General features: G+C 42.4%; 2 protein-coding genes across 10 annotated transcripts in view; one reads left to right on the top strand and one right to left on the bottom strand.

Annotated features, from left to right (window-relative positions):
- The window catches only part of cpeb3 (cytoplasmic polyadenylation element binding protein 3), a 55197-nt gene extending 34606 nt beyond the window's left edge, over nucleotides 1-20591 (top strand). For 6 of the 7 annotated variants that reach the window (XM_083775236.1, XM_083775235.1, XM_083775234.1 and 3 more), the window contains 5 exons: nucleotides 12233-12351; nucleotides 13546-13660; nucleotides 15515-15696; nucleotides 18750-19430; nucleotides 19700-20591. In XM_083775236.1, coding sequence (XP_083631362.1) covers nucleotides 12233-12351; nucleotides 13546-13660; nucleotides 15515-15696; nucleotides 18750-18977 — 644 coding nt within the window. In that variant the 3' untranslated portion in view covers nucleotides 18978-19430; nucleotides 19700-20591. Of the gene's footprint in view, nucleotides 1-12232; nucleotides 12352-13545; nucleotides 13661-15514; nucleotides 15697-18749 lie in introns of all 7 variants that reach the window. The other variant, XM_083775232.1, reaches the window with a different exon arrangement.
- Nucleotides 20592-28812: 8221 nt separating this feature from the next.
- On the bottom strand, nucleotides 28813-69100 carry btaf1 (BTAF1 RNA polymerase II, B-TFIID transcription factor-associated). 3 transcript variants are annotated; one of them, XR_014569904.1, is made up of 39 exons: nucleotides 68677-69100; nucleotides 67241-67364; nucleotides 66775-66889; nucleotides 66144-66287; nucleotides 64967-65151; nucleotides 64125-64258; nucleotides 63750-63879; nucleotides 63411-63479; nucleotides 62559-62648; nucleotides 62368-62463; nucleotides 59483-59659; nucleotides 58654-58794; nucleotides 58006-58130; nucleotides 55673-55799; nucleotides 54695-54799; nucleotides 52859-53014; nucleotides 52340-52485; nucleotides 51538-51712; nucleotides 50352-50555; nucleotides 47169-47589; nucleotides 46655-46839; nucleotides 45862-46018; nucleotides 43150-43259; nucleotides 42370-42571; nucleotides 41702-41850; nucleotides 41051-41203; nucleotides 38652-38773; nucleotides 38007-38174; nucleotides 37794-37871; nucleotides 37561-37690; nucleotides 36357-36498; nucleotides 35819-35949; nucleotides 35221-35343; nucleotides 33840-33992; nucleotides 32556-32767; nucleotides 31466-31625; nucleotides 30617-30787; nucleotides 30014-30367; nucleotides 28813-29973 (listed from the first exon to the last, which is right to left on the bottom strand). XR_014569904.1 is itself a non-coding variant. In XM_083775741.1 (39 exons), the coding sequence occupies exons 1-39, from the start codon at nucleotides 68688-68690 to the stop codon at nucleotides 30221-30223; spliced, it is 5571 nt and encodes a 1856-aa protein (XP_083631867.1). In that variant the 5' UTR covers nucleotides 68691-69100; the 3' UTR covers nucleotides 28813-30220. The 3 variants fall into 3 exon arrangements, 2 of the variants coding, with proteins under 2 accessions (XP_083631867.1, XP_083631866.1); XM_083775741.1 differs by adding an exon at nucleotides 51181-51210 and having other exon boundaries at nucleotides 28813-30367; nucleotides 51568-51712; XM_083775740.1 differs by having other exon boundaries at nucleotides 28813-30367.
- Nucleotides 69101-72089: the final 2989 nt, after the last annotated feature.

Here is a 72089-nt window from a genome sequence, read left to right as displayed (position 1 = left end):
TGCCTACCTTCTATTCACTCTCTCTGGCTCATCCGTGATGATGTCACCAGCAGATGAGATGAGTGCTGGTTGTCATGGAGCTGCCAACCTCTCACACACACACACACACACACACACACACACACACACACACACACACTGGCTCCTAATATCACCCAGTCCCAGCGTCACCCCCCCTGGCGATGAGCTCAAAATGTTAGGCAGCTATTTCTGTCGGCCTGTGCGGATGTTGATGGTGGGGGGGGGTGTTATTGTGTTGTGGGCACCAGAGGGATTCAAGCAGGCTGCAGGCTGTTCTAGGCTAATGGGTCAGTATGTGCTCTCGCCTCAATTACCGTGGAAGGAAAAGACCAGTGTTGATTTTGGCAGCAAATCTTGGTTTTAGCTTTATAGTCATAGTCTTTTGAATAGTTTTCATTTAGTTTCAGTTACATTTTAGTCACCTGGAATGTTTTAGTATAATAGTCTAGTTTTTGTCGACTGAATATCATCACTGCGACGCGTTGTGAGCTTGTAGATAGGCTATTTTCAACATGCAACCAAGTGTAAAATTACTAGTCCCTTCCTAACATTTTAGTCTAGTTTTTATTTGGTGACGAAATTGTCGTCAATATATTTACTCTATAATATATATAATATATTTACTCATCGTAGCTTAGTTTATCTAGTTTCCATTTAGTTTTCGTCAGTGAAAAAAGGTAGTCGACGAACATTTTTCACCATAGTATTAGTCGACGAAATAAACACTGGAAGTGACATTCGTTTATACGTCGTGGTACAGCCATGTTGCACAACAAACTATACTGTGAATCAGGCTTAAGCTGTGATCGAGGGGAGGTCTAAACTGTCTGGTTTACGAGGACCCAGACCCAGACAAGCCCCCGTAGCGATGGCGGTATCTACATTAATTTCTACTACCCACGGTTTATCCTTCTGCCCTTGTGTGAGGATTATATCCAATGAGTGACTTCACCCAATTTGAGATGATTAGTGAAGCTTCACGCTGGGCAAGACCTACGCTGTAGAGTGACATTTTTTGGGGGCGGAAGTACCGCTCAAGGAAATGACATTGACGCTTTACAAATCAGTTTAAATTATCCGTGAATGAAACAAGTGTGGTTGAAAGAAATATCATATCCGGGGGACATACATCTGACGGATGTTCCGGCCCGACACTCATTCTAGCTCTGAATTTGCTGCGTAAATACTCGATGCTCCATATTTGTTTTTAGGTGTCTGTGACTCCCTGAATTCGGACCTCAAGCCCACTCCCCACTTCTTTGTGTAAGCCGCTGTCAGCGCAGCTATGCTTTTATTTACATTTAATGACAGAGTTACAACAACCCACTGCAAGCAAGCTTTCCTTCTCTGCGCCCTCTCTCTCTGCTCTCTCCTCTTTCACTTTCTCCCAAATCTTCTGCTCTGTAACTATATCCAGGCTTCTTCTTTGTTTTTACAAGGCTTGCGCGTGTGTGTGTGTGTGTGTGTGTGTGTGTGTGTGTGTGTGTGTGTGTGCGCGTGCATGTGCGCGCAGTATTTAAGGTCTCTTCACGCCACATTTTACTGATAGGGAGTGGGCTGATTTATTTCTTAGAAGTCGGAGCCACTAGGGTCTGTCTGTGCCCTCACCTTTTGCTATGAATCTGTAGACTAGACACGTTGGTCCGTAAGTTTGAGCCGATTAGCCTGGATTTAGTTGTCACTATTAAAACCCAGAGAAAGGTATGCCCTGCAACTGTGCACTGACACAGTTTATGGTGTCATCAAGGACTGGCTTTCATCTGACATTTCTTGTTTTTGATGACGTTGTTACTATATAATAAGGCACAGGGAGACATTTTTTGAGTATAACAATAAATAATACATTGCATTGGGCTTTTCACATGTTAGCGAGGTGTGCCCGACTGCCTGGGCCCATATCACACCTCCTAGAATTATGCAACCGATTAGCAGGCAATATTGAACTCCAATCTGTTCCTCCAGTCTGTTCCTGAACAATGTGGATATTTAATTCATTATGAAATCAGTTGCTCTGCTTTAGCCTTTTGTCATTTTACATGTTGTTGTTGTTTTGCTAAAACGCGATATAGGGAAAGCTTCTTAAACAGATAACTTGGTTATTCTACTCTGATGTAGGTCATGCAGTAGATCAGCCGTCCCAAATGGAACTTTTTCATGTTTCTGGACACATTTTGATCATTAGTAATTGGATGAAGCCATTACATTGTTTTGGATGAGATTGCCTGCACCTGTCGTTTCCTTATCATGAGCGAAGCCGCCGGCCGGCAATTAATATGTGTTGAGCTGCGACGACGACCCCTGTAAGTCGTGTCCTGTATTGTTGTTACTGGCAGAGCACTCGTAAAAGAGACTATGGTCTCAATGTGATTTTACTGGTTAAATAAAGGTTCAATTAAAAAATTAAAACGTGAGGACAGCAGTCTGCCTATCATTTCTCTAACAACCTTCCTTTATCATTGGGGCGCCCGCTGGCCTAGTGGTCCAGGCAAATGCCACATATAGGCTCTGGCCTGACAGCGCGTTGCGTGTTCGAGTCCCGTTCATGACGACCTTTGCTGCGTGTCTCTCCCCTTCTCTCTCTCCCTCTTTCCTGTCCGTCTTCACTGTAACTATCAATAATGCCACAAAAAAAAAAAAAAAAGATTCCTTTATTATTGTTGGAAAACGTTTCCAGTTTATGTATTCCTTCCTCTCTGGACGGTGCTGGGAGCAAGCGAGCGAGCAGCAAAGCCTCCTATAAATCTCAGGCACGAGCCACTGCAGACCCACGCTCTCCTCCCGTGGCGTAAGCTGCACTGCACTGCGCAAGGCTGGCGGAGGAAGAGGCAGAGAGACAGAAGAAACACTAGAGCTGTGGTTTTCAACCAGTGGTCCAGGGACCACCAGTTGTCCTTGAGGGGATTCCCAGGTGGTCCCCAGCTAAATGATGGAGAGTTGGTAACCAAATGGACCCCTAATAGATATCTTAGTTAAATTATTGTTAAATACCTGCATTAGGCTACTTAATTTACAAGAAGTCTACACAATTAGAGCATGTAAAATAATTGTCATTTTGATCAATGTTTTCCTATTTCTCTCCTATGGCACCACAGCAATACAGCATGGAATTGTGGGCAACATCTTATCCAATGACAACAACATAGTCTTTAGTTTTAGGTAAAATCTCATCAAATGGTGGACCGTGGCTTTTGTGCTGAATAAATAATAAGAGTTACAACAACCCACTGCAAGCAAGCTTTCCTTCTCTGCGCCCTCTCTCTCTGCTCTCTCCTCTTTCACTTTCTCCCAAATCTTCTGCTCTGTAACTATATCCAGGCTTCTTCTTTGTTTTTACAAGGCTTGCGCGTGTGTGTGTGTGTGTGTGTGTGTGTGTGTGTGTGTGTGTGTGTGTGCGCGTGCATGTGCGCGCAGTATTTAAGGTCTCTTCACGCCACATTTTACTGATAGGGAGTGGGCTGATTTATTTCTTAGAAGTCGGAGCCACTAGGGTCTGTCTGTGCCCTCACCTTTTGCTATGAATCTGTAGACTAGACACGTTGGTCCGTAAGTTTGAGCCGATTAGCCTGGATTTAGTTGTCACTATTAAAACCCAGAGAAAGGTATGCCCTGCAACTGTGCACTGACACAGTTTATGGTGTCATCAAGGACTGGCTTTCATCTGACATTTCTTGTTTTTGATGACGTTGTTACTATATAATAAGGCACAGGGAGACATTTTTTGAGTATAACAATAAATAATACATTGCATTGGGCTTTTCACATGTTAGCGAGGTGTGCCCGACTGCCTGGGCCCATATCACACCTCCTAGAATTATGCAACCGATTAGCAGGCAATATTGAACTCCAATCTGTTCCTCCAGTCTGTTCCTGAACAATGTGGATATTTAATTCATTATGAAATCAGTTGCTCTGCTTTAGCCTTTTGTCATTTTACATGTTGTTGTTGTTTTGCTAAAACGCGATATAGGGAAAGCTTCTTAAACAGATAACTTGGTTATTCTACTCTGATGTAGGTCATGCAGTAGATCAGCCGTCCCAAATGGAACTTTTTCATGTTTCTGGACACATTTTGATCATTAGTAATTGGATGAAGCCATTACATTGTTTTGGATGAGATTGCCTGCACCTGTCGTTTCCTTATCATGAGCGAAGCCGCCGGCCGGCAATTAATATGTGTTGAGCTGCGACGACGACCCCTGTAAGTCGTGTCCTGTATTGTTGTTACTGGCAGAGCACTCGTAAAAGAGACTATGGTCTCAATGTGATTTTACTGGTTAAATAAAGGTTCAATTAAAAAATTAAAACGTGAGGACAGCAGTCTGCCTATCATTTCTCTAACAACCTTCCTTTATCATTGGGGCGCCCGCTGGCCTAGTGGTCCAGGCAAATGCCACATATAGGCTCTGGCCTGACAGCGCGTTGCGTGTTCGAGTCCCGTTCATGACGACCTTTGCTGCGTGTCTCTCCCCTTCTCTCTCTCCCTCTTTCCTGTCCGTCTTCACTGTAACTATCAATAATGCCACAAAAAAAAAAAAAAAAGATTCCTTTATTATTGTTGGAAAACGTTTCCAGTTTATGTATTCCTTCCTCTCTGGACGGTGCTGGGAGCAAGCGAGCGAGCAGCAAAGCCTCCTATAAATCTCAGGCACGAGCCACTGCAGACCCACGCTCTCCTCCCGTGGCGTAAGCTGCACTGCACTGCGCAAGGCTGGCGGAGGAAGAGGCAGAGAGACAGAAGAAACACTAGAGCTGTGGTTTTCAACCAGTGGTCCAGGGACCACCAGTTGTCCTTGAGGGGATTCCCAGGTGGTCCCCAGCTAAATGATGGAGAGTTGGTAACCAAATGGACCCCTAATAGATATCTTAGTTAAATTATTGTTAAATACCTGCATTAGGCTACTTAATTTACAAGAAGTCTACACAATTAGAGCATGTAAAATAATTGTCATTTTGATCAATGTTTTCCTATTTCTCTCCTATGGCACCACAGCAATACAGCATGGAATTGTGGGCAACATCTTATCCAATGACAACAACATAGTCTTTAGTTTTAGGTAAAATCTCATCAAATGGTGGACCGTGGCTTTTGTGCTGAATAAATAATGGGCCTTGATATGGGGTTGAAAACCAGTGCACCAGAGAATATCAGCATCCCAGAGTCTGTTTTATACATTCAGGTTTAATGGACAGATGACCGTACAAACCGGAGGAACTAAAGTGCATACACAGTAACATAGCCAGTGTTCATTTCACAGTGAAAGTGTACACATATAGCCAATATAAGGGTCCGTTTGCATTAGTCATGTAAATGTTTGGTGCATTTTACTGATACGAGCTTGCCACACGACGTTAGCCATTTCAAGGATTGGCCGATTTTGGTACGTGGATAAATGTTTTTCAGGTTGTGCGGCATAAAAGCAAATGGACACTTAAAGGAATAACTTTATTTTTTTTGCGAGGGGGATTATACACAGCTGGGCATTATATTGATATAATATTTTTATTTTAGACTTGATGGGATTCAATATTTAGATATTTGATATTCATGGGATTTTGGCATGTGATATCTTTCCCTGCATGGTTTTAAATTCTGCATTATAGTGAAGGGGTATATATTAGCACTGCTATTATTTGCCTTTACCCACTTTTCGATTATATAAGCTTTACTGATGACTATTTATATATATTTATATAAAAAACAATATTGTTATGTGTGTGATGTTGTCCATATCGTGCACGCTTCATTTCAGATAGATCAGTTTAGAGAGGCAGGGAACCAAGCAAGACCAGCTGGTCTTGATTAACCCATTAGCCACTGTCAAATGTGTGTATGTGACTGTGTTCTGCAGACATGGCTGCTGGGTCGCAAGACAAATGAACTGACTATAAAGTACTTTATCATAATCGTTATCAATAGTGTGGCATACATGGGCAACTGGCGGCATGGGGGACACATGCAGCCCTCACCTTCAAAACGTGTCGCAATGCAACGCGTTTTGAGCTTGTCAATCTGCTCTTTTTGCTACGGCAGTATATGCAATGTGGCCGCCTGGACTAAGAGTGGAACTGTAATGGCCCTCTCCAGCTTCAAAGTTGCCCACCCCTGGTGTGTGGCACAGACATAGCGATTCAGCTCTAAGATTGATTCACTTTTTCCAATTCTCCAGACTTGGAATAAAAAAAATATTTAAAAAAAACGTCCCCAATTCTGTGGTGATGTGTCATGTGTGGAAGTTGTTTCTATTTTAATGGTTCTGAACCAATTTTAAACAGATTTTCCAGCCAGCATAATCCATGTAGCCTAGAATGGGGCAGGATAATGCACAGACACTATATTACAGGAACAAAGGGGTTCAAGCCAAATTCAGGCTGGTCCGGTGCATCTCAGGAGCAGGACTGGTATTTGTATAGAAGAAGGAAAGCCCTGGAGCAAACTCGGACAATAAAGGCTTTTTTTATTTACAGGGTTCAGGGAAATAACGTGACAACGTTTCGATGTCAATACGTCGTCATCAGGTCATACTATGATGAAGAGGCTACAAATGGCTTATATACAAGTGAGGAACAGGGGCAGGCCCTTCAATTAGCCAATGTCCAAAGCCCAGCAATAATTCATTATTGCTGGCCTTTGGACATATCTTGTGCCATATATGTTGGACATTACTTGTAAGACATGCAGTCTGATGGTGTCATGGGACAAGCCGACGTCCCCCGTTTAATAGTATGTGGGACAAGCAGTGTTGTTTTTGGCAGCAAATTTTGATTTTAGTTTTAGTCATAGTAGGTAGCAGGTAGGACATTAATCGTTATGGCCGCGACATGACCTCCTTGTAGGACTATACGGTCAATCGGTCAACACCAGTGTTGGGAGCACAGAAGTGGAGAGAGACGTGGGAGTTGTGGGAGTTTGAAAAAGCGGCATGCTGTAGCATTCTGGATTGGTTGTAGCATTGGTTTGAGAGAGTATGCAGGCAGAACAGAAATAGATAGTTGCAGCAGTTGGTTGAGCCAGGACATAACTGATGCCTGCCTCAGATAAGGAGCTGTTGGTGAGGAAGGCTCTGATCCGCCAAACGTTTTAAAAACTTGCCGAGACAGATGTGAGTGGCGGATTGTTATGTATGAACAGTGCCATCATCATTTCAATTTGATTTATGTCAATTTAACACTTTAATACTCAGGATTCTGCTGTCTAGTAGAAGTTAGTAGCGGACTAACTAGTAACTATACATACTGTACACATTAGCATTTGAAAGTGGTCACGGTCACAAAACCTATCTTCCTGTTTTCATTCCCTTTCTATTGCTATAATCTCTTGCATGCCGCTCCCATTCCCTCGCATTGCATTGTGGGACTCATTCTGTACCTTTCTAACGTCTTGACGTGCCTCTTCTTCTCTGTCTCTCCCTTGGCTGCCCTGCCTGGGTCATAGAACCCCTTTACTGTGATTTTTACAGACGTAGGGGGACTATGTTAACTTTCCCCCAATGACAAACTGTCTTTTATGCAATCTAGTGACCAGAGGGAGACAGAGGGGTGGGTGGTGGGGGGGGATATAATGGGTGGGGGGATCTATAACGTAAGATAGTGAGGGATATCTATCAGTATAATGAGGGTGTACAGTACACCAGCCTCATTTCCTAAGGCAGGTTTGTGAAAGAGTCGGATTCTCTGTTAGCCAATAAAGCATAAGGGGAGAAATGATTTGGTTATTTAAAGTGGTTCTTTGAAATTAGTTCTGCCTTCTGGCCATAAATTATGTCGTATTATTCTGTGAAGTAATTCCATATTACAGTATTCAGAAACTATTTTTGCCATCTTATGTTCCAAGCCAACCGTTGAACTTGAGAGGTTTCATAAGGCAGCTGGGTGGTTGGGCCTGTAATCGTTAAAGTGTGGTAATGTGGTCTACTTGGTTAGTGTTTCAGAATCATTAACACTCACTGTGTCTGCTGTGAGTGTTGTTTTGTATGGTGGTGGTGGTCGTGGTCGTCATTGTCTCCACCAGGCCGAAGGCATGGGGGGAGAGTATGTTTTGCACTCCGTCCGTGTGTGTGTCCGTGAGCAGCTAATCTCCGGCACCGTTAACCCGGTCGATGCCAAATTTTGCACACACACTCCCTGGATGCCAACGATGAACCTCTGCCCCAAAATTTCCAGAACGGCCTGTTATAGCGCCACCAGGAGGCCGCTTTGTGCAAAACAAGTTTTTGCACAGTGCACCTACAGATTTTGTCCAAACATCGCGCAAATTGGTACACAGTCTCTCTAGTTTAAATAATAATTCAGATTGTATTAATATTAACTCTACTACATACTTTCTTATGCTTACTCAAGTAATTATTTACAAACACTCCTATCCTCCTGGTGGAGACCTGTGCCCAGAAGGGCACTTTTTCTAGTTTTATAATGTTTTCATGCGCTACCTAAAAAAGTACTATAAATACTATATAAAGTATACACATTTCTGTCTGTTCACACCAAGCACTATAATTAATAATTTAAGTAAACATAAAAGGTTCTAACTGTATGGCAGGGTTCACACCACAACTTTAACAAAGATGATGGTGAACAATATAATAACTGTATAGTTGTTATCATTGGCGTGTACAGCCCTTAATAGTCAAGAACCAAACCAAAAAAATTAAAAAGGTAAAATAAAATAAAAATATTGGAAGCGGTTGAACTTCATTATTTGTTTTTAAAAGAGAGAGAGAGAGAGAGAGAGAAAAAATACTTTGTCTTTTTAATCATACCTTTTTGTAAGCTCCAAAGTCTTATGTAATATAACAGGTGCACACTCCAAAACATGCAGATAAAAACACTAGTTGGCACGCACAGCCCTACTACGCTTTCTGATAATTTGTTAAAGTGCACGGCCGTAGTCCGGGATGAGCACATTTATACACACAATGACGAAGGCTTTATAGGCTGCAACATGTCTCGGACTACTGCTGTGTGCACTTTAATAAATCATCAAAATGGCTTATAGCTCGTGGGTGCAGAATTTTGTTTGCATCAGTCTCATTGCTCCTGAACAAACTTCCACCAAACCCTGAGTGTTAAATGAAGTCAAACAGGCTTACGTACGTAAAATATACTCTCTGGTGTTATTAGAAAGAAGACAAAATGTCAGGTTACATCTTTAAAGGTCTTTAAATAAATACTTTCTGAGACGTCTATGGGAAAAAATGAATGGGAAATTCTCTTCCGAGCCGCTCGCCATTCTGGTGTGGAAGCATTCTGAGGGGCCTCTCTCTCACATCACTGTAACGTGTGACCAGTGGTCGAAAGTACATTTACTTAAGTACTGTATAATTTAATAATTTTGAGGTATTTGTACTGTTAGTATATCCAATCTCCAATAGTTGTACTCCACTACATCTCAGATCCAAATATATTGTACTTTTACTCCACTACATTTATTTGAAAACCTGACGTTACTAGTTACTTTACAGATTTGGATAATTATTACAAAACATACATTACCCGCTTAAGCCCTGTGTACATTTTGGCCACTACTCAAGTGCATGTTGAATTCTGGACTTTAACTTGTAACACATAACAACATAACACGTGACATGTGACACATAGCACACAGTGAGAGGCACACTCACACAAGTTGTATTACTATACTTTATACTATAAATGCCATGTTTAAACCTGAACCTAAGGTGAAGGAAGCGCACCACAAATAGTGACCAGGTTTGATTGAGGGGCTGCCATTGTGCAGCCTACAGCTTTTCACCAGAGGAGAAAAACGGATTTTTTTTTTTTTTTTATCCAAAATGGGTTAATAGCACAGGCAGATTCTTCACATACGAGAGCATGTCTGGAATAAATGTCAGAGCTGAAATCAACATGCAAATATGAAATAAATGCCTAAACATGTAGCTAGGTGTAATGTTAGAGACCACGTGAAAGTGAACCTTTCAAGCTTGATTTCTCAACTCGCTGTTTTATGCAAGACATTACTCTATAAGCCATATCTCTAAAGCTGGTGCGTCAAACTAAACAACCAATATGTCAATTTGAAGCTTTGATTCCCTGCTATCATATTATGACATGGAAAAATAAAACAAAATCCAATGACTTTAGCACCGGTAACAATTAGCTACAGTATTATAGAAGCTCACACACAACACGTCGACAACACCAGCACACAACTACGTACATAATAGGCTACAGTACATCAAGCATACCAACCTAACCTCTGAATGCCGAATCCTTTTCCTAAATCCAACCTGAATTTTCTGCTAATTGTAAGCTCTAAAACTCTTAACTCCAACAACCTTTTAAACCATAAAGGAACCATCTCTCTTATGATGAGTCTGAGGAGGACCATGAGGAACCTCACAATGTCCATTTATCAAATTCTACTACTTGCTAGTAGTCATACCATGCAGACAGGCGTTGTATGTTGACTACTAGACGTATACAGTTTCCACAAATGGTAGATATGATGCTGTTTAGATACAGTATATCAAGGTTCATAGTGTATCATACTGTAGGTTTTATGACATAGCTTAGTTTATTTATTGGCATTCTGACCATTTATACAATCATTTACTCTGATCTTGAACTTTGTAAGTGACTCTGGATAAGAGTCTCTGCTAAATGCTTAAAGTGTAATTGGTCTGGACACATTCATAGTTCATACTCCAGACATATCCACATACCACAGTTGGCTGTGTCTGCCGAGTCAGGCTTTTCCCCTTGTCTGTAGTAGTTCTACTCCTGGGAGATCAACAAGACAGTTACACATTCCTCTTTGCCATTTTCACTTTGTTGCATATAGGGTATATATGTGTAGCCTATAAGTATGCAGGTGACCGAGAGTAGAGCTGGTCTCAAAATCTCGCGGGAAGCTTTGAACAAAGTGAGCATAAGCTGGAGGAGAGAGAGAGAGAGAGAGACACCGGCCTCTTCTTTTCCCAAGTGGGCAAATTGTGCGGCGCACATGTGCACACACGTATGCATTCCACAGCTCATATTCCTTTAGCACTCGTGAGCGGGCCACGAGTTGTTGCCAGAGTTCTGCTAGCCTCATCAGTCAGCACAGCTGTGTGTGTGCGTGTGTGTGTGTGTGTGTGTGTGTGCTGTGATATGATAGGCCTATAGCATTTTTGCTATGGGTCATGGGCCTGTTCCCCTGACCGTATTTTCATTCTCTCTGGTCTTTTGTTTCATGCATCCAAGTAAGTTTGACTGGTTAGCTCATTCGGTCTAGCCAAAATGTATCACTATCACTTCCTTACTGTTATTCAAAACCCACCTGTGGAGAAATGTGACGAATGCAGTCTTTCAAGTTAGTTTTTCATTTTATAAAATAAATATTTATGCGATCTCCACTGGGAACAGGTCTCTCTTTTGTAATGATACATATTTTAATGGTGCTCAGAGACTCTCCTATAATTCCCCCCCTTCCGTGCCAGAGACATTACTTACATTAATATCCACTTGACCCAGCTTTGGCAAAGATTTGGCGGTGGGGGCGTTATGCTGTTCAATTTCGCATGGTTCTCTTTTTGATGTTAGTCGGTATGCTGTGTCAGCACAGGCTGCAAGGTACTCGCTGTACCGACCGCGAGGATGATGTGTCACATGGAAGCTTGCGGGGCAAGTCGAGCAAGAAAAGAAAAAAAAATTAAAAGCAGGACTCGCACGCACATGTGTATGCATTCTTTTTTTAATCTATGAATAATTCCCAGAAGGAATTCTTTTTTTAATCTATGAATAATTCCCAGAAGGAAAGAAATGCCAAGCGTGGTGTGGGTCATAAGATTATGACTTCCCATAATGTAGACTGTTTATTTGTGACTTCTTGTCTGGAGGACAGAAATAAAAAACATCATCGCGGTCACAAGCTTGTGTGACTCTTACAGTCGTTACTGTGAATTAACCCATTCTGAACGGGCACCCATTTTGGTGTCAGCATCATGCTATGCTTTAGCTATTGAAAAATAGCAGATCTACAAGCTCATAGCGCGCCACCGAGTGGCGCGCTACGAGCTTGTAGGTCTGCTATTTTTGAAAAATCGAAGAGCGACTGACATTTCTAGAATCTGATCTCAGGTCAGGATGGGTTCATCAGACCAGTGTGTGTCCAGTGGAAACCTCGTATGAATCTGATCTCAGGTCAGAATGAATTAAATAAAGTGGTTGTTTTTTTTCTCTCCACTAAATGCTTTGTTTGCTCTCCATCTGTCAGGCTATGCTTTCCTGCTGTTTCAAGAGGAGAGCTCAGTCCAGGCTCTGATCGACGCCTGCATCGAGGAGGACGGCAAACTGTACCTGTGTGTTTCCAGCCCCACCATCAAGGACAAACCTGTGAGTATACTGTAGGGCTGGGTCACCCTAGCCTGGCTAATAAGCCAGACTAATATCACACAACACTGTCGCCTTGCCAACGGCTGATTCGGTCTGGCTTATTAGCCAGGCGGCTAGGGTCACGCCACCATACCGCAATACTGTGTGAGGCATACCACGCTATCAAGTTCATAACCGCAATTATTATTATTTGTATTAATTTTTTTATCTCACGATTTTCTAACCAATCTTTCACCCGGTGCCAATTCACCCTTTGTCAGCCTTCTGATTGGTCCCTGACTGACTAACCAGGAGGCTCTTCTGCCTTGTCCCGCCCTGGTTCCACCTTGTTTATGTTGAATTTGCTAAAACATCATTTTTGGAAAAAACTAAAAACAAACATGACATGCCCAGTCACCATGCTGTGTTGTTCCTTTTTACTGACACCAAGTTTAAAATAAGAATTGAATGCACAGATTATCAATACGAAGCAACTGAAAAACGTGTTATTTCAATGGTAGTGGATGGAGAAAGAGGATTTTTGTCCAACCACGAAACGGCAACCAATGGGTGCAAAGAGGGGCAGAACCACGGGCGGGACTTGACAAAAGTGTAATCCTGGGTGCTATACTCTGCCTCTGCCAACCATAGGAGAGCCTCAAGCTGAACTCATGCTTCCTTCAATGCATGAGGAGTGAGCAGGCCGCTAACTGTGCCCCCTTATATTATACATTTATAATCATTATAATAATGATTATTATGTATTTATTTTTAAATTTCATTCAAAGCAACTTTTTTGAGGTATCGCTCAACACTGCAATACTGCATACCGTCGGTAAACTGATATATTACTGCGAGGAATCCATAACACCCCAGCCCTGCCTGTGATGAGTGGCCGACTTGAAGTGAGGATTATCATGCTTTTTATGTACACAACTCGGTCCACATAAACTGACTGCTTTTCTTAGATAGGCCTACTACTGAGGATCGATGCGAATTGGGAATCATGGTTATCAAATACCCATTGTACCCGTTGTCAGAGTACCCGTCTCTCTCTGCCCCTTTTGTGCCCACATATGGAGATCTCTGCATCGTGTCTGTCTTGTTCCTTTTTATCAGTTTTATGCCCATATATGATGTGTACACGTGCAATTTTTAACCGCACACACAGGGTCTGGTAAACTGAGGAGTGTTTTGGCCACTTTTCCTGTTCAGGTCCAAATTCGTCCCTGGAACCTCAGTGACAGTGACTTTGTGATGGATGGATCACAACCTCTGGACCCCCGCAAGACCATCTTCGTGGGAGGGGTGCCGCGGCCTCTGCGTGCAGGTAAGAGGACTTGTTTCTGGTACCAGGCAGCACATCTTTTTTTCATAAAAAGCACTTAAGTTGCACTGGATGTGCATTCTTTTTTCCGATCTACATAAAATCTCTTCGCCGAAAATAGAAAATCCAACATTGTAGATTTGCTATACTTTTAGTGAATGTCCCTCCCCGAGAATAGGGGTTCTCAAGTGATTAACTCGAACCCTCCAACATGGCTTCATGAGGTCGGATGGCCCAGTGTGTTGGAAGGCCCAGAGGCTGTAATCAGGGACCTGCACAGATGGACAGTTGGTCCCTCTGGACAGCAACATGCCCTTTTGAAAGTTCAGTTTTTGTACGGTTTGTTAATTGTATTTTTGTTTTGTACAGTATGTGGCCCATCGTGACATCGATGGGCCACATCTACAAAGCTTCTAATATATTAGTTATGCACCAAAATCTATAAATCTCACACACTATCAACTATCAACATTATTTCTTTCAAAATAGAAGCTCGGGGTGCCGGGAAGATATGGCCGCTTTTACTCTGTAAGCCCCCCCCCCTTTTCGTTCCGGAGACATATTTTTGCTTGCTTACCTCGCTAAGATTACGATAAAGTCGCTGATGATCGCTCGCTTCATATTTTGAACGAGAGGCATGTTGAAATGAATATCCTAGTATATCCATCTGGTCAAAACCACGGAGAGAGCTCCTTAGATTATGCGCGCCGAATTCGGAATATTTTTCTCTCGTTTGATATAAATGAAAATACGCTAGGATGTGTGTACACACACAAACCCGTCGGTTGGGTTAGTTATGATGTTCCCACACGTCGTACGGTCTAAATGGGTTAAGGCATCCGGCGGTTCCACACGCTTTTTCACTTTGAGCACCAGCTGCCCCTCAAGATGTCTGTGCACGCCACTGGCTGTAATGAAAGTTCTTCCCCCGTGAGAATGTAATCCTCCGAACCTCCTAGGGTTTCCAGGAAGTGGGCCAAAACCCGGTGGTCACGTTAAAGTATTCATGGTAGATGGTTGGTACGTAGATAGCTCAATCTTTCTGTTCTAAGAGATAAACATCGCTTGCTTGTTGTCTGCAATGTGACTCCTGCTAATTTGCAGACGGCTGGATTCCTAATGAATAGTGCAGCTACAACTGCAGACTGCTGGACTCATGTGATGCATACTGTAGATAGTGCCATGCTGCAGTCAGACACCCCCTCCCCCCCCCCCACCCCCACCTCTTAGTTCAAAACAAGAACAGGAGGTAGTGTGAGAGTTACTTTCCACAACTGATAAAAAAAAACAGTCAACACTGAGATTTGTGATCCTAAGTACATTTACTTACAGTAAGTACTGTACATGGGTACAATTTTGAGGAATTTGTACTTTACTTGAGTATTTCCAATTTCCAATACTTCTTACTTCTGCTCCACTACATCTCATATCCAAATATTGTACTTTAAACTCCACTACTATCTATTTGAAAACTTTAGTTAATAGTTAACTTTGTAGATTTTTGATTATTATTACAAAACATACATTAACCACTTCAGCCATAATTACATTTTGTCCATTTGAAAATAGAAGCTCACAATGCGTTGCGATGCGATGCATTGTGAGCTATAGTAGACTAGATCTGCCATTTGCAAAATATTTGTATACATTTTAAGACTTGAAATGGGACATTCTTCATAGTAGTGAGTACTTTCTACTTTTGGTACTTTTTTTTTTTGTTGGTACATTTTGATGACAAGTCAAAGTCGGCGACACAAGTGTGTTCCTACTCACATGCTCACAATGTGACTCGTGGGTATACTTTTTCCCCACCACAGAATGTGTCACTAACGTCGCTCTACTTACGTTCCCCTCTAGTGGAGCTGGCGATGATAATGGACCGTCTGTACGGAGGCGTGTGCTACGCCGGCATCGACACCGACCCGGAGCTCAAGTACCCGAAGGGGGCGGGGCGCGTGGCCTTCTCCAATCAGCAGAGCTACATCGCCGCCATCAGCGCCCGCTTCGTTCAGCTGCAGCACAATGACATCGACAAGAGGGTGAGCAAAGTTCGTGTGTTTCTCTTATGACGCTGATGACGTAACTAAGGTACGTGTGGTGATCGTACCTTAGTAGGCCACGTATGGCCTACTGCAAGTTGGCACCTCGACAGAGTGCATTTCTAGTTTATTATAATGCATCCAGCATCACTAGTATAATTTGTTTACCCGTTCTTGGCGTCTCCGTCGCCTAGTAACGTTTAGCTTCCGTGTTGTGTACGTCATTGAATATTTTCCCTCCGTCCAGACTATCTCAACTCTTGAGAGCAATAACATAAAATCTTTACACTTTACCGCGGGTCTATTTGGTTTCATTCTACGAAATCTCAAGAGTTAAATTACTAAACATCCCTATTACTTCATTTACAAGAAGTCTAGACAATTAAAGAATGTAGACGAATTGTTATTTTGATCAATGTTTGCCAACGGCATGGAATTGTAGACAAAATCTTTTCCAATGAAAACAAATGTTCTTTAGTTTTGGGTCCGAGAGGCTAAATCTCATCAGATGGTGGTTGGTCAGAAGGGTTGAAAACCAGTGTTGTAGAGCGAAGCTCTCAGTCGAGCCTCCTCTCCTCCCACGTGTATCAGAGCTTTCATTACAGCTCAGTTTCCAGCCTCCTTACTGGACTCAGCCCACAGTAGCGCTAGGCCCAGGGAGGCCCTGGCTGTGTGTAATAATGACCATGGGCTTTGGGGCTGCTGGAGTCCCGACAGATGTTTTCAAGTTGCAGACGCACAGGGCCGGCTTAATTATAGTACTTCCCTATTATATAGACATACACTATATTCACTTGGGTTGTGCTGGCTTGGCTTGCCTGGGCCTGACGGCCAGTCGTAGTGTGCCGAGTTGTGGCCAAGTGAGACTGGTTGTCAGCCAGCAGGCCTATAGTGTCTGCAGAGGCGGGCTGCCTGCCTCCCCCATACCTCCATATACCTCCATCACCATCTACAGTATCCTCGGGGGCTGGTTATGGTGTCTTTAGTTTGACTGGACTGACATTTGAATGCATCAACTAAACTATTTAATATAAGTATTCTTCCCTGGACCAAACGGGACACAGATAGAAAGAAGTAGTAGTATACACACAGCACACTGTACAACACAAGCAGCAGCAGCACAGAAGCAAAAAACAAAGTTCCTACCTTGAGCCATCTTTTACTTGATGTCATCAGTTGTGTAAGTGATGCCAGGGTCAAACTTTGGAACCCATGGATAGAGAGAGAGAGAGAGAGAGAGTTCACGATGAGCCCTCCAGCTGCGTCTCCAGTCATCTCCGTCCTCATTACATGGCTATAGCTGACCAGTACTTTCCTCTCGGTATCAATGGCACCGACCAGCCTCATTCTCCTGGCTGCCATCTTGCAGTTTTAGTACTGCACATAGCATCCTGGTGTAGTGCAGCGGTCAGGGATTTAGGGCAGCTATAGGGTCCAGCATTCACAGCATGTCACAGGAGAATAGACTCAGGGCTGAGAAGAAGCTGAGCTTCGTGTGCCTGTGGAGCAGGTTGAGAGACGCCATAAGCTTTGAGTATACAGTAAGTAAGTACGGTAGAAAGAAAGAAAGTGAGCTGACCAAGAGCCACATACTGTAGTGTACACTGTACCATGTAGCAACAACATAAATAATACATTTTAGGAAGGAAGCTGCCTTGAAATAAATTGAGAGATAGAAATCTAGTTGTTGAAATTCAGGTTGTAACACTTGGTTCAATATCATTTTCAATGAAACCATCATTGGTAAACAGTTAAGAATTATGTTTCATACAAGGATTTGGTGCTGTGACACCCCAAACAAAACATTGTGTCAAAAATGTATTCTATAAATGTATATAGGACCCATGCAGTGCATGCACACAGCGCTTCAAGCACCAACTATTTATTAATTTCACCCTCTCAAACGCACGCGCGCGCACGCGCACACACACACACACACACACACACACACACACACACACACACACACACACACACACACACACACACACACACACACACACACACACACACACACACACACACACACACACACACACGTTAATGCTTAGCATAGGTAGCTAACTCACCTGCAGAATAAAAACAAATGGACCAAGAAGTTTGTTATGAAGATGAATTAACTTCTCATTCAAACTGTCCCACACTTGTGACTGAGCAGTTTTCACTTCCTAACAACCCAGACTACACTCTGTTTGCAGGTGTGTGTGTGTGTGTGGAGGGGGGAGGGGGCGTGGCTACCAGAGGATTTTAAAGAGCACACTTGAAGAATGCTCAGTGCTCAGGGAGTGTCTACCATACTTTTTGGCATTTAAGCCACGCACGGACCACCATTTGATGACATTTAGCGTCTCAGACTCCAAAGTTGTCTTGTCGTTGAATAAGACAATTACATGCTGTATTGATGTGTGGATTGATGTGTTATGTTATCTCTCCTATGGTAATAGGCAAACGTTGATCAAACTAACAATTCTTCTACATTCTCTTAATTGTGTAGACATCTTATAAATTAAGTAATGCAGATGTGTAAACAATAATTTAACTCTTGAGAGCGTAAAATGAAACCAAATGGTTTCATGGTTGTGCTCTCAAGAGTTAAAGATCTATAAGAGTCCATTTGGTTACCTTAAGTTTAACTGGGGAACACCTGGAACCCCCCCTTCTTGTCTCCTATAGCCTCATTGAGACTGAGACCAGTTTCTACAAATGTCTTCTAAATCCTGACAGTTTTCTGAAAGACCTATGTTTCTATATCTCAAACTGTTTCATGTCAAGGACCCCCAAAATGATATGTAATTGGCCGCCGACCCCCATCTGAAAATATTATTGTTATTCCAGGGACCTCCAGAAACAAAAGATACGAGTTAAAAACGTTTGCTGTGAAAGAATAATATATTCAAACATTTGCACATGTTTTTTCTAAAATCTAAATCTACAAGCTCGTATCGTGGCACTCGACGCGTACCCCCCCCGTGATTTGGGTCAAATTGGAGCGACTCAAATGTCTTCTGTTCTTTTCGTTTGTGTGTGTGTGTGTGTGTGTGTGTCGTCCTCAGGTGGAGGTGAAGCCGTACGTCCTGGACGACCAGATGTGCGACGAGTGCCAGGGCGCCCGCTGCGGTGGCAAGTTCGCGCCCTTCTTCTGTGCCAACGTCACCTGCCTGCAGTACTACTGCGAGTACTGCTGGGCCAGCATCCACTCCCGGGCCGGCCGCGAGTTCCACAAGCCACTGGTGAAGGAGGGGGGCGACCGTCCTCGACACGTGTCCTTCCGCTGGAGCTGAGAGGGGTGTGTCCGGGCGTCGCGTCAGCCCCCCTGTTCCTGGTGGACCCCCCCCTCCCCCCCTCCCCCCCCCCCCCCCATCCATCCATCCATCCATCTGGCCCCACAGTCCCAACCAACACCACCCGAGGACAGCGCTGCACCCCCCAACCCCACCCCCACTCCACTCCACCCCCGCTCCACCCCATTACCACCATGCGGAGACAAAAAAAAGCAAAAAGGATGACATCGAATAATACATGGGACTTTCTTACTCGAGTGACACCAACGCTGAACTCATTGTACAGTGTTTTTCCCCCTCTCTGAAAATACACAGGGGGAAATTTAAGTGAAATTTGCGAAAGTCTATCAGCTTAGAATTTGCACTTTGGCACAAAATCTCACTAAACGCACATAGGATGGTCTGTATATGTTTAACACCTGGTTATGTTCTGTTGCCTGGGTGGCTCGCTGTGTCCTGCTGGAACTAGCCTGAGCTAACGTGTTAGGTTTCTGGTCTAGAGGGGCGGGTCGCGGCTGAGATTTGCGCACGCCCTGATTGGATCTCATCGATCTGTCCGTCACCCCCGGCCCCTCCTCTCCCCCCTAGTGCAGCGCTACGTCACATCATTTGGAGCGACGCCCACCCGGAAGGGTTGACTCCCACTTTTAGACCGGAGCGGCCAATGCGTTCCTCCAGGCTTTCAATTTTTGCACCAACAAAAATGAAAGCCTGGTACCGAGGCTATGCTGGAACCCACCTTGATGAGACAGAGGTGGGACCGTACCCATATTTTAAAAAAAATATATATAGAGAGATTTTTGTTATTTATCTATGTCTATAAATAGATAATTTAAAATTTGTGTAAAAGGAGCATGCACTTATTTTCAAAAAAAAGAAAAGAAAAACTATTGTAGGTTGCCCCTAGAAAAATAATTACCAAAGGCAAATGAAAATTAATGCATACAGAAAAGTAAAATAGGATGTAGCAAGATCTAACAACTATCCAGTAGTGTGGGCCAGTAACGCCCAGAGTAAAAATAACACGGCTATACTCACTCTCAATTTTGACTCTGAAGATATTAATACCTCATAAGCGCAATCGGATTATTTTGCTTTTGATTTCTAGGACTGTTTTATAATAACATTATGTTTTAGTGTTATGTCAATGTAATGCTGCAATAGCTTTGCTGCTAAATTCACGGTATGAACAGATACCACAAGTACTTTATTCAGGCTATAGGGTGTAAAAAACAAAACAAACACTCACACAAAAAACAAGGAAACTAGAGAAGCGCCCAGTGTTAACTAAGGATGACGAGCTATCATAGGGGGGGGGGGGAGGGGGCATCCCTAAGATAATGATGGCTATCATGGTGGAGGGGTACGGGGGAGGGGAGTGGGCTGGGTCGCCCCCGTAACTGCATGTTTATTTCAATCGGGTTGCTGCATGCAATAGAATTATTTCAGTATCATTCAACTATCTATTCAACTCTGCCCATGTTTGCACAACACTCTATAGGAGTACGTACAAACTATAGCACGGAAACCGGACAGGAATAGGAAAAAAAAGATGGGTCAGATGCTGGACCCACTGGTACCACTGGGCTGGGTGCCAGAGCATAAGGAAGACAATATATATAAATATATTATATATTTAAAAAGATGGTCAACACATCCTAAAGATTGGGGACGTGTGGGGGGGAAAAAACGTAATCTTAAATCCAATTAAATGTAGGATTTACTATTTAAAACTGTCTATGATAGGTGAAGTACGTTTTTTTTGCAGTGATTGTTGATATAATTGTGCAATTTTTTTATACCGTATGTAGTTAGGTCTTGAGTATGCCTATAGAACTGTGATTCGCTTTAACTGTCGTTGATGTCCGACATAGAAGTCCTGTGAAACTTCATAACTAGTGTATGCACATCGTATATGTGTTCTCTTGTACACACACACTTGCACCAGTACAAACAGCCTCTTACACACATCACGTAACGTTATACAGATGTTAGTGTTATGTTTCTCTCTCTCACTCTCTCACACACACACACACACACACACACACACACACACACACACACACAGACACACACACACACAAGCAGGCGTAGATGCACATAGTCTGATCCAACACAAACATAAAACAGAATAATGTGAGCTTAAGTAAGAAACAACCACAGTTCACAAAACGCAAGTTCATGTGCCCCAAAATAACCAAAGAGCTCACGTTCAACTTCAGCAAACCACCCACCGACACACACACACACACACACACACACACAGACACACACACACACACACACACACACACACACACACACACAGTCACACACACACACACACACACACACACACACAGCTACCCACAAAAGAGACTGCGCTAATAATTAAGCCTCACCTGAGGGGGCTAAAGGTAGATGCATTTTGTGGAATAATTTTGATAAAGAACGAAGGCAGTGACTAGATTAAAAAGCAGAACATTATATGAAGCTACTGGAGACTTTTAGGTTGACAAACTGAGCTCCTCCTTAGCCTGCACACGTTGTCACTACACGGCTACAGGAGGTTGGAATAACATTGCCAGAACAGCTGGGTTACCATATTTATCCAGATTATTATTATTTTTTCCTGCAAAGCTTGAAGTAGATTATTGACCTGCTAAAATGGTGGACATATTTTTTTATCAAAAGGCTATGGTATAGGGTGCAGTTCAATGTACTGGGGGAGGGTTGGGCTATGCGGGTGGGATGGGGGTGCAGTTCAATGTACTGGGGGAGGGTTGGGCTATGCGGGTGGGATGGGGGAGGCATTTGGTAGTTATGAATGCAATACCTAGAATCTTAAGTATTGGCTGCTGAAGTTGGGGTGGTGGTTTGATCGGTGGAACTGGGGGGGGGAGGGTGGGGATTGGGGGCTAAGTTACACTGGTTTTAACAGTTTTATGGACAATCCGACTGGATCTCAATTACATCGTTGCAAGTTTGTGTGTCGTTTTCCCCCCTCGTCTGTGAGCTGTGATTGTCCCGTGATGAGACCCTGCAGTCCCTCTCTCGTTTTAGTCGCAAACTGTTTGCTTTAGATAGACGTTTTGTTTGTTTATTGTAAAAGATAACTAATTGAAACTAAGCAGAAGATACTTTTTTACTAAGACGAAAAAAAAAGAGGCTAACCAAACCATGAGTAATAATGTATAACCCTATGAAAGTGAACTCTGGGTGTTTTTGTGATGTTTCTTTCCCCACCCAGATGGGTTTTCTATGTTTGTTTCTTCTCTATGATAGACATTTGTTATGCACTACTCTTTGTATCTGAACAGTTTGACAGTCAGCAATTCTTTTTGTTATTAAGAAAAGAAAAACGAAAAAGCGTGCTTTCTGACTGATATGATCTTTTGCAATACCTCAATTTTGAAATATATTAGGAGAGAAATTGATATTTTCTAAGTTTATTCAGATGAAAAAAATATATATTAATTTAATTATTCGAGAGAGATGATTTAACAGATGGTTGATTTTATTTTTTATCATGCTTATTTTGCTTTTATTTTTAAATTTTATTTTTGGAAAAAAAGAACAACTGAAGGAGCTAGAGCTTTATAACTTTAATATAATGATGTAGTTAGCGAAAGTACAGTCTACTTTATTACAGAGAAGGTTAGAGTGATCGTCCAACCAGTCGAAATGCCTTGAAGGCACAGTGTCATCAAAACCAACAAATAAAGCCCGATTCATACTTCATCACACAACTGTGTCACGCATCGAAAATAGCTGACCTATACAGTACAAGGCGACGTGGATGCGACTCATCGTGAGCTTGTAGATCTGCTATTTTAGGTGAGCGACACCGTGGTTCGAAGCATAAATTGGCATAAGCGGTAGTGATCTGAAAAACAATATCATCCGTGTTCTCCAAAAAGAGATCTTTAGAAATATCAGGTGCTTAACATGAAAACTGAAGATACTTCCCTCGTTTTTTGTATATTTATAATCAATCATTTACTATGCTGACCAGAATTGTGAAAGAGATCTTCTGTTCATTATTTTTTTAAGAAAACTTTTTTATGTTTCCTAAAAGTATGTGTGCTAGTTTTTTGTTTTGTAAAAGCAACATACCCTGATTTGTTAGCCTGACATCGTTGGAGGAGGAAAAGAAAAGAAAGACTTATGAGAGTCAGTGAACTGTTGGAGGTAGAGGGAAAAGAATGTTATTTTTAAACACAAAAATACACAAGTGTTTCACCTGTAACTTGATCAAAAGCCCCCAAGGTGCATCAATTAAATGGTGGCCTTCTCTTCACGCAAGACTTGAATTAGTCCCATTTTTTAAGGCTAAGAACCTTGATTCTTTGTTGTAATGTGCAATACTGTTTGTACTGTTTGTAAAAAAGAAGAAAACAAGAAAAAAGAGGCATAAATCTTTATTGCAGAATTATTTTCATTGCAAGCATTGTGATTCACTAAAATCATTTTCTACTGTGTATTTACCTACTCTACCTGCTAGTACCTTCCAGTAGTAATGTAGCCTTTGTACTGAGAAATTTTCATTATTTTTAGAAGGTTTTGCTAAAAAAAGAATAATTTAAACATATTTACATATTTTCATTTTTATTTCGTATTTTCTTTACAGACTTATTTCTCAACCATTAATAGTTATTTCTGGGGGAGACTTTCATATCTGGTCAATGTCATTAATATTATTTTGTATTTTTACTTGGAATAAATTAATTTTATGATGCTAATTCTTTAAAAAGTTTATTTTTTCGTTTGTTCACTTTGTTTCATTTTTTGAAGCTGAAAAAAAAAACCTTTGTAATGTTGTTACTAAAGTGTCTAGATTCTTGAAACGCTAAGCTTTATGTGTTAACTCGCTGATGTTGCTGACATTAGTGTGAAAATGATCTACAGACAAAAAAAATCGACACAACACAATGGCGGTTCGTAATGTTCAGTGATTGGCAATGTAAACAAATGAATGGGCAATACAATAAAATGGCAGAATGGAGCATTATATGCAGTATGTTGTGATATAATTGTGGAAGCTGAACATTACATTTTACATTGCTTCTGCTACTACAAATGCTATGTCTTCTATTGCCACAAATACCACAATACAATAACATCCCCATTTTGTGCAGTATATAGATAACAATGATAAACCTTCAAATGTGGCCTAGAGAAATGGTGCAACTTCCTTAGATGTGAAATATTAAACAGCAACTTCTGAATAAGTCCTCAACCATTAACATGTCCCCAAATCAAGTATGTTTGGTTCCTCGGTTATGACATAGCTAGGGGATGCGCACCAGTGTGATTGTATTTTAGTATGAATGTAAGTGTTACAATGCACCGTATAGCTGAATCTAGAAGGGGGATTACATGTTTGGTGTGACTGGTCTTGAAGTAGTACTGGTCTAAAGGTTTTCACATTTCTCAGCATTTCTTCATTTCCCGAATGTCTAATTTGTGTAATTTCTTCTCAGTATTTTTTTTCTTCCCATTATGGCTTCTAGCCCTCACTCAAACTCAAAGCTCCATAGTGAAAAGTGAACGTCACTGCGTTTTTAAAATCACGTTATACAGGTGATGCTAATATCAAACCTGATTTAAACTATAGCCCAAGAATTTTCTCTTTCATGTGTCAGTATTATACTGTACAGTACACTACACAAAGTATTTATTTGCTACATTTATTTTTATTTGTTTTAAATTAACTTACAATAAAATAAAACTATAATATGTGTGCAAATGAAAGGAACAATATTGGGCTGGTTGTAGAAAAATAGGTGAAGATTTGGGTGATGACGGTCATCTTATATATTTCCACTCTTATTCTAGATACTGTAGATATATACACTATGTAATTTCATGTAACTCTAGAATTGGATTATATACTGTACATTCAATACAGCTTCATGGAAGTTCTTTGGGTAGGTTTTCTCGTTGTGATCTCAAAATACATGAGAAGGGGGAAAAAAAGATTGATAATGTGCTTGATATTTAGTTTTTTCCACAGACAACCCACTACTTTTGAAATGTACTTTTTTAATAAGGCATCTGTGCTTTTCGTTTTTTTAGGTTTTTATTCCTGACTGGTTCTATATCTTGATGAGGCGTATTGAGATTGTTGACTTGGACCTATATGCTTGTCTGAACTTTTGCAGTAGAACTGTGATTTGAAAACATGATGGAGCTCAAACGCTGCTAATGCTTACTACTGCTTCATAGTTTGTAGATCCCACCTTACTTTTCCCCCCTCCCTCTTTTTCTGTACTACTAATAAGCTAAATCGTATTAAACGTAGTTGTACGACGCTGTGAAACCTTGTGGTGTTTTGCATGCATGGCCTCTTCCATCTTTCTACCACCCCTCTGTCTGTCTGTCTGTCTGTCTGTCTGTCTGTCTGTCTGTCTGTGCTCTCTTGACTGCTGCCTACAGTGAGGTGCTTATAGCAGATGCATACAGGGAAATAAACCTGTCACAATTAAGGATTTCTACTTCTGACCATGATACTGACATGATACTGACCATGATACTGACCATGATACTGACATGATACTGACCATGATACTGACATGATACTGGACATGATACTGACATGATACTGACCATGATACTGACATGATACTGGACATGATACTGGACATGATACTGGACATGATACCATGATACTTAAAAAGGGTAGCTTTGAAAAACAAAGAAAGGGTCCCGCACACTGTCAGACACTCTTTATTGGGTCGATGTTTCGGTCGATTTCATTAGACCTGCATCAGGACAGACAAAAACATTTTGGTGTGTCTGACAGTGTCGGACCCTTTCTTTGTTTTTCAAGGTTTTTGTCTGTCCTGATGAAGGTCAAATCGACCGAAACATCGACCCAATAAAGAGCAACATTTTGGCTTTTCAAAGCTACCCTTTTTAAGTATGCTCTATTGCCCTACGCTGTCACTAGCCTTCTGAGGTGTCCATCGGCCTTTTGCTAAAAACTGACCATGATATTGACATGTTACTGATCATAATACTGACCATGATATTGACATGTTACTGATCATAATACTGACCATGATACTGACATGATACTAACATGTTACTGATCATGATACTGACCATGATATTGACATAATACTGACCATGATACTAACATGATACTAACATGTTACTGATCATGATACTGACCATGATATTGACATAATACTGACCATGATACTAACATAATACTGACCATGATACTGACCATGATATTGACATAATACTGACCATGATACTGACATGATACTGACCATGATACTGACATGACCATGATACTGACCATGATACTGACATGATAATGACCATGATACTACGGATGATATCTGACCTACTATCTTCTTACATTATGCCCTTGACAACTCATTCTGCTCTTCAGTACAAATGGAGCCAAATGGACCCTTATGGGACTACTCTGGGTCCAACTATCATTTCGCTGGGGACCCCCTGGAACTCCCTCAAATAATTCTGGGGGTCCCCGGACCCCCACTTTGAGAACCACTGGGTTATATATATACCACTCGTCTTTCCCAAATGGACGGCGCCACCATGCCCTCTACTGGCCCAATTCAATTCAATCTTCATAGGACTCACTCAGGTCCATTATACATGGTACAAATTAAGTTAAGTTAAAGAAAGGAATAGACATAAAAGAAACAACTAGTGACAATTTGGCTTTGCTCTTTAATTGCGGAGAATGCAGGCAAATCTGATAAATTTGCCTTCAGACATAATATAGTCAACCTACTGTATCTGCATTGGTCGCTTAATTGCTGTGGTACTATTGACCCAATACACATGAGTGAAGCATTTCTCTATGTCATGCGTCATAGCATACTATACCCAAACTTTAACAATACATTATACTGCAATTAAATAAATGAAAAATGCAATTAAATAAATACATGTATTGATTTAATTGTATTTATTTATTTGCATTTTTCCTCATTGGGTTTATTTATTTAATTGTGTTATTTATATTTATTTTACTTCCATAGCAACTGCACACATAAATACTTCATGAGATAATTTAGTCTATTAGTCTACTTGCCAGCCCATAGAGCCCCATTGTGAACCCGGACATGTTGAGTACACCAAGGATGTATGTTAGAAATATTGAGTATGGGTCCCCAGCATGTAGAAACTGATGTTATAAATGTTGAGTATGGGTCCCCAGCATGTAGAAACTGATGTTATAAATGTTGAGTATGGGTCCCCAGCATGTAGAAACTGATGTTAGAAATGTTGAGTATGGGTCCCCAGCATGTAGAAACTGATGTTATAAATGTTGAGTATGGGTCCCCAGCATGTAGAAACTGATGTTATAAATGTTGAGTATGGGTCCCCAGCATGTAGAAACTGCCGATGCTAACTTGCATACCATTACCATTAACAACCTATAGAAGGCAAAACATTCAACATTTCATCATGCTTTAGCATGTGAAATGTCAAACTATGATGCTGAATCCATTCCAGGCATTAGTTTTGAACAAAAACACTCCTTGGGCTAAAAACGGCCATAGCCACTTGCCCAAATGTGCCAACGTCATCATCTGGCAGTTTCTATATGCTGGGGACTCCGACCCATACTCAACATTTCTAAACATAAAACTTTGGTGTAGGCTACTCAACATGCCTGGGCTCACATTCTGGCAAGTAGACTATATATAGGCCTATAGCTAGGCTATAAAATGATGAATCATTCATGCATCATTGATGCAATGATATTATTTTCAGTGTTGATTCGTCACTGAAGCACGTGCGCTCTCTCACACACACACACACACACACACACACACACACACACACACACGGGGGACACTAACTAACTAACCCATTGTTATTTTTAGCATTAGCCTAATTATTTAATAAACATGACTCACCAGCCGACCAGGCCTGACTTAGGGGCTGGCATCAAGCAAAAACTTAAAAAATAAAGAACAAAAATGATATATTAGGCCTACTATATGGCTGGTGGCTGCGTACGGACTACTGTTATCAGTGTAAGACAAGTAGAAATTGAGAAACCAACCTCTTGACGATGCTGAAAATTAAAGGCTAGTTTATATAGAATTAGCGTTAACTCACGCGTTGTGAGCTTGTAGATCGGCTATTTCTTACAAAAAAAAAAATAGAATGTTATGAAAAATGTGGAATCAAATCTTGTATGGGGGTCCTGGCACAAAATATTTTCATATGGGTGTACTGTCCACAGTCAAGTAGGCTAGGCCTACATATTATCTGGGGGGGTCCTTGACAAAGTTTGAAAACCACCGTTTCTAAACCTCAAGTGTTTAGTTTGTTCTAAAGGCAGCCCATATACAGTATAACATTTCCAGTAGGGAGAACATTGGACATGTGCTGCTCCCGTGCTAACGGTTATGGTGTGAGGTAGGTTGTCGTTTGTCGGACCAATGACTAGTCTGAACTAAGTACTGCACCCTCATCGATAACATTATGAAGAACGATAGGTGACAGAAATTATAAATTTTCATAATCCTACAGTATAGGATTCTATTGTAACATCGGAAAACTCTTACCAGATTCTTATAGGAATTCATAATCCCATAGAAATTCTATTGAACATTTGAAAATGTTCAAAATCTTATCCCAATGTTCCGAAAATCCTATAGGATTGTTTCACCAGGGATACTAAGATAATATAAAAATAATTATTTTCTTTAAAACCTTGATTTTATTGTGATACTGATAAATGGGACGTCACAATGATCGAAGCTGGAACACAATCGATTGATTGTTTGATCATTAAAACCACTGCTTCAGAATTTCCAGAAACAATTCCTGGACAAAAAAAAACAACACCACTTACTTCAAAGGTCTGTAGAATTTAATACAATTCCAACAGTTTAGACAAAAAGCAGCGATTACAGAAATATATACAAGTCAGAATTATTATTTTTAAAATACTTTTGTGACAAGTCCTCAAGTGCCATGAGTCTCAACTTGGCCCGAGATTCAGTCCCTGCAACGCTGCATCAGTGCGGTGCTTTTCCCAAGTTAGATTTCATCGTGTAAGGAGAAGCAGTTCATAACAAGATTCTCCCATTTCTTCAATTATATAAAAAAAAGAAGACCATTTCCTTGGCCAAACATGAGTGTGTGTGTGTGCTTTACAGGCATGCATATATAGACTGCCGCCCTCTGCAGGGTGGGAGGGAGTCTCATACTGTCACTACGCATCCCCTATGCAACTTTGAAACCCATCCAAGCCACATACTAACTGTCGTAGCACAAACTCTCCAAAACACATTGCTTGCTACAAAAAAAAAAAAAAAAAGAGCAGCTGGCTTGACTGTGTGTGTGTGTGTGTGTGTGTGTGTGGGGGGGGGGGGGGGCTGTTCTCTTGCAGGCTCTTCACATCCACCGCCACCATTTCCCTTAGTTATACTAAAACATGGTTCCTATCCAACAAGTCCAAAACCTTCGGCAGGTGTGCTCTGGTATTGGGAGTGCTTTTTAAGACTTTGAAGAGAAAGAGGGGTCAGGGGTAAAAATGTCTGTTAATACTGTACAATTGCAATATGGCATGAGAGAAGGGCGGGCAATGCTCCAAGGCTGGCCACCTGCCTCAGTAACTAAACCATAACTCAACTATGATGATATACCGTGTATACTGCAGAGGCTACATATTAATATCGTCCTATGCAGTAGTAGTCTGCCTGTGTTAAGGGAACAAAAGCAGATGTCTCACACTAGGCACAAATGTAAACAAATATTGTGAGACAATCATTGCAGCTGGATAGATAAATCACTATTGGCAGCTTCGCAACTGGCCTTGAGGAAAATATAATATATCCTGACCCGACGTGCCAAACAGAAACATTGGCTCCTCCCTCCCCACTTGCCTGTATCTGAGAAATCAGGAAATGGAGGATGAATAACTTTTTCAGAAAATATAATATCTTCGACGTACATTTGTTCCTATATGTGGCGTGGGGCCTCTGTCTGGACCCATGCTAGCTGGGTATGACTGTGTGTCGTCACTCTGGACCCATGCTAGCTGAGATGACACCGTGTTGGTGGTGGGTGGGTGGGGTTCTCTAAAAATGGGTTCCAGGGACCCTCAGTGTTCCTTGAGGGAGTTCCAAATGGACCCTTAGTTACAGGTTTGCAACTGAGTGCGTACGGATGGAACCAAATAGGTTCCATTGGGGGGGTATGGCGCGGTGTCTGTGTGTGTGGTACGGTATGCGATGCTACAGCCAGCGGCGGTGTCACTACAAGGAGTGCATGAAGGTGTCCAGGTCGTACTCCGTGTCGTACTGCTGCTGGTCCCACAGCTCTCCCAGGTCGTCCAGCACGGACTTCATCGAGGCCTTGCCTGAGGTGGACGGAGACGCATCGCTCCTCTCACCCTTCTCACCCTGGTCACAAGAAGAGTTACACATTGGTTGGGTAAAACACGGGGGCGAGGATACAGCTCTGTTGTTCTAGGCAAGCTTGATGTGCATTATATTAGGTCAGAGTTTCTGAAAAATTCTCAAAACTCAAACTGTTTTGATTTCATTTGCAGGTCAGATGTCTACATTCTATATCAATATTTGTTATGATTAAAATTACAAACTCAAGCAGCCTAAACCAAGTGCATTAAAAACAAGCATGATTGTCCTAACCTTGTCCAGAGTGAAGAGGTTGAGAAGCTGATCTGTGCCCATGCTCTGCAGGCTAGAGTTGTCCTGGCTGATGATCGTGTTGGCAATGCTTATCTTGAACTTCTGGAGTCCCATGATCTTCTCCTCCAGTGTGCCTCGTGTGATCAGCCTGTATACGTTCACCACCCGTTTCTGCAGGACAGAGGCACGTGTGGCAGAAGGCACTTGATGCAGCAGACCATTTTTCACTTTATTATTAAATACCCAATGTTGCACACCATTCTTAAATATTGGAGCCATCACAAGGCCTACATGGATTTCACTTGTACTGGCTTCAGTGAGATCTTGTACTGGCTTCAGTGAGATCTTGTACTGGCAAAGAAATGGGGTCTATGGACAGCACTGGTGTACATGTCACTATACAACTACTCTGGGAACTGACCTCAATTTTTGTCCATTGCATTGATAAAGAATGATGCACACTTATGGAAGGCTTAGCCCGGGGCATGATCCGGACTGGTTCTATTGTACAGAGATGATTACGTAAAGGCTCCAAAATGTGTCTTAAATTCAGCTTTTAAGCATAAGGGAGGCGCTTTAGCACAGTGCTGGTAAGAATACATTCACGAGCCTGCCCGAGTAGGTCCACAAATTGGGTTCAGAACCCATGTATATCAACACGAGGCATCCCCTTTGTATCAAGTCAGGTTGGGAACATGACTTAAATTGTCATTTAGACAGGACGGCGCAAATTAACGAAGAACACACACATACAGTAGTGTAGTGTAAATACAGCAGATTTAGCAAGGGTGCTACTGTAAGTGTATGAAGTAACGGTATCCTCCTTGTATAAAGCAAAAGGTACAGTACCTGTCCTATCCTATGTGCACGATCCATGGCCTGCAAGTCCCTCATGGGGTTCCAGTCGTGTTCGACAAACACCACCGTATCTGCTCCCGTCAGATTGAGACCCAACCCGCCCACATGGGTGGTCAGCAGCAGCACGTCGATGGAGGGGTCATTATTAAACCTGAAACAAACACCTTGATGAGGCGAGGAAGATTTCTGCAAATGCATTAAGAACATGACAAGACAGTCTTGACTCTTGTCCCTGTCCAATCTTTTTTTTTTTATCTGTCGATAGTGAATTATAGTAGTTTGAGAGCAAAGCCACACAAAACACCAAAATGCTGTGTTCAGTGGCAAAGCCGCACTATGGAATAAAAAATAATAATAAATTGGATTAAAGTAAACTAGTGACAATGGTCTGAATCTCCTTTGACCAAGGGAAATTACCTTTATAAATACTTCACCTACGAAAACAAAAGTGTTTCACAAGAACAATGTTGGTGTAACTTACTTACTCTAAAAGAGATTATAAAGAAAGATATAACTTTCACTCTAGACAACTTTCACTTTAACTTCACCAGGCATTTTCTGGTCATGCTTTATTCGTTTGAAGCTAGAGGTGTTCTGCCACGACATTAAAAGAATAAAAAATTATTTATTTTGTCCGAGCTTTCTTGTTGTATGTGGCTGGAATAATAATAGTGCTCTCAAACAAAGTGCATGCATACAGTAAACCTAGTAACAGCACACATACAGCTTACTTTTTTTTTTTTTTGCTTTAGATTTTTTCTTCAGTGTGCCATGGGCTTCAGGCCACCCTGAAACTGGGAGGTCGGGGGTTCGATCCCTGGGCCGGGTTATACCAAAGACTGTAAAAATGGGACCCAATGCCTCCGCGTTTGTCACTCAGCATCAATGGGTTGGATTGGGGGGGGGGGGTGTCAAATCAACTAATCAAACGATTCCCAGGTGCGGTACGGCTGCAGCTCACCGCTCCAGGAGGTGGGTCAAATGCGGAGAACAGATTTCACTGCGTTAACGCGTGTGACAAATCTTACGACTTTGACTTAATAGCAATATATACATTTCTCAATTTCAGGACACTACTGACCTGGACACTATGGCGTGGCGCTGGCCGGCCGGCACACTTCCGTCCAGCCTCAGGTAGGTGACGCTGGGCAGCTTGGGCTTCAGCAGGTCGTGCTCCACGATGTCCAGCATGCTCTTCAGCTGACAGAAGATGAGCACACGGTGCTGGGCCACCACGGCCTCTGTGCCTCCGTCCACCGCCCCGCTGCCTCCCAGGCCGCAGTCCACCAGCAGCTGGACAACACAAAGACACTCCGTCAGGGCTGGGATTCATCGCCACCATGGCTCGCCTACTCTCTCTCTCTCTCTCATTAGCAGTCAACAGTGCAGCACTATCTCCCTCTCTCTGTTTCTGGCACAACAGTGCACCTACTGGTGCTCATAGTCATACCACTAGTGCTCATGGCCACATAGGTAGGTGAACACGGACATTGCTGTTCCTTGGAGTGGTTGCAACACTCAAAAATCTATTTTTGTCACACATACAAAATGAGTCGAAAGTAATATTGCAAGAAACGCACAAAGAAAAGAGGCAGTCAGAAGGACACTGTTGTTTTTGTCAGCAAATTTAGATTTTAGTCATAGTCTCTTGAATAGTTTATTTAGTTTTAGTCACAATTTTGTCACCTGAAATGTCTTAATGTTAGTCTAGTTTTATTCAACTAAATATCATAGGATTTTAGTAGACTAAATCTACAGTTGATTTAGTCGACTAAAATGTATTTTGACAGGCCTTGATGCCGTGGTAATGACTGATTGGCTATTTTCAGCATGCAACCACGTGTAAAATGACTTATACTGGATCTCTAGCCCGCTATAGTGCCTTCCTAATATTTTAGGCCTTGAAGGCGTCCTTAGTGTCATAGTAGGTCACAAACCCGTAGTTGTCCCCGTCACAGAAAACACACAAAATTAAACACTTTGTCATGACAATAGAAAAGACAGAATCCAGTCTTTATAGGCTGGTTTTACAAGTGTACATTGCTTTTAAAAGAGCAACCTGGGGGTGTTGCCAGGATGCTCCAGTTATGAGCAAGGGTTGTTTTAGCACTGTTGTTGGCCCAGGAAGTAACACACAGAGCTTCCCAGGTTCAACGACATCTAGTGCATCTAGTTTTTATTTGTTGACGAAATTGTCAGTATATTTAGGCTCATTTTTAGTCATCATAGCTTAGTTTCCATTTAGTTTTCGTCAGTGGAAAAAGGCAGTCGACAAACATTCTTCGTCTTAGTTTTAGTCGACGAAAACAACACTGGACCACTGGTAGATCCGCCGGACCACTGGTTGAAAACCAGCGTCTCGTACCTGTTTGAGTGCAGACAGTTTGGGAGCGTGCTGCAGGTCTCGCAGGCTGGTCTTCTGCTCTGCCAGCTGCTCGGTGACGCGCTTGTACTCGGGGTGCTGTGGGGTCAGCACCAGGGCTGGGTGGTTACACAGCTTCCGCAGGTACTGCAGAGCCTAGAAAGATACCATTACAATAGGCACACGTTTAGCATAAAACAAAAAAACATTTGCACAGGTGGGTTTCTAAATCTTTCATTGTGAACATAAAGTCCTACAGTATATATACAGTATACGCTATACCGTATTGAAAACAAAAACCCACATAAGTACTTCAGTTCCTTCAGTTCTCAAATGTTACTAATTAAGCGATTTAGTTAGCCAACTTCAATCCACAATAGGTTTCTGTTTGCTTGGATATACAAGCGTTCATAGCACGTCACTTTGTGCCGCACTGCGAGCTTGTACATGTGCCATTTGGGAACATTGATGAAAAGGTTTGAAAAGCGTGAGAACTACCGATTTAGAAGGCATTTGTAATAATAATAATAATAATAATAAAACTTTATTTGTATAGCACCTTTCATGACATGAAATGCAGCTCAAAGTGCTTTACAGAACAATGGAGAATAAAAGAAAAGCAAGGCAATGACATTAAAAAACAAGCAGTAATGCAGTACAGTGAGGACATGAAAAATAAAAAATATAAGATCAATTAAAGGCAATGTTGTAGAAGTGGGTCTTGAGCTGAGCTTTAAAAATGTCTACAGAGGCTGCCTGACGAAGGTACAGTGGGAGCTTGTTCCATGCCGACGGCCCGTAGAAGCAAAAAGCTGCTTCCCCGTATTTTTTAGTTGCCATTTTTTGGGGCAAAGCGAGCAGGCCGGCGGTGGAAGACCTTAGGGGGCGGTTTGGGACATATTTAGGCAGGCAGTCATGTAGGTAGGAAGGTGCGAGACCATTGAGAGCTTTATAGACAAGTAAAATAATTTTAAAATCAATCCTAAAAACAACCGGAAGCCAGTGCAGCGATGCCAAAACTGGAGTAATATTATGTTCTCTCATCTTAGTTCTAGTTAAAACTCTGGCTGCTGCATTTTGGACAAGTTGTAATCTGTCAGTTGTTTTCTTAGGCAGTCCTGAAAAAAGTGCATTGCAGTAATCAAGCCGAGAAAAAACAAAGGCGTGGATTAGCGTTTTTGCATCGTCCAAGGACAAATAGGCTCTGAATCTTGCAATATTTCTAAGGTGAAAAAAGGCAATCTTGGTGACATGATTAATGTGTGAATTAAAGTTCAATTCAGAATCAATAATAACCCCCAGGTAGGTCTTTAATGGGTTAGAATGCATCTCTCAGTTTTGAATTAAACTCGGTATAGGACACGAGACACGTCTTGTTGTGTACCTGGAACACGTGACCTGTTGCCTTCAGTTTGGGCTTCTCTTCTTCTTGCTCGGAGGGGTTGGAGATCGTGTCCTCCACGTTGACCTTGGCTCGTGATTTGGCGAAGTCCTCGTACAGTTGAACCTGCACAACAATTAATAAAACTGGTTAATTAGACATTTTACACTGGAGGGCTTGTTAAACTGAAGAAGCACCTCAGGCACGTAACGGCACGCCGACGTGAGTGGAAGAAAAGGATCACGTGCACAGAGCCCCGTCTTCTCTCCCCACTCTAATCCACTCCTATTAAACTGCTCGTGCAGCGAGCTCTCCACAACAGCTTGTAACTTACAAACGGATAGTCATGTACATGCTGACTTTTCCCCCCGATTCTACGACATCCGTGCGCGTGATTTGGGAGCACTCGTGCACGGAATTGAACGACGGAAAATATTCAGTGAAGGTGGATGAAAAAGAAAAATCGCTATAAACCCAGGCACGCAATGAGTTTAACGAACAACAAAAAGGCTCTTCTTGATTATTCGATTGATCCACAAAGTCAACAAATGGAACAACGGCCTAGAAAATAATGCAGGGTTACAGGCAGCACTAGTAGTACCTGTAGGGGACTCAGGGTGCAGTAGTAGTCCTGAATAATTTTGGGAGGGAGGTCCTGTAGCACATCTTCTTTCATCCTTCTCAGGAGGAAGGGTAACACCTGTCGATGAAGGGCCTCCATGGCCAGGACACCTAGGAGACCGCACAGAGTGGAAATGTCAACATGAGCACCACTTCTGGAAACATCCAAATGGATTTTTATAATTTCATGAATTAATTCTGACTAAAGGCCTTTTCAGACTCGGCGCAAGTGACGCAGGAGTTGTGGCCTGGATCAGCGACAGGTCTGCTCATGAGACGCGCAGGACCCCTAGGCGCCAAGAAAAAAGAATGGCTCACCACAATCCAGGTCTCATCTCCTGTGGGCGTGTGCATGAAAAGGAGCACGCGCGTGCGACAATTTTTCGCAGGACCGCGACCGTCCAAAAATAAATGCAGCCTTATCATTGAAAATTAATTACACTCCCCGTCTGAAAAGGCCTCCACAGATTAACCAAGGCTGACCACCAGAGAGATCTGAGAGAAGGGATCATCCTCACCCGCCTCCTGCTCCCGTGATGAGCTCTTGGCATCGCGGCTGGCCAGGATGGGTTTTCCGTAGCGGGCGGCGAACTGGCGCTCCGTGCCCAGGAAGCCTGGCATGAGGAAGTCGAACAGGGACCACAGCTCCAGAACGTTGTTCTGAGGGACGAGGACATCCATCAGTGTCGTTTTTGGCAGCAAATTTTGATTTAATTTTAGTCAGTCTCTTGAATAGTTTATTTAGTTTTAGTCACATTTTAGTCACCTGGAATGTCTTAGTGTTAGTCTAGTTTTAGTCGACTAAATGTCATATGATTTTCGGCTTTTGGCTGAGGAACTTAACAACAAGTTTGGCACATGAGAAACTAACATATGTAATTAGGAAGAAACCTGCGGTATTCTATAAGATATGGGAGAAGTTCTTGGACTTCATTAAGCGAGGTGATATTGAAGAGGCTTTGGATGTATAGTGGTCAACTGAGTAGTCAGCTGTGGGGTGGGGGTAGGGAACTGTGCATTTGTTTGTTTAACTGTATGTAATGTGTTTTATTTGTTTTATTTTTCTTTATGTAATTTATTTATTTTTGTTCTGTATTTATTATTGTCAAAACATTTTGTGAGAAGATTTTGTTTGTATGTACTATGTGTGCTGCCATGGGGATGTGGGGGGGAAAAAAATATGTCAATCGTTTTGAAAATACTTCTTTGAAAAAAAAAAAGTCATATGATTTTAGTCGACTAAATCTACAGTTGATTTAGTCGACAAAAAAATATTTTGGTGGGCGTTGTCGTCGACTGCAAGCTCACAACGCGTTGCGAGCTTGTACATCTGCTATTTTCAGCATGCAACCAAGTGTAAAATGTTTTTAGCCGTTGACGAAATATTCAATATTAGTTTTAGTCATCATAGCTTATTTTTCATTTAGTTTCTATTTAATTTGTCAGTGAAAAAAGGTAGACGAACATTTTTCGTCTTAGTTTTAGTCGACGAAAACACCGACATCGATGTATACGTACGTCACAACAACCCATGCAAGACCTCCCACAAGCAAATCATTATCCAATCTCTAAGGACTGACTAAAAATGTATTCAATTATTTTAATAAACAATACAACCACTGATAAGACAGCATGTTCAAATGTTTTATCATCTACTCAAAGAACAAAAAAGGCCAGTATTTCAACAGATAAAAAGGTTATGATGTCTGGTGGCCTCTTTACCTGGATGGGCGTTCCTGACAAAATTATTCTGAAGTTGGCAGCCAGCTGCTTGATGGCCTTGGAGAGCTTGGTCTTCCCGTTTTTAATAATGTGACCTTCGTCGAGGATACAATAATTGAATTTTATATTTCTGAAAATAAAGAATGGAACACCGTGTCGTCATTACTTACTAGATTGTGGTAGACATTAATCCCAAGTGCAAAGATAGAGTGCTGATAGATACTGTAACTCACCTAAAAAAGTCAATGTCATTTCTGACGACATCGTAAGAGGCTACTACAAGATTGTGCTTTTTCACCTGATGCTGCAACCTGGGAATGAAAACATAATTATACAGTATAACATAGTAACATGTGAAAGTAGGAAGAGTTATTCTGTGTGCAATAGAGCCCATTGCAGGTCTAATATTAATTTTGACAGACAAATAACATCCCTGCATGTCTTACCTGACTCGTTCCGTAGGGGGCCCAGTGTAATGCAGGGGGTTGAGGTACTCTTTGGTGCAGAACTTGTTCACCTCGTCCACCCAGTGGCCCGTCAGGGTGGGAGGGCATACCACCAGGGACGGCAGGGGGTTGCTGTCCGCTGCCTTGGTTCTGGCATATTCCTGTGTCCTGAAACACACACATGCACGTACAAGCAGCCAAATGTTTTTAATGTTGCCATGCAAATGTTCTGTTTAGCCGAGTAAAAATGCAACTAGTCCAAGCTCCATCAGTTTCCCCTAGTCTGGACAAAACGTATAAAATCGTACGCGTCGCAAACCAATATCGCGAAGTTTCCTCATTTGCTTAGCAGTGTAGCCAAGTGAACCTGCTGCCCTCAAATTTTTATATATTTTGCCGCAGATCCCGATGCCTGAAAAGGTCTTGTGCCAGGGACCGCCAGAAGAGAAACAGAGTGTCAAACACAAAGTGACACGTTTTGAGTTTGTATATCTGCCATTTTTTAATACTAGCCAACGCTAAAATCGAAAATGACAGATGCCTTTACGTTTTTTAATAATGGGGTAAATCAATCTGCTGATTTACCCATCAATCTTTCAGATTAACAGATCAACAACCAATGCGATGATGCGAGTGGTGCAGTACCTGAGGTAGTGGTCCCCGGCCAAGATGCAGATGGACTGCAGGGTCTTGCCCAGACCCATGTCGTCACACAGGATGCCATGCAGCTTGTACTTGTTTAGGAAGGACAGCCAGTTCACTCCGTCCTGGACGAGAAGAGAGGGGAAGGTGGATCGTTAATTCTGAAAAACTCATTACGTGGGGCGGTGCCTGGTAGCTTAAGCCAAAGAGCATCGTCACTGTGTCACTGGCTGGAAACTGTGTACGTCCAAAACCGGTACTTTTCAGGAAATTGAAAAGAACAACCTGTGAGCGAACGGATCCGCTAGTGCTGAATATCCTTCAGGTTTCAGTAAATGGTCCTGCACCCCTCCTACTATATAGTACTAGGGGATAAAGTAAAGTTTAAAACCACAACGGAGGGGCGCTATCTCAAGCGAACGCGAGTTGCCGTGTCGAACGTTGCAGAGTTCACTTAGCCGACCTGATATGGACAGAATAGTAAATCATCGTTCCCCAGAGTCTTGCAAGTAGGGAAAGTCGCGAGAGAGAGGGGGGGGAGGGTCAACCTTGCTCTTGTAATAGAGTCCTGTCTGATCTTTTGGCCTTGTTATTCTTTCGTCTGGTCTCTCTCTCTGTGTGTGCGCGTCTTGGGGGTCTCTCTCTCTCTCCCTCCCCTTTCTCCTGACACAGGCTGTCTTGTTGTTTTCTATGTTGATGCTTATGCTCCCTCTTGTGGTAATGTGCCCACTTTAACACTGCATTAGCGCAGAGAGACACGGAGCGAGAGGGGGGTGTGGGCGGGTTGGCTTGACCGCTCTCTTCTCCTGTCTGCCCACGCACACCGCAACGGATCTACTGTAGTCATTCAGTCACAAGCTATCATTAGTATTTTTTCTTTGATTGGATACATGTGAATATTTCACCTACAGTATGACATGCCTGAGAAGTCTGTCTTTGGGTTTTATACAAGTCTTCAAAAAAAATAGTAGCATAACAATGCGTTGAGGATGATCATTTTCTGAACTATATTATTGTGTGACATTGTCATACTAAAAAGCTACACGGTTACTGCCCGACAGCAATGATAGGTTCCTTGTGAGCACCTGTACCCAGATTTACAGTATCCAAACCCATCTTGTCATGCCTCTCCTCTCTCTCTGCCCTTGGTTTCCTGTCACTCTAAAAATGACCCACCCGTAACTGTAGGCTGAAAATAAATCTGAAAAGAAAGGTAAATCAATGCAGCAATTTATTTCCCAGACAGCTGAAGCTGGTGTGTCATGACTTCACAAGGTTCACATGCACCATAATTAAGAGTGGACCAGGAGGTAGAGCTGCCGTCTTGGAATCGGGAGGTTCTCGGTTCGATCCCCGTAACCTTGAGCCAAGAACCACTAACTGCTCCCTATGAGCAGGTGGGTGCCTTGCATTGCTTCCACTGCCGTCGGCCCGTCGGTGTGTGAAATACTATAAGTGTTTTGGAGAAAAGCTCTATATAAATGCAGTCCATTTACCAGAAACAAGCTACGGCAGACTTGGCAGTCAGAGAAGAATTGAAGGTTAAAAAAAAACGACCATTCATAACCAGGTACTGCTACTATAAAGATGATATAGTTTTAAAATTTGTTCTAACTCAAGTGGATGCCAGGGTTCACACCACAACTTTAATAAAGACTGAACGATGTAGTCATAGTTATCGTTATCAAGGAACCTTGAACCTTATCGTTATAGTGCTTGGTGTGAACGGCCATTTAGTCAGGAACAATTTGTCAAGTACATTTCAAATGATGAATGTCTGTTACGACCGCCGTATGATGGCGACCATACGCCGCCATCATACGGCGGCGTATGCTGGCACTGGTAAGTGGGGTTTATGCTAACAGCTAGCGGTAGAGATAGAGTTAAGGGTACCACTTGAGAACCACTGGGCCTTGGTGAATACATTCACAATGGGTTTCCCAAATTCCCATGTCGTAAAGTACAAACGGCAGTAATAGCATTTCAGCTGGCTAACTCTGCAGAGCACCATTAAGTAGATGGATGGCTGGGTCAGCTTCGCTCCCAGCATAAAGCATTTCCAGAACCAACCGACACACGGGCCCACCCATCTGTTCCACTGCTTTAAAATGTGGCCCGTCAAGAAAGCCCTCCCGTTGTCAGCATTCTCCATTATCTCCTTCGACTCAGCTCTCCCTGCAGCAGTCAAAAATTCGAAAAATCTATTTCTGGAGCTGCCAGGAAAACAATGAGACTCCAGACGAAGTGTGTCTAAGATGCACAGCGCTGAGTTGTTTAACTTGTTACAACACAGAGGGAGTCATCTTTCACCCACTACTGGAGGACAGAGGGAGTCATCTTTCACCCACTACTGGAGGAAATGTCAAAAGAATAAAAATTAACACAAACACACACAAACACACCTGCTGGTACTTCCTGAGTTCTGCTTTAATGGGAACGGGGATCTTGTAGTTTTCCAACTTCCTGCCGTCAAGCAGTTGCTCCAGGAAGTGGCGTTCCCTGGCCTTCTGGCGAATCAGCTCAGCAGACATGGCCGGAGGGTCCGGTATGCCTGCCTGAAAGGACCACGAAAAGAGCAAACACGTTATCTCGACCATTAGACCATTAGAAGCAAGGGTGGCATTAATTGGTCCTCAATGTAGTGAATAGTACGTGCATGCAGAAGGTAGCAATTGGACACTTGCGCTCATGATTTGGGGCATTTTGTTCAAAACGGGCCATACCTGCAAACTTTAGATGTCAATCTTAGCCAACCACGATAGATTAAAAAGAAGAAAAAAAAAATCACACAGATCGACTATCATGTGTACCGACTTGTGTGATATTTGGATAAGATCTGAAGAATCGATGAATATAAAAAAATTGTTTCACATAAGTAGTCATCCACCTGGTAGCGTTTTGGTGTGTGCCAATAAAAAAGTGGAAATGTGAGTACTTTGTCCTCCATTAATAAAAACCTTTGGATGTGCTACCTTTTTGGGGATTTCTTTTAATACTCTCTCCCCTTTGCCTTCAGCCTGGCGGAGACAATAAAGCACTAGTGTGGTTTGTACCTCCAGGGGCAGCAGGCGGATGAGCGTGGCGAAGCACTGCGTGGCCATGAAGCGGATGCTGTCACTGGGGTCACTCATGCGGCCCAGCACCGGGACCACCAGCAGCACAATGTAGGGCACGATGTCCACATCCAACTGTTCCATGACACCTGGAGGGACGCCAGTCAAGGAGGGCAACACCACTACTAATACTACTACTGACTTTTTCTGATTCCAAAAACGCCTTCTAAATACTGACCTGAGTTTTCTGAAAATGTTCAAATATGTTATGCTGCTAATATACTGTACATACAACAAAAGGGGTTCCCGTCCTGAAGGGGTAAAAACACCCAAAAAGGGGTTCCCGTCCAGAATGGGTAAAGCAATGTGGTGCATCAACACAGTAACAGTTGCAGACATTTACACCAGGGAGCTGCTGCCCCATGCACAGGCAACCGGGCAGCTCCACCAAGCTCTGCTGGAGGATATATAGATGCTGAAGGGAATAAACAACTGTAGTCATTCACTTTCAGAACTTATTATTCACCTACTTTCTCCATCTCACAGAGTTCTCGGACCTCTAGTTCCGACAAACAATGACTAGTTAGCGCTGCTATGAAAAAGGTAGCGACGGTTCAATAGTCTGTGGACCGAGTCCAGTAATTAAAGCTTTCAGTGTAAAAGGATACAGGCCATGGCCTCGATGGCGCCTTCCTGCTTGGTGCAGTCCTCGATGGCGGCCAGCCAGGGCAGCACGTGCTCCAGGAAGTGGTTCATGGTCTCCAGCGTGGCGATCTTACTGAGCACGCCCACGCAGCGGGCCGCCATGTGGCGCACGGCCGTGTACGGGTGCTGCAGGCAGGTGAAGAGGTGGGGCAGGTACTGCAGCAGCTACAGTTCAACGCAGGGAAACAAGGAGAAGACAATGGGCTCTATGCACACACGCCATTTTGGAAAAGAACTTGGGGCACCTTTTCCCTACCGCTGATACCAATTAAGTCTCCGTTCCATTCTGGTCAACCTAAACAGAGTCAGGGACAGGGTGCTGCTATAGTGCCGACGGATCTGCAGCGACGAATAAGGAAAAACGGGCACGCGCACATACAAACACAGACACAAACAGACCCATATTCCTACGTAACAATGTTGGCTCACTGGAAACAATTTTCTACACCCGTGTACAAATGGAACCAAACTGGACCCTTGTGGGTCCATTTAGGTTCGACTCTCATTTGTACACTCTCAGAGTGCTGTGGGAAATTATTACGTTTGCGAACCACTCCACACTAAATCGAACAGAGCCTTAATTAGTTTCATCGGTAATTAGTTTCATCGGTAACACCTGTGAAGGAAGTAGGGTAGCGGCCCGAAAGTAGTACGAGCTAATCTGTGTGCATGGAGCTCATTACAATCACAATGGGTGTTGAAGATAGATAGATGTTCCACATCATTAGTTATAGAATTCTTACCAGATGTTTGAGTTCTGACGCCATGGCCCCGGCCGTGACCTCTAGGACTTGGAGAGAGTTGACCAGTTCCTGAGCGGCAGCATCTCCTCTCTCTAGCTGGGCCTGCACGTCTACAGTAACATTGATTCACAGTACAGACCACACTAGTCACATTAATGGGCAATTTATGGGTCTATATAAGCAGTTAATCCAAACATCTCAACCCCAATTAGATATTTAGGGTGAGATTTCCCCATAAGATTACTGTAGTGTACAATATGCAGATGAACACACTAGAAACAAACATAATTATGCCTTATCAATACATGGCAAGATTATTATTTATTTTTATTGTGCACAAACCACCGGGAAGCAGTACCTAAAATGTATTCATAATTAAAATAATACAGTTGAGAACAGGCGCAACACTCTTAACAATGAAATGGATGTTGTAATTTTTAATTAAAAAGGTGACAGGTCTATGGGATTCGAACAACCATCATGATCAAGCATCCAAGTTTAGGAATAGGGTTAACGTTTTGGCACCGTTTTACTGAGGTTAAGTTTCTGGTTTAAGGTTAGGTTTAACCATAATTCACTTAGGTTACTTTAGGAAAACCAGGCTGAGCAGTTACGCCCGGCCCGAGTTGGTAAATGGGCGACTTTGTTGGTATTCTGTAGGTTGGTGCCTTGCATGGTCTCTGCCATCGGTGTATGGATTGGATGTGTGTGTTGAATTTGAGTTGAGTTTTTTACAAAAACAGATAAACAACTAGAAAAAGTGCCCTTCTGGGCACAGGTCTCCACCAGGTTATCCACAGATCCGTGCAGTTAGAGGTAAAAACACTTTTGGGCCAGTTATAGCGCCACCTTGAGGCTGAGTTGAAATTGTTCATGTGGCATTTCGTCCTCGGCCTAGTGGGAATGTGCGTGCACAATTTCAGGGAAATCACGCGATGTGTTCATGATTTGCAGCATTTTGTTTGAAACTGAGCACTCCTGTGAACTTTGGAAGCCAATCTTAACCAATCAGGATGGAGTGTGAGAAATCTGAAAGACCCGTTTCGTTGAATGGCTCTAGAGAGACTGTGTACTAATTTGCGTGATGTTTGGACAAAATCTGTAGGTGTACTGTGAAAAAACTTGTTTTGCACAAAGCGGCCTCCTGGTGGCGCTATAACAGGCCGTTCTGGAAAGTTTGGGGCAGAGGTTCATGGTTGGCATCCAGGGAGTGTGTGTGCAGAATTTGGCATCGACCGGGTTAACGGTGGCTGAGATTAGCTGGTCACGGACGGACGGACACACGGACACACGGACACACGGACGGACGGAGTGCAAAACATACTCTCCCCATGCCTTCGGCTGGTGGAGACAAAAATAGGTTTAAGCAATTTACATTGCTTAATTTATATTACATTACTTAGTCAACGCAGTGACTAGTTCTGACCGAAAAGGTATGGGCTGAAGCATAAAGCTTATTTTGCCCACCTTTTTATATAATACAAATAATAATAATAATAATAATAATAATAGTCTGTGATCAATTATCACAGTAGCATAATTTATGAAAACACAAATGAAAAGAAAAAAAAAAAGAGTAATATAGAAATATTACTAAAAACAAAAAAGGAAAAGGAAATATAACAAAAGTAAACAGGATGTTGATTTACATTTGTCATTACATACTATAATATAATATATAATAATATAGATATGAATATAAATATAAACATAAATATAATTATAAAATAGAAATAAATATAACCATACTTATCTAAATGTCTATACATGAAAATGTATACATATTTGTTTTTGTTTTCTTTTTTACAAATATATACAGCCAAGCACCCATTCAACCGTTTTCTCATTTTGTTTGTTCTGCTGCTATATATGTATCAATTATCTTTGCTTTAAATAATTTCTTATATGTTTGTATTGACCTAGACAATTTAAGCTTGTTATCCAATTGGTTCCACAGTTTCACTCCTATCACAGTTATACATCTCCCCATGGTGTTAGTCCTTGCCTTTGTTGTTTTAAACATAGCTGTTCCCCTGAGGTCATATTTGCCCTCTCTTGGCTTGAACAGCTCCTGCATGCAGCTTGGAAGTGAGTTATTATGAGCCTTGTAAATTATTGCAGTGGAGTTGAGGTTGACTAAATCTTGCATTTTCAGTGTACGGTTTTCAATAAAGAGTGGGTTTGTTGGTGCATGATAGTCAGACAATTTTACAATTCTAATAGCTTTTTTTTGTAGCATAAAGATGGGATGAACTATGGTTTTATAAGTGTTTCCCCACACTTCCACACAATATGTTAAATATGGCAGTAGTAGGGATCTGTACAGAGTTTGGAGTGATTTTTTGTTAATGATATTTTTCATTTTGTATAATATTGCGATTGTTTTAGATAATTTTCTTTTTAAAGTGTCAATATGTGGTGAAGTTTTTCATCAATAATGATTCCTAAGAATTTAGTATAGTTTGTTTGTTCTAATTGTATATCATTTATTGTTAAATGGATTGGAGCATTTATATGAATGAATTTAGTTTTACTGATATTTAATGATAATTTGTTTATTTCAAACCACTTTTTTAGAATGTTGAGGTCCTTTTGTACTACATGCAGGAGCTGTTTAAGGTGTGTGTGTGTGTGTAGACATTTGTAGAATCGTGCTCTAAATGGGTTATTGATAATGAATAATTGTTGCTAGTATCAACTCAGGTAATTTACCAATGGTTTGGTCATCATCCACCGCGGTGGTCAGCGGCCCCACCATGGTCTCCCACAGGTATGGCAGAGACCTGGTGAGCTCTCGACCAAAGTGCCTGGCGATGGTCGTCAGGGAGAACTCTGCTCCTCGTCTCTGTACGAGACACGGCTTCTTACTCTGAAAGAACCACATGGAGAAGGAGATTAGATGAGAGATGAGATATACTTTATTAATCCCCGGAGAAGGAGATGCATGTCAAAAGAAATTATGTAGCTAAATCGTAGCTAAATCGTGAAAATGTGTGCAAATCTTTGAATATATTATATTCTTTCATGGCAACCGATTTTAACTCAAATCTTTGCTTCTGTGGGGTGCCTGGAACTAAATATTGTCAGATGGGGGTTTGCAGCCAAATGTAGATAATTCTGGGGGTTCTCGACATGAAAACGTTTGAGCACCACTGATGTGTTTTTCAGAAAACCTTTTGTAGAATCTTTTCTCAGGTCTTTAACCCATTCTGAACGGGCACCCATTTTGGTGTTGGCATCATGTCATGCTTTAGCTATTGAAAAATAGCAGATCTACAAGCTCATATCGCGCCACCGAGTGGCGCGATACGAGCTTGTAGGTCTGCTATTTTTGAAAAATCTGAGAACGACTGACATTTTTAGAATCTGATCTCAGGTCAGAATGGGTTAATCAGACCAGTGTGTGTCCAGTGGAAACCTCGTATGAATCTGATCTCAGGTCAGAATGGGTTAAAACATTGGTGAAATAATTACTTGTCACCCTCATTAAGCCTCCTCCACCCACCTCATCGTTGTCCGTGTTGATGGTGGTGCCAGGGGGAAGTTCCATGGTGGAGGTCTTGGGGGCTTTGGGGACAGGCCCCCTCTTACTGGTGATGGCAAACGCTGCCCTCTGGTGGCGGTACAAGGTGATGATGCCTCTGGTTTTGTTGACCATGTGATGCGTGCAGTCTTTCTCCAACCCACCAGCTAACAAGGGGGAAAAGAATGGGGAGGAGAATTGTCAGTCCCAGCCAGGCAAATGTTATGGTACGATGGTAGTGCTTACTGGTAATTGTTTTCTTGGCAATCTATGTACCACTTTGTTTGTACCACTTTGATCTTGCACTTTGTTAGTTACTCTGATCTTGCATTTCACTCTGGATAGGAGTGTGTGCTAAATGCCAAAATTGTACATCGTCCTATAATGTGGCCTGTGAGCAATGTTGGCTATATCCATTTTTCATTTCAGACAGTATATGGATGTCCCCAATATTTAAAGCTTAAACGCTAATCACTCTAATATACCCCATGTGTACCTTTAACGGTTTCCTGCACGGCCGGCACGGGGCAAGCGGAGGACGGGGTGGCGCTTTGGTCGGCGCATATGGAGGCGCAGAGGTTCTTGACGATCTTGGAGTTGGGGCAGGGCGTGCGGCCGCTGCACTGCTGCAGCAGCTTGGCGATGAAGGAGGCGGCGTAGCCCTGGATCAGGGTGTTCTCCTCGCGCTTCACCGACTCCATCAGGGGCCTCACCAGCGGGTTGAGCTTGTCGGGCAGCGCCCGCAGGTTGACCAGGGCGCAGGCCGTGAACATGTGCACCCTCAGGTGGAGCAGCTGCCACTCGGCGTTGGTCTCCGCCACCGTGGCCGCGGCCTGCTGCCGCTTGCCGTCCAGCGGCTGCCACTGCTTGGACTTCATGTTCAGGTCGGCCGTCACGTCCGTGAAGATGGTGGTCACCTGTAGGTCAGAGGACGGGCGACGGTTTGACCATGAGAGGGCCACTTATGTTTACACACTCACTCCATGACTGTCGTAGCAAGAATAGCCGATCTACAAGCCCCATACACGTTGCATCGCGAAATATACGGAAAGTTGCGTCACTAAATAAATGTAACTTCAAGAAGAAAAAAAAGAATGAGGGCATAAAAGGTTTTGGCCAACCAACAGAATGTTAGAAGCCAGTTACATTTCCTACATTATAGCTGCCAAAGTTTTCTTTTTTTATTGTTTTAAACAAACACTGCAAATACAAATCAGCCACCTGCCAAAGCAGCATAGCCAAAACTACTATCTATTTGGCTGGTGGCTAGCATTCATTTCAGGTCCGGATGACAGTGTCCTCCAAACTTCAGGAAGTTACTCCGTCCATAAATCGGTAAAATCACACATTTCTTAACCCATTCTGACCTGAGATCAGATTCATACGAGGTTTCCACTGGACACACACTGGTCTGATTAACCCATTCTGACCTGAGATCAGATTAAAAAAATGTCAGTCGTTCTTCGATTTTTCAAAAATAGCAGACCTACAAGCTCATATCGCGCCACTCGGTGGCGCGATATGAGCTTGTAGATCTGCTATTTTTCAATAGATAAAGCATAACATGATGCTAACACCAAAATGGGTGCCCGGTCAGAATGGGTTAATATATACAGTATATATGATCAATTGGATCGTAACCGTCTCTGCAGTGTGAAGGGAAATCTGTCACAACATGGCACAATAACGCACGCATGTCAGGGCTCCAGACTAACTTTTTTCACCAACGTCCCGGAACCGTCCCAAAATACAATTTGAACCGTCCCAAAGTGAATGTATACCGTCCCGGGAAAAAAAGTTTAAAAAGGACCACTCAGATTGCGAAATGAATAACTGTATTCCTATCGCATAATAGAAATACAATACATGCAGTACATTATTTGTTTGGCTTCATGTTTCTTCAGTAGATAGAGAAAATACACTGATTTAGTCAAAATGCTCCCAGATGAAAAATAGGGCTGGGTTAAAAATGTTAATCGAATTAGAGGCTTTGTAATTAATTAATCTAAATTAATCACATTTTAACCGCATATCAATATTCAACCTGAGAACAGTGATATTTATTTTCAAATGGATTTTGTTATTTTGGTGAATCAATGAATAGTGACTACAGTAGCTATACAACTTTGGTGGTAGGCTGCTTGATCAAGACCAAAAGATAAACGTGCAGTAATGCAGGTAGTCTATGAATACTCAAATGATTTACATGGGTGGCATGAGAAAACAAATTAAAAAAACTTTTTTAGGGGGAACACTAAAGATGAAGAAATAAAATCAATAAAAACTGTGGAATGAGAGCGTTTTGAGGAGTGCATTCTACAGTGTTGGGGCAGCAACAATCTGTTGCTTCAGAGGATACCAACATATTATTAAATTTGCCGTAACCATTTAATCTGGTCAGCTGTGGGTTGGACCGATGTGGGTCCAACTCCTACTTGGATTTGACTTGGACTAACATTAGCCCCATATGGAACCCGTTATAATGTAGCTCTATCAGAGGGAGAGGTTCCATGGGACACATGTTAAAGCAGCTAGCAAGCCTAGCCCCATATGTGCCCTCTCCCTACGCTCATCGGAGCTACAGAATGAGCGTAGGGAGAGGGCACATATGGGGCTACTAGCAAGCCTAGCATGGAAGCTAACGTTGGTGTAGTGCAGCAGTAGCCCCGTGTCCATATGGAACTTTTCCCTCCGCTATAGCACACAAGACACGACCATGGTTTTAACCACGCTTGTCCAACCGATTTTTCAATGTAAATGTCCCATCCACGGGGCAGAAGTAATATAAGCGGCTTATTGATTCCTTTAGATGAATGGTGGTGTGTTCATGTTGTCAACTTGTCTGACTGACGGCACTGCAGATAGTGCAAAAAGTGTCAGCAGCGCTGATAGTCTCATGCTGCTCAGCGCTGCACGCGATATAAGCATTTTCAATGCAAAAACTCCTCTCGTCCCGAAACCGGCCCAAATGAGATACATTTACGTCCCAAATAGATATTTTATAGTCCCCGGGACGTCGGGACGCCGTTAATCTCGAGCCCTGACGCATGTCTGTGGCATTTAGGCAACAAACAGCACTCTGTCCTCATAGTTCCTTGATGAGGTTATGACTCGGAGATATTAAGACCTGAGACCGGATTCTACAAAATGGATTCTAATTCACGACAGTTATCTGAAAACCACTGATATAGAAATATTTACTTTGTAATTTCAGAACCACATCTGAAAATGTTGTTTCAGCCATTTGTCAATAGCTAAAGCATAAAATGCTGACTTAACACAGATGCGTTCCAGGTCTAAACCTGAAGCCCAAAACTCACTTGTGTGCCAAATGTAATTTGAGTAACAGCAAGTTGATGACCCAAGCTGATGTGTGCGGCTTATTTCCATCGCTCAAAAATCTATTTATTTTGTATATAACCTCTCTTCATAATGTAAATAGTATCCCAAGCGGCACACTTTACTACTTATTTCGATGGAAATAAGCGAATTAGCACAAAACCCCAACCCCCATTGAGGGCTTATATTAGGGGAAATGGCCAATAATGCACTTTTGCACAAAATAACACCTGGAATAAAGGTGAGGTGAAATAAAGGTAAGAAAGCCTTCTAGCATGGAATTCTCCTTTAAGGATTTAAGTTTTCTCGTGTGTGTGTGTGTGTGTGTTCCAAGCCTCACCAAATCGTTGGCTTGGTCGATGGTGAAGACGCTACAGTTGAGGCGGTCTCCGACGTCTATCTGAGCGTCGGCCAGGAGGGCGATGAGCTGCTTGCACTCGTTCTGCATGCGGGTGAAAGGAATGGCGATCTCGTCGTAGTACAGCTGCTCCGAGAGGATGGCCAGCAGACGAGGCTGAACCATGGACGACACCACCTGACACTCCTGTGGAGAGACCAGCTGAAATGAGCTTACTTGCACAGTGTTGATTTTGTCGACTAAAACTCTAAGACGAAAAATGTTCATCGACTACCTTTTTCCACTGACAAAAAAATAAATGGGAAACTAAATGAAAACTAAGCTATGGAGACTAAGACTAAATATACTGACAATTTAGTCAACAAATATAAGCTAGACTAAAATGTTAGGAAGGGACTAGTGGACAAGAGATCCAGTATAAGTCATTTTACAATTAGTTAAGTAGAAAAGGGGGACACCCACACACCGCCACTTGCTAGGTTCAGAGCATTGATTTAAGAAGCAACGTTTCGGTCTTGCGACCTTCCTCAGGCCTGAATGTCCCAAAACCTATCTAAGAGAAAGAAGAAATCAAGCAATTAAGTGGAAAGAGTGGAAATAGCTGACAGTGAATAAATACTTCTAATCAGCCCAGGCCAGCCGGTGGTCAGTGGCTGATTTAAACTGCAGCCCCAGCCCGATTATATTATAATCCTTAATAACTAAACCCCCACTTGGCCGATATAAAGTCTTCCAGTGGCAAAGTAGTTCATCACGTACCTTCTGCAGTGATGGCCCACTCACACAGCACCTAGGCCCACCCATCACGTACCTTCTGCAACGAGGCCCACTCACACGGCACCTAGGCCCACCCATCACATACCTTCTGCAACGAGGCCCACTCACACGGCACCTAGGCCCACCCATCACATACCTTCTGCAACGAGGCCCATTCACACAGCACCTGGGCCCACCCATCACATACCTTCTGCAACGAGGCCCACTCACACGGCACCTAGGCCCACCCATCACATACCTTCTGCAACGAGGCCCATTCACACAGCACCTGGGCCCACCCATCACATACCTTCTGCAGCGAGGCCCACTCACACAGCACCTAGGCCCACCCATCACATACCTTCTGCAGCGAGGCCCACTCACACAGCACCTAGGCCCACCCCTCACGTACCTTCTGCAGCGAGGCCCACTCACACAGCACCAGGGACACGGCGATGCGCTGCAGGGCGGACTTAGAGTTGAGGTGGAAGAGCAGCAGCTGGCTCAGGGACTCGGCCGGGCGGATGTCCTGGGACGCGTCGTTGAGGTGAGGGTCACAGATGCACCGACACAGAGCCCCCAGCAACCTGGAATGGCAGGACGCTTACATGTAGGGAGGGTCCCTCCCGATCACCTGATCCCACTCAGATCATAAGATTTTAGTTTCCCGATCCGATATTTATATTTCCTATAGAACACTTATGCCATATCACAATAGTACAAAGTCCAAAAATCTAAAAAAAAAGAAGGTGTGATTAAATGCGTTAATTTTTTTAACGCGATACTTTTTCTGTAGTTAATCAATCTCAATTAAAGCGTAAAAGTCCCGGCCCTACTACAAACTCATCTCTTGATTATTATTACAGATTATTACGATGGGAATCTCGCATAGCTATGAGCTGTGCATTGGCACTGCCCTCAAAATTTCATTTGATTACAATTCACCAGGTAACGATTCGATTCTACGATGCATGACGATGTATGACGCTTTTCCATGTTGACAGCAAGCAGTCAGATATTATAATACTGTACATAATATTATATACAATATAATTCAAAAATATATATGTTCAGTATATTATCATTATATATAGGCTTCCATTATCGATTAATTCACATTGTTGCATTGCAGCACGGCCGAATGGCAATGCATTGCTGAATCGACGTTTTGACACCACTAAATGTACATGCAGAATTGAAAAAAAAAACCCTACTTGGCAGCCATGAGGCGAGCGCGGATCACCACATAGTCCCTGGTCATCGGGTCATCCGACACCGTCTCTGCTCCTGCCATGTACTCCTGCACGGTCTCCTTCACCTGAATGGTCCCTTGGAGGTGGGGTTTTGCGCCGGCCTTATCCTGGTCACAGTCAATCAAATGGCATCGACATCAGACAGACAGCAGCACAACGTGTACCGATGTGGAGTTCGTTTGCACCAAAATGTAAATGTGTACGGTCTACCGCTTCGACTGAAAAGCTGGGTTGTCTGGACCAGTGGTTTTCAAATGTCAACGCTTTTCATATTGCCGAATATCATTTCGGCATTTGAGCCACTGGACCAAATAATATTTTGTTGTCGTTGGGATACAATTTTTGTCCACAATTCCATAGCAAACAATCAAAATAACAATTCTTCTACATTCTCAATTGTGTAGACTTCTTACGAATTAAGTAATGCAGATGTTTAACAATAATTGAGAGCGTAAAATGGGGGATAAGCGGGAGCAGTACATTTCCTTTGCAGCGGGCCTTGACTTCCAGCAGCATGTTGAGGTCTATGGGGATGTGGGAGGCCTGCATCATGAGACACAGCCAGGCGCCCATCCATGGACAGCTGGCTGCCACCACGTACTGCTGGGGGGCCCGACGGAGCAACTCCATCCACACCTAGGACCACAAATCACAGGGAGCTTAGTGTTGATTTTTTTTTTTTACAGATAATTCTGATTTAGTTTTAGCCATATTATTTGGGGGAAAAAAGATCATTTGAGTTTGTCATGTTTTAGTCACGTGAAATGTTTTAGGTAGCCTAGTTTTTAGTTTGGCGGGCCTTAATGGCATGGTTGCTTTTTTTGTACACTGAAAATAGCAGATCTACAAGCTCACAACATGTCACGCTGAGATACGTTGTGAGCATGTAGATCTGCCATTTTCAGCGTGCAACCGAACATAAAATGACTGGATTTCTTCTCCACTAGTCCATCCCCTAACATCACACGTCTGGTTTTTATTTGTTGAGGAAATTGTCAATATATTTAGTCATCATAGCTTAGTTTTATATTTAGTATTAGTTCATCAGTGAAAAAGGGTAGGCAAGTTATAGTCGCCATAGTCATGAAAATCAACATTACAGGGAGCTCAGCACACCGTCCATAACAACATAATGTCAAAATCCAATATGTCTTTGCCTAAATTATAAACCCAATACGCCACACATCTGCCCTATGTTTGTGAATCTAAATCTCTGTTCACTTCTGGCGGCATGACCCAGAAACTGGAAGGAGCGTCATTCTTCTGAAAAACCAAATCATTTACAGTAGTAGTAGTACATCTTGTCAATGCAAACTATGAACCCACAATGGCCTTTTCCTGCTGTACTTGACTCCTCCATCTGCCATAGACTGATATTACACTAACAAGAGCAAGAGAGAGCGTGATTTAAGTTTAGTCATTTGAAATATTTAAATTAAAACTGTAACCGCAAAATAATAAGTCTAAGTGAGCACATGTCAGAGCCCTCTCTGTGTTTTGTCTCTTATACGAGCTTGGAAAACATTCGGTCCAGTTAAACTTGGTAGTGGTCCATTCGATTTGAATGAGCTCGCACAGTAACATATGAAATGCCTGCTGGCTGTGCAGATAATGGAGATGGAGAGAGATAAGGCATACATCTCTGTGTGGAGTTTGTCTGGAAGCAGGAGGAGGAAATGGCATACAGAACACTGCTGCTGACGGTTTGCAGCGGACAGTGAGGGCGTGACTGTCTGTCTACCCGTTTGATTAGACAATGGGGAGTCCATCAGATAGCTACCAAACAGACCATCATAGGCTGCTCCCAACCCTGCATGGTCTGCCAATAACTGGAACCCTATAACAGTGTTGATTTTGATGTTAGTTTTAGTCATAACGTCTTGAATAGTTTATTTCGTTTTGGTCACATTTTAGTCACCTAGAATGTCTTAGTGTTCAGTGTCTAGTTTTAGTCGACTAAATCTACAGTTGATTTAGTCGACTAAAATGTGTTTTGGCGGGCCTTGATGCCACCGGACCGTAATGACTGATTTTACACTGGCTGAAAATAGCACTCCAAAAATGGAAAATAGCGAGTATACTCGTCTAGAGCACCTCGCGTAATTATTTAATAGGACGAGTATACACATGCTTAGCATCAAATGTGTTAGTCACTGTACCAATGCTGTGATGTACTCTTGCATGACAAAATGGGTTAACTAACTTCTCACAACGTTCAAGTCACTGGAGGGAAACGGAGTAAATCAATGTGTCGTTTACACAATTTAAGTAGAGCATTCCCACTCTTCAGCTATAGCACAAGCCCATGGAACCAACCTTCTGGATGAGGTCCAGTATCTCCTGATTGCTCTCCAGTATGCAAGACTGGAAGATGTGGCGCAGCATATCCTGGAGGATGGGGTTGAGCCATAGAGCACAGCTCTGGAAATACACATTAGCAGCCAATCAGAAACACAGAATTAAATTGGCATCTTAAGCCCAAAAAAGGACAAAAATAAATCACTTGTGTGAAGTGAGGGGCGCTCTTAACATCATACATCATACAAGGGGTGGTTGTCTGTCAACGCTGTAGTCCCGTAACCAGAGTCAGACTCTCTGCATGTATGGAAATGCGATTTCTTTGACTTGGCAAAAAAAAAAGAAAAGGCAGAAAAGTGGATCGAGCAAATCATAACAATGTACTTATCGGGAGATATAAAGGTCAGAGATATATTGACAAATGAGTGTGAGCTTCAGTTCCTGAGGGATTCTCACGGCCCTCTACCATATTGCCGAATTTCGTGAAGAATGATAGCACAGAACTCTCCAACTCCCCACTCTGCAGTCTATTCATGAGCAGGCTAAAATATATTGTCAGTGATGTTTTAAATGGAGAGTTTGTACTTCTGCCCTCTGGGAGAAGGTACAAAGAATCAAAGTGGAAGTACATCAGGTTTTAAAAAAAACGCACAGCAGTGACCGTGAGAGCTTAGATTTATTAACCACACTATGGAAGAAAAATAAACCCAGAATGTCAGCCAGAACTCAAAGTCAAATGACCTCAATGCAAGTTGTTCTACCAGTACAGGATGAAAAGGGCCAACATCCAAAGGTCCTTTCAGACAGGTTGCGAGAGTGACGCAGGCGTTGTCGACTGGATCAACGACAGGTCTGCTCATGAGGGAGACGCGTAGCGTAATAAAAAAAGGTCACCACAATCCAGGTCTAGTCGCCCAGACGCGTGTTGGTGAAAATGAATTACTAGGCGCGTCCAGTCGCTCCTCAGCTGAAAGGACCTTTATCCATTCCATTTACCTGGTCAGCCTGAGCCTTGGACAGCAGAGTGAAGAGGGTCTCCAGTGCGGCCCGTCTGACAGAGGATATGGTGTGTCTTAAGAACGGCCAAACCCGGGGAACCAGGACCGTTAATGACTGCTGCATGCTGCAGGACAGAGACACACTTTCAGCAGAGTTATGAAAAAAAGTCTGTCCAGGGTGTTATGAGGTCAGACCAATGACAGAACAGGTCAGCTCCATATACACATATATATATATATATAGATCTAAGGGTGGCAGCGGTGGCAGGGTCTTGAGTGTACAGGGTTTGATGAGGGCCCAGGTAAGGCCAGGCCTCGTCATAGTGATACCTGGGCACAATATATGGGGGCTTTCCCCATGTATGGGGATTTTGAGCGACGAAAAACGCATGGTTCCATAATTAACTGCAACCTTTGGTCGCAATAAGCTCACATTAAAACCACATCTTTTTACAGTAATGAAACAATCACTTCTCAATTCTGTAGTTGTGATACTGAAATGGCGTTAGCCGCAGCAGTGTTGTTTTTGGCAGGCATTTTTTAGATTTAGTCAGTCTTAGTCTTTTGGAAAAATGCTTAATTAGTCTTAGTCAGTCTTAGTCATTTGGAAAAATGCTGAATTAGTCTTAGTCAGACTTAGTCATTTCTATCCTTGATAGTTTTAGTCGACGGAAACTCCTAAGGGTTTTAGTCAGTTTTAGTCATTTTAGTAAAAGGTTTTAGTCCAGTTTGTCAAAAAATTTAAAATGTCTTTAAATAAAATGTCTATAGCGTACAGGTATTAATTAGAGCTGGGACTCGATTAAAAAAATTAATCTAATGAATCAGAGGCTTTGAAGTTAATCTCGATTAATCACATTTTAATCGCATATCATTATTTGACCCAAGAACTGTGAGAGAGACATTTTTTTAATGGATTTTGGTATACTAGTGAATCAATGAATAGTGAATACATAAGTTTAAGCAATAAAACATTGTTTTTGTAGTAATAATATCTCAAAATTAATAATTTATATACAGCTTTTCTGAGTACCCAAAAATGCTTTACAAAGGGGACATGAATCAAAAACAACTTTATTAAAGGAAAAACACTAAGTAAATAAAAATAAATAGCTGGGGAAAGTAATATTGAAGGTTTGGATGGTGGGGGCATGTCTCTGAGAGTTTTGGGGAATGCATCCTACAGGGTTTGGGGGGGGCTTCAATTGGTGCAGCAAATATGTGACATGACCCTAAGAAAACACCTCTGTTTCTTCCGTGGACATACAGTAACAGCCATAGCAGATTTTACATTTTATTTGGCCATAACCGTTTAGTTAGAAACCATGTCATCTGGTCGGGTACTTGAACTGCTACTGGGAGTTGGAATAACATTAGCTCTGATCCATAGTGTTAGAAGGAGGAAAGTAGGCTTTTATGTTAAAAATGAGGGGCTGCACAGCTTCCGCGGGTGTGAGTGAGGGGAAAGGATCAAATTAAGTACCATAGAACTCCTGAGTCCTAACTAGACTATCGACCAGAGCTACTGTTGTTGATTGACGTTAGCTTCCAGGCTAGGCTCGGTGCAACATGTTTCGCATTGAGCCGATACTGGAGGCTTGACGAGGTGCGGTGATATGTGAATTCTTTATTGAATAATTGCACACAACTGTGCTGTAATCCACGCTATCATCGGATAGCCTTTTAAATCATATTTCCAATCCACGGGGACAAGCAAAGTGATCTCAGCGGTGCCAGCTTCCCCCAGTCTGGTGGTGGTCTGAAGAGGACACGCATGCGCACACGGAGTCGAAATGGGTCGGTGTGTGTGTGTGTGTGTGTGTGTGTGTGCATGCATGCAGATGCATGCGTGTCCAACTAGGAAAGGAGACTGGAGAGGAGGATAGCGGCGAGAGCAGTGACATTATTGGCGGAACATTTTCATGCATTTAAAACTTTGTTCGTCAATCCACTAACATTTTCGTGTAGCCTCGTCTTGTCAACAATAACACACACACGTCTCGTCATTGTCATCAAACAGAGCTACGGTATTTAGCTCGTCAGCGTCAGTCTTGTCCCGAAATATTTTAGGGTCGTTTTAGGCTCCGTTTGGCCGGGCTATAGGCCACTGTTTGACTTTGATCAGTAACGGCAATTATGCAGCTGATGTGTACCGATTTTCAAAAACAGTAAGGCCTATAGTTGCATGCTACTGTACATGTGAGCTTTTAGATGGGCAATTTTTTGAAAAATATTGAATAGGGCCAAGTAAAATGACTTTTGTACAAAATATAAGTAATTGGTGTCCGGGTTTTTGGAACATCTCAAAGATGGGTCCTCTCCACTACTGACCTGCACTGTCGGACTTGTGGGTAGGTGAGCAGTGAAGATAGCAGGGTCATGATGCTGTTGGTGGAGGCTGTGAGGTCGTCCAACTCCAGCAGAGCATCCCACAGCGTGTTCACTATGAAGGGCACCTGAAAAGAAGAAAAACAAGAGGATGTTTTAAAAAGGAAAACTGTGCAATGTTGCCGCTGGCAAGAAATAGACAATTATGAATCACCCAGATTACATTTTAAAGACAGGTACAGTGGAGAGAGACATTAGAGGGGTTGCAAGATTCAAATGCAGCACACACACTAACCCAGAAGCAAAGATTTGAGTTAAAAAAACTTCCACTATGAAAGAATATATATATGTTCAAAGATTTGCACACTCAAGATTTCTCTACAATAGCAAATCTAAAATCTCGTGATGAGACCTTGCTATGAGCTTGTAGATCTGCTATTTTTCCAACATCTAAAGTATGAAATATGGGGTCCGTACGCTTTTCCGACAAGTCATTGGTCTGACATGCGGAAAGCGACCGGATTAAGGCGTGAAGGTTGGCCCTGCTCTGTGCTTGCGGTTAGGGTTTGAGGTAGGTTATCGTTTGTCGGACAACTAAAATGATGGGTAAAGTATTCCAGGTCTTAATGGGCTGATGGATGTTCTACTGACCTTACTGGGCAGTAGCCGGACCAAGCCTTGGACCACCGGAATGAGAGCTGCAGCTGCCACCGCCCTCACGTCGTCGTCAAGGTCCTGCAGACCCTCTGTGATGGCCGGGAGAACCCGCGGAAGCAACACCGCCATCAGGTCCTGACAGAGGACCAAAAGAACCACAGAACAGGTGAACAAAAGAGACGTTTTCACATGTCAACGTTGTCTTTGTCATTTCGTTTTTTGCTTGACCACTATCCGCAAGAATGATATTTAGATATAGCATGTCGATTAGACAAATGGACGTTTGTGTACCGGTAATCACACTCGTGTTAAGTGAAGGGTGCCCACTATGGCTGCCACATGACGTCACTGCTTTTAATGTTTGCTTTGCTTAAAGCAAACATTAAAAGTCCATAGACTTGGCTGCCACAGGACATTACAAGTGGTGCAGGTTTTTACTTCATAAGTCCATAGACTTGGCCGCCACATGACGTAATGTTGGAAAGCAGACATCTGCCTGTGCTCATTTTAGCTGGCTTGCACAGTGAAACTAAGCAACAACAAAGAAAAGTTCAGGCTAGTGCAAAGTGATTACATCAGCCAGCAACGGATTAAGATAATCTTTATTATGATCAAATAGGCCGGTTGACCAACAAAACACAGAGCAAAACCAATGCAGACTCATCAGTTTTGCTGTATAGCAAATCTCTGTGTGAACAGGAGAGGAAAGAGCTTTTGGAACAAGATTGAAATATCAATCCTAGTTGAGGAAAGATCAAAAAGTGAGTACAGCTTCTTCCCAAGACCTGAACCGAGAGAGCGCGAGCCACACACACACAGTTACCTGTCGGACAGCCAGGGCGTACTTGATCCCCAGCAACCCTCCGTGACGGACCTCCCACTGGTCCTCCGTCAGCAGCTTCAGGAGGATGTCTGTCGTCATGGCAACGCCGTTATCGGTCATGTGGCGAAGAGCCACGCCCAGCGCCTGGGCACAGGTCTCCCTGACAGGGGCCACCACCTTGGTGGAAGAGACACAGAGACAGGGTTACAGGGGCCACCACCTTGGTGGAAGAGACACAGAGACAGGGTTACAGGGGCCACCACCTTGGTGGAAGAGACACAGAGACAGGGTTACAGGGGCCACCACCTTGGTGGAAGAGACACAGAGACAGGGTTACAGGGGCCACCACCTTGGTGAAAAAGACAGACAGACAGGGTCACAGGTCGCCCTTACAGGGGGACGGGGGTCTCGAGACATGGCCAAAGCATTTCCGGGGGTCCCCAGCCAAAAAGGTCGAGAACCCATGCAGTACCTGACCGTGTAGTGCATATCACAGCATAATTGCAATTAAAGTTCTCAACGGGCCCAAAAATTATGGCCCGCCCCGACCCTACCCTAACTGGGTGGGCCCGAGGCTCGGCCCTACCCTAAAAATTGCCATAATGTTAAGCCCGAAGCCCGTCAAAAGCCCGACAGGAAAAAAAGAGAGAGAAAAAAAAGCAGCACTAAATAGCAGCGCATGCAGCGGCGCCGTGTTTCAGTGTGAAAGTGAGAACGGAGATCAACGGATTTATCGAAATAAAGGATGTATGTATGTATTATGTAACTCACGTTAGAATAGGCTATTATTAATGTTCCATAACTTCCATTTCCAATCATTCTAATGGATTCCATACAGTGGTGGTGGTGACTGGTGAGTAAACACGAATAGCAGCTGCAGCTCCCTCCGTTAGTTTCCTCTGAAGTGAAGTTGCTTTACGTGTAGCTATAAGTTATATATCACTGGATCGTTTGGTGACGTTGATTAATAATTAGGTTTTATTCATCGCAGCCAGCTGGGTTAACGAGACTCGGTGCAACATGACGAAAACCTGACGCTTCTTCAGCTGTGATAATCCGATTGATTTTATAAAATATTTAAGCATATGGCAACTTGGTAAGTTAACTGGTGGTTAGTAGCTCGTTTGGTGCGCAAACCAGAGGGAAACCAGCGGTAGCAAGCAAGTCTCTCACCGTCCACTGTTCTCTACTGCCTGCGCGCGGGGCTGGCTGCAATGCTGCTCTGGCCTCGTACACACATGCTGGACTGACATGATCTGTTCTGTCTGTTTCATGGCCGCCTCATTCTCAATGCTTTTCCAATGGAAGTCGCATGGTTTGACATGTGTGTACGAGGCCTCCGAGTCTGAATTTCTGAAATGCCAGTGCATCATGCGACCCCCGTCTCCAGTCCTCCTGTCACAAGTGAATCCCCTAGCGCAGCCCTCTTCATAATAAATACATACACGTATACACAATCACATTACACAAATAACAGAATTGCTATTTTTATTATAATAACACTTAAAAAAAAAAAAAAAAAAAAAAAAAAAAATTGCGGAAAATCAGAGCCCGAGGCTCGGCCCGGCCCGACTAATTAGCATATTTTTTGGGCCCGGCCCGGCCCTAAAACGTCGGGTCGGGTCGGGCTTGGTCGGGCCTGGTCGGGTTCGGGCAGAGTTTGAGAACTTTAATTGCAATGTCAATTCTTGCTTCTCTACACATTCTCTTATACGAATTAAGAAAACATGTCTAACATAATATATCAGTATCACCCATACTTTAACACATGATTAATTGTGTCTATTACCCACCCATAGATATTCTGTTGATAATTAAACCATGCAATTTAATTATTTGTATACAATGAACATTGTGTTGAAATTCTATATTTGGAACCAAAAACACATACTGTAGAACAAAATAGAAACATAAAAACAACAAAACACATATGTGAAACAATGCGTTTCTAGATCCATTACTGTATGATAGGCCTACTGTTGGTTAGTGAAAGCATGTACAGGAACTGTCAAAGTGAGAGGACAGCAGAGTTTTAAACAGTTGAAAAGATGTTATTGACCGAATATAATGGGGAATATTGTTCCAGTCAGAAGGAGCTTTGAACCTAAAGGATCTTTTTTGTCGACGGAAGTAGATACTGTTGGAACATTAAAGTAGACCTGTGAACAATGTCTCAGCCTAGAGGTGTAATGCACCATGTACTGTTTGAGGTACTGTGGATAATTAAAATAAATGCATTTAAAAATGAACTGTAACCAGTGCTGCTGTCGTCTCACCGAGGGAGATGGCAAGTTAAGAGTTTCATACATTGTGCAATGGTGAGTCATATATGGACAGCCCAGAATAAATCTGCATAAACGGTTGTAAACGGTATTGATTGGAAGAAGATTATTTTTAGGTGCAGTCTGGTAAACAGCATAGTCTTCTATGAAGGGTAACATGAGTTTCTTTCTGACTGTAAATGTGACACATTTCCTGTTACGGTAGAGAACGCCAGCGCTATAGTTTATTTCCTGTTATCAATGTGACATTTGAATGAGAGTTCAGAATCAAGCCATATGCAGAGGTATTTGACGTGATCAACTCTATGCAGTTGCGTACCATCAAGACAAGTGCTGTTATTGTAGATTAGATTTTTGGTTTTGGATGCAAGGTTCTGATTAGTCCCGAAAAGCATAGTGTTTGTTTTTGTTTTGTTGATTAGTTTATTAGCAGAAAGCCATAGTTTGAGATAATTGCATTGATTCGACATATCGAAGCCAATTCTTTACGGTTGAAAAGGTTAAAATGCACCCTGTTTTCCCGTTTAAATGCACCCCCGTTTTCCCAACTTCAATTAAATGACCAAATCTAAAGTTGTAGACAAGAGTATGAGACACACAAACCTCATCAGATACAAAGTCTCCAAAGCGGTCGAGTGCGAAGACACAGAGCAATCGGATGACCAGGTCCTCTAACCACTCCTGATGCTGCCGCGACATCTAACCCAAATTAACAAAGAAAAAGTCAGACATCGTTAGCTTAATTGGTCTGGCAAGTTCACACAAAAGATGATACTCTCAGATGGCTTGTGTACCTGTTCGGAGGTGCTTCCCACAAGCTTCCCTCCACCAGCTCCATGAGACTTGAGTATTTCTCTGAGACCCGTGCCTGCACCGTGACGGATCTGGAAAGCAACCACATGTAGTAGTCTGTGTGGAATTATCTATACAATTGTAATGACTCTCATGCCACTCATCCCTTTAAGTTTCCGCTTAACTCGGTTGATTGGTGCTTAATACCACCTTTCCTATTACGTTCCCGCTTGACTAAATCCGGTCAACGTTTCGGTTGATTAGATATAAAGAGCAACATTTTGGCAAGTGTCTGACAAGTGTGCGGGACCCGTTTTGTTTTTCAAATCTACCCTTTTTAATGTATGCTCTATTGCCCTACGCACATGTCACTAGCCTTCTGAGGTGTGCATCTGCCTTTTGCTAAATACATTTAGCATACTTTTTTTTTACAATAGAGACGCTGGCCACTGGTCTGCATTTCCATTGTAGTGTACTGGCATGGATTGTGTAAAGTACCTCTGAGTCTAATACATCATCAAGACATTTTAATTTAATTTGTAAATCAATACCTTCTCTGGTAACAATCTTCAGACAGAAATTTCAAGAATGAGTTCATTTTATCCATGACACTCAGGAATGTGCATGGCCTGGACATGCCAGATCACCTGCACAGTCATAGTGCCTGGCTGCTGGGTAGCGCTCCATGTACCTGAGTTATGAGTGCAGCTCCTGTCATGTCTCTGTCCAACTCTCTTAATCTTTCCACACTCACTACACTGTCCTGTCTAATAAATAAAAGAATGAATGCATTACATGGACATTTTAGGACTTTTTCCATTAAGTGTTCTGTCCAGCTGGCCTTTCGTCCTTACCTCCCATGAAGGATTGAAAAGGTCATTGCAGAGCTCTTCACAGAAGCTCTCCAAAGGCCATTCGTTTGTCTGAAGCCAAAACAGAGATAATAAATCAATTAATAAATTAAAATACTTTTGTTGCTTTATTTACAGTACACGTATTTTAATTAATTATTATTTAATCGTTATTGTTGTTAGCACATTCTGTCATCAATGATGTAACTTATGACAAGACTCCTCATCCCCACACACTCAAACATAGTCAGCCAGTTTAATTCAATGAAAAGTAGACGGACATATGTTGACGCAAGAGTGATTTATTATTACAGTCAAAATGTCGGCAGGCCGATTCCTTACCTCCTCCAAGAGACTGGTGCCATCTGGAACGTTATCGATTAAGACTTTAGACTCTGTCGCTGGTTGGTCAATAACAACATTGGTGGTTTTCCTGCGTTTCTCCTCTGGTTCACCCTCAAAACTGTCATTGCTACGGAGGGAGAAATGCTGATCAGTTATGACAACATTCCAAACTAAAAGAGGCCTGTGTGCCTGTGTGGCCTGTGTGTGTCTGTGTCTTAGGCTGTGCAACAGTGACACTTGGTGGTGAACAACACTATTTTCGTGCTTGGACAGACAGACCCAGGGACACACATAGCGGTCTATAGGAGTGGTTGCACCACTCAAAAAAAGCAAAGGCTTGTGAAGTAAGTGTGAAGCAAAACGTTGAAATACCTTTTTTCGTTTGGATCCATGTCTCTGGATCGTTGCTTCGCTACAAGTTTGGCCATCCTCTTTGCCTTATTCCTCTGCCGATTGCTCATGCCTGGCCGGAATTCTGAATTTATCAGCTCAGCAGCCTGCATGGGCTGAACAAAGTTTAATTATTGTAAGGTAACATGCATACTAAAACAGTACATGATTATTGATTGTAATTTACAATCAATAATCATTGACATTTTATGTCCAGTTATTTGCATTTAAGTTCATAATGTTAACATAAGTATAACTAAATGCATTTGAAATTAAATAAATAATACATTTTTCGGGATTGCAAATAAAAGAATAGCTTGTAGATCTGCTATTTTTGACAACAATATACAATGTATGCAATGTGGCCCTCTGGAGTCAGTGTGGAACTATAGTGGACATCTTCAAAGTTGCCTACCCCTGCTGTACATGAAACCTGTGCACAGTAGTAGACAGCTACAATATGTATACATCCGGCTTCTGTCCAGCTTCACACTCTTTGATTATGTTCAGAATGTACCTATTTTTGGAAACCCTAGTTTATTCAAGACCGCAGCCCTGCAGTGAAAACCACATATGGACAAACAAGTCTGATGCTTTTGAAAACCCCCCAAAAAAGCATCGTTTAAAAGCGCAAGCCGATACTGGCTGCCACAAATTATACGGCAAAAAGTAGACTGTGAGTAAGGGATACACAAGGGGGCTTGACCCGTTCCCCATTTATTATTAGACAACTGTGTGATACAAAGAACACTAAGTGCATACTCCAAAGGTCTAGTGAAAGTTAAAGTTTTCCCCCGCAAAAGAAATTATAATCTCGGACTCACTACGTGGTTGCGGGAGGAGCTGGATGGGGCTGTGGTCTTGCCTCCCTGTGATCTGGGATCATCCAGGTCCTCATCGTTGAACAGCTCCTCAGTGTCCATACCAAGAGCAGCACCCATGTCAAGGCCCAGCTTCCTCTGAAGAAGCATTCTCTGGCGGGTCAGACGCTCTTTAGGGTCAACCTCACCTGAGGACACAAGATGACAGGTATAGTCAAAGCCAAAACCACACAAAGTATATAGATGTTAGGAGGAACACTCGTACTGGTGCAGCTTTCTGAAGAACACATGTATAACTTATGCACTCAAAATGTGGACATGAATCAGGACATATCATGGGGCAAAATGCAACTGGGAAGTGAGAATGACTGACGCTATAGCCACGAATAATGTATCACATACTATGAAAGTCAGTAATAAGTCACTATGTACTGCAGATTCACTCCCAATATTCTGCTGTAGTCTGAGAACTCACCTCTTCAGACTCCATTATCTATGCCCTCCGCACTTGTCGTAGCACTTGCACTAGCCTCGACGACATTACAGGCGTATTCATAGGCTAAATGTATGTAATTTCAATTATATACTATAGTGCTGTATACTCACCGTTTCATTGTACAACAGTACAGATATTCTAATGTTGGATGGATGTTAGGTTCTTAGCTTGCTTATGATCCTTGATGACTATTTCTACGTATTTGATGTATTACCATGTGTTGTTCTTGCTTACTGTAAGTCGCTCTGGGTTAAGAGTGTCTGCTAAGTGCCTAAATTGTATGTACAATCAAGAAAGATTGTAATGCAATCAAGAAAAGGCCAGGGGAGCATAAACAGCCAATGAAATCAGACTGCAGCATGGTGAGTGCTGGAGACACAAGAGCATGCAAAGGATCGAAGCTGGCTGGAAGGTCACATTCAAATGAGAGACCCACTGAGAGGGAAATAGTCTTTCGGAAGTTTGTGGAGTTCATGGAGTTTTGAGTACACAAATGGTCACCGTGCATGGACTAGCCAACAGCTACCTACCTGCTCAGTATAACAGTTCAGATGACTCACTTTAACTTTACAAAACCTACCTACCTACAGTCTTTAATTTTGGCCAGTTTTTCATATGAGACAATGATAATGAGGACACATAGCCTACAGTATTTCATATTGAACTACAATGAGAATGACATACCAGACAGGTCCTCCTGCAGCTCAAACTCTGCCCCTGCAGATCCCAGCAGAGAAACCCCGTGCTTGAGCAGACGGGAAATGTCAAAGTGGTAGAAAGTCAACCGACTGCATGTGGAGTCCTCTGGCGATAGGTCCGCACAAGACTCTACAAGACACACACAGGACAATTTCACACACCAGTTATAACACTCATCACTCCTGGCGAAACAATAGCATTCTTTTACAGATAACCTCCTGCCTTTCATGCACGAACAACATACTTACCAAGCCACCAATTTGCATCTTGCAAATAAATAATCTGTGTTTAATTTAATGTGGTATTGTCTCAGTCAATAGTTTGTGCCGTTTCATGTTCTGCTTCTCTCCTGTACGTATGTATGCATGTGTTATGCCATTCAAATGTGCTATGACTACATTATACCATTCAAAGTAAACATTGTAAAGGGGAATTTAAGTGTAATGATTATGCTGACGCAAAGCCACTCACACACACATACTCATGTGCGTACGCATGCCAAATGTTGTATTCGATTGGCCATGTCCATGTCTCAAGTTGCACTTGTAGTAGTGTCATTGATGCACTTTCAATATAAACATTGATGGCTTGGTGAACAACTGGCCTATGAAATCACCTTCTTTGGGCTTAGGGGATGGGTCCCACTCAGGGATATTCTTCACAATGGCTTCTACAGCTTGGCCTGCTGCAATGCGTGTGTCCCAGTTGGGACTCCTAAGGTAGGTCAAGACCTTTATATTGAGGGGGACAGAATAGAAAGATTACTTTGCATACATTGCAATTTCATTCAAGTCTATCAAGCCTAACACCAAGAGCAACACAAGTGAGAATCCCTCACTAAGAGAGCAAGTTAAGGAGCCCTTTACTCATTAAGTATTACAAAGCTATTAACCATAATACTATCTCAGAGACAAAAGACAATACATAGAAGTCTATTGAGTTACAATTGTGTCCCGCAGTCATTTTATCATTTATGGCGATACGGTGTGGACCGTCTGTAGAAAACGGGGAGTTTGGGATGGATCTCTCAGTTGAGAACTGTCTGAGGGGCAAGGCAGGCCACTGGACAAACACACACACACCTTCGACAGAAGATTATTGAGCTCGTGTGGGTGGAGTCGGACCACATCGCCAAGCTGTTGGGCCGCAGCCTTCCGGGTTACTGGAGTGGTTCCAGTGTCAAGCAGGATGAACAGACGGTCAAGTCTGTGGGGGGGAGGGGGGGTTACACAGAGACAGGAGGTCATGGTGTGTGCTGCGTGCATTGTGACCATGCACAATAGAGTCAGAGGGTATTGCCATTTGCCAAACTGTTGTAATTTATTCCGTTTCAAAGTGAAGGCCTCTCACTTATATAAATAAACTTGTCAGAAAAACTGTTTAATGTTTTGCACGCTTTGAAAGGCATCAAGGGTCCTTTGTTAATAATACATAAATAAATCTGTACATTTGTTTGGTGGAAACATTGCTAGAAAATAAAATGTCTACTGAAAGGATTGTTATTGTACATTATAATTATCAATTTACATTTGGATTTGAGTTTCTGTGTCAGAATAAATGCATTTCAGATTGCCAAAGAAACATTGAATCACACCATCACACTGACAGAACAGAACAGACAGTGGGGCTGTGAAAACTGAAAAGTGAACACCATTGCATAATAATGTGTTGTTTTTTCTTGTTAAATCATCTAAATAAAATTGCAAAAGTGCAGATTGATTAGCAATCTAATAATATAGAGTGGATTACAGCTCAGCTGCCCTACGCGCCCTGGCTGTAACAGTCTTCCTTAATAGTTCAACCATAAGCTGGACTAAAAATTTACTGTCTATTTTGCTATGCAAAGCACAACAACATTTGACCACGTGGAAATGTCATAACAACAACCTCAACAGGAAAAGCGGCATGTAAACAAATAGGCACAGATACGCAAATTAATGCTAACTAAATATCAGGCTATGGGTGCCATTTAAATAGATTAAAAAAAAAAGCTGCCACCAGAAGAGTACTGGGAGCACTTTATTCTTGCACCCTGACAAGCTGAAGCTGGTGAATTTAAATTAGCAGAGAGCAAGCAAACCATGGCACATTCGTTATTATAGGTCCGTGGCGAGCAAATGCTATAGATTGTGACAGAATAAGTACCGGTAGGCAACTCACGTTTTGCCATTGAGCTCTACTTTGATAGGTTCGCAATTTTAAATGTTATATTTCATTAGACAGTGACAGCTGGAAGGCGAGAACAAAAAATGTAACAGGAGTTTCACTAGCGTTCCAAAATACATGGGACATTTTAGCCCAAAACAAGCACTCAATAAAATCATGTGCATGGCTTTTTCAACCCGGTGACACGAGTTTATAGGAGACTATAGTGGATATTACATTGTGTTAGCTAGATGGCTAGTCGGCCATCATCCCCCAGACAGAGAGCAGTAATTATACGACCATTCTTTTTTTTTGCTATATCCAAAGCTAGCCAGCATTTTGGCTGTTATAGGGGTTGCTATTCAAAGCTTACCTTGATACAGCCATGGTGATTTATTTATTCAGAGAGAGCCTGGGGGTGTCCTTCTCTTTCTTTCACGACACCACATTCAAAATGCAATGAGAAAGAAACGTGCGGGGGATTTCCTTCCAACCAACAGACACTATATGAAGTCATGAGCTAATGCTAACGTCAGTTAGCTCGACTGGAGGCCCAGCTATAAGGGCTCAGGGCCGGGGCTGTCTGCCGACAAGAGTTTTACCACCAGCGGCTCATGGCTTCAAAGTTTGTCCCCCCGGTGTCACTCGAGTTCTCTTCTCACCGACTACCGTACACACACCGATGTGTAGCCCGGGTCAACCTTCGGAACTACTTGCGGACAGATATTTCAGTCGAATGAGCATTAAAGAGTAATTTTGTTGCACGCCGAAGGCTGCCCAGAGCACTGTTGTTTTTATATGAGGAGCCATCTTGCATTTATTCCTTCCTCCGTGGCAGGTGGAGGCTGATTGGCCGCCACGGTTCCGGGAAGAGCCAATCAGCGCTTAGAGTGTTTAATATATATATATATATATATATATATATATATATATATATATATATATATATATATATATATATATATAATTATAACCGTTATTATTATTAATAATATTTTTTTATTGTTCTATTGTTATTATTTTGTATATTATCATGGTTACATACACTTAAACCGTCATAAAAGATTAATTGATTGATTTTGTTTGAAAGATTTACATTTCAAGCACAACTCAATACAAAACTGTTAACATTACACTTGTTTACAATAGGGTCCACCATGTTCAATTCATCATAACATTTAGAGACGTATACAAATATAGACTTCCATATAACCAAAAATAGGAAATCATCATAGAAAAGGGAAAAAGGGAAAAAAACATATAGGCCTGCAGTGAGGGGGAAAAGGGGTGGGTGGGGGAATCAGATTTTACGGAGGCCATTTTCGAATTGCAGCGTCCGTATAGGTGGCCTTTGAGAGCGCATTTGAAGTATTCATTTGAAGAAGTCAAGGGATTCGCGTGTCTTAATGACTGATGGTAGGGCGTTCCACTTCCACATTTTGGTGGCATATGTGAAAATAAACGTGTTCCTCCTTGTTTGTGCCGTATCTGGGTTGCACATGGTTTGTTGAACTCCCTCTGGTGTTATGGGTGTGGACTTGGTTGATTAGTACTATTTAGACATGGGGTACATGGGTATCTTGGTGGTGTAGCGAATCTTGTGGACCAGACCCATTGCAAGATGGTCTGAAGCCTTGTTTTAAGGGCCTTTGAGGTGGTACCAAGAGGTGCATGCATAGTCGAAGAAACCTTGTACGAGGGCTCCTGTAAGGGTCTTCAGGGTGATTTTGTTGACCAGTGAGGAGATCCTATAGATCCTGGTTGACATTTGCAGATTATATCGAGTTCAGAGCTGCTTGAGGGCCTTTTCAACATGCAGTTTGTTCCTGTCCGAGACCAGCAGTGCACAGTCATCTGCAAACAGGAACAAGTTGATGTCATGCCGTTTAATGATATCACAAGACAATTTCATTGACATATGGAATTTACTTCGCCCATAAATCTTTTCATATCCGTAGGCCTAGATAAAATGTGGACAATCTTGTTCTTGTAGCCGGGGAGCCACAGGCCCAAAAGATCAAGGAATAGAGATTAACCAGCTGTGATGTCATAACATACTTAACGACTTTTTTTCTATTAAATTGGTCATTAAGGTCCACAGAATGAGAGGTCTGCTCTGCTGGAAAAATTGCTACGTTATGGCTATTATGGTTATTTTTGTATACCACACCGGCATAGACAACCAATATAAGGCCAAATTTTCCAAATGTCGGCATACTTTAAGTGATATGTCAAACTAGGGGGCTTTCATGATTCTGAAGTTTTGCACGAAAAACACTCCTTGGCCTAAATTCGGCCATAGCCACATGACGAAATGTGCCCAAATGTGCTGACCTCATCACATTTGTGATGACCTCATCACATTTGTGATGACCTCATCACATTTGTGATGACGGCTATTGCCGTTTTCTTTTTCAAGGATGGGTTCTCAGATTGGTCACTTCCAGGGTCACTTCACGACAATGAATGGTTGCCTAGTACGAGCCAATCACAGAGCTGCTGTTGCTCTGGGCTAACGCACGTCAGAGCTCAAACTTTTTCATAAAAAAATTAATTAAAAAAAGGACCCCCAAATTGACACTTATTAGCCCCGGACCCTGTTACCCCATATATGCCAGGGACCCCCATAAGAGAAGATCTTTACGGCTCCAGCAGTGCTTCTCAACCATTTTCATTTCACAGACCCTCGGTTTGACATGCATTAGATTAGGCTACGCACCCCCATTTAATGGCATTTCTATCTCTGGGACTCCAATTTGTAATTTGCTAAATCAATGTTAATTTAAATTTGTACAAATGGAACCAAATGGGACCGTCAGGGTTCATTTGAAAAAAATATATTCATGGCCTATGTTGTATAAAGTAGACTGAGGATGTGGTGCTGCCCTGTATAGCCTACTGACTTTTTTGCTCATATTACCATAGCTTATACAACTCCTTTGTATTCACAAACATAATGTAAGGGAAGGTTTTTCCACTATAGATTTCAAGAACAAAAGGTACTATTATATAGTGCCTATATAATAGTACCTCCTGTGAGATTGTGTTGTGTTTCATTCTTTAAACCAAAAGACTCGTGTTTGCCTATAATATTCCATAGTATTTTTCAAAAGAATGCTGAAAATCTGAATTTACTGAATCTATTCCCCTTAGAGAATAGGCAGCCTATATAGAGAATACATGTTCTTGTGCCAAATATCTGATCCTGATGATGAGCTGGAGAAGAATGTAAATGAACCAGAATAATGTATTAGTGTGAATTTGAAGTTATGAATTTGTGAAAGCACATGTTTAAATGCATTTCAGTAATGTTCTTGGAGAGCCATTATAAGAGTGACACTGTGACAGTGTCTGCGGTGTTGAGGATACCACTGACTCAGTCAGTAGTAGGCCTACTAACTAGGTTATTATGTTTTCAATGACTAGAACATGTTATATTTCTGGTTTCACATGGTGACACCAACAGCGTCTCATTCCCCGGGCCACAAGCATTGTTATACAGAGAACCGTTCCATATAACTTGAAACCATTTATTCGCACAATGAGGGGCTCAGCTCTCCTCAGAATCTTGATTATGAAACATTGTTATGTAATATTATATCTAAAATAAGCCAAGGCTTGAGCACTATGAGCAGTGGTAGTCTCTAAACTCAGAATCAGATCAAAGCACATGTTTTATGATTATCTCTTTAGGACAATGCAAAGCATTTAATCTAAACGCATTCAAGAATGTTGTATCAAAATGCTTAATCTAGACTGGAAAGGCAGGTTGTTCAAGGATTTACC

Source organism: Protomyctophum parallelum, assembly GCF_964188405.1.
Source record: "Protomyctophum parallelum genome assembly, chromosome: 10".
Lineage (NCBI taxonomy): Eukaryota > Metazoa > Chordata > Actinopteri > Myctophiformes > Myctophidae > Protomyctophum > Protomyctophum parallelum.
This window is presented reverse-complemented; position numbering and strand designations above follow the sequence as displayed.

Coding starts and splice junctions, on each gene's coding strand:
- btaf1 (XM_083775740.1), bottom strand. Junction 66,288..66,774: donor ATCCCCTAAGCCCAAAGAAG/GTGATTTCATAG, acceptor TGTGTCTTGTAG/AGTCTTGTGCGGACCTATCG. Junction 54,800..55,672: donor CCAAGGCTCAGGCTGACCAG/GTAAATGGAATG, acceptor GTGTATTTCCAG/AGCTGTGCTCTATGGCTCAA.